Raw genomic sequence first — 60948 nt, 5'->3', positions numbered from 1 at the left:
TACTGTATTGATAATACATGAAGTGATTAGTCATCGTCAACTTTACAGGATAGTACTTGATCCAGCTTATACAAAATTCAAATGGGTTTACCAAACAGTTGTTGCGTGTCTTAATAAAAATAAATATATAATAGCTCCCAGGTACAAAAGTATACTTTAGGGTATTAGAAGAAGATATGCTAAACATCTACACTGTATTGGAAACTTTACTTACACATACTAAACTTATGAGATATATCCAAGATGATAATTATCATTTAGTTTAATTAAATGTAAATCGGATTTTACACTCTTATTACTCGTGACTTAATATTTAATAATTTAGAACGTCATGACGCAAAAGAACTCCACCCATAGCCCTTTATAAGCGCGATAAAAACTTGGACGGACACAGACAGCTGGTTTCTCATACTTTTTCTGTACAGTAAGTTATTGGATTAGACTTCAATTTTGAAAGCTCTGTTTCTACCCTGCTTTTAATTATTGTTTATTTAATTATTTATTATTTACATTTTAGTTGTTCTTTCGTTGGTATAGTTTAGTTTAGTTTCACTTTCATTTTCAAAAGATTATGCGATTCTCAAGGGCTAAAATTTAACATTTTTTTGTACTTTAACAGCTGATATATTGATTTGTAATTAAAATTTATTCATTCAAAATTGTTGCATGTTCTTGTGTGCAGTACTGCTAAAATGTTTACCGTCAGTATTAATTTGTTCACATTTCCGGAGATCGAATGCGGAAATAAAGTAAAACAAACGTCGAATTTCAGAATTATTAACAATTATAAACTTGACTATCATTCTTAGTTAATCGTAAATTGTTGTGACTTGCAAATGTAATGTTCTTAAATCAGGGGTGCCCAAATCTTTTCCTACCAAGGGCTAAAAATCCAACCTGACGGAGGGCTGTTAGCTGTAAATGTTGCTATGTTATATTAAAGTTAAAGTTGCCCTGATTCTCCTAATCTATAATCTTCTAATATTTAAAAAATAAATGAGCAAACATTATTCTGTTTATGCATAATTAATTCAGTTTTATTTTGAAAGGTACTGATTTTGCCAATCATTTAAAAAATGCCTTTTGTCTGTGTCCCACTGCCTCCACCTCTTAGACTATTAACGAGTTTGTTGAGTTTCATGAGGCATGCTATGTATGCAAGTATGCATGCACATTAAAAATAATTCATTTTACTTCCTTGCATTTAATTTCAATTTCAATTTTTGTATTTTGACATTTTCGAAAATGTATAATTAGAAATATGAACATCTGCCTCAGTGATGTTTATCCTTAAAGGTCATTGCGACAAATACACTCTCAGAAATAAAGGTACAAAAGTTGTCACTGGGACAGTACCCTTTCAAAAAGGTACACCTTTGTACCCAAAGAGTGCATATTAGTACTTTGAACTGCCAAAATGTACCTTTAAAGGTACATATATGTACCTAAATGGTACATATTAGGACCTTTTTAAAGGGTACTGCCCCAGTGACAGCCTTGTACCTTTATTTCTGACAGTGTAGGGTATGTACACTTGGTGCTAAACAAACGGTGCTAAAAGCACTGAAAGTGGTTCACTGGCTCGTAATCATAGGGGAACCATTTTAAGTGCCATATAGCACCTGTGAAGTACCTGTGTAGCACCTGTGTAGGACCACATTGTGCTACGTAGAACCATATGTGGTGCTATATCACCCCCAGATGGTTCTTCATAGGTACTTTATAATGTGCTATTTAGCACTAAAAATGGTTCCCCTATGATTATATTATTTAGTGCTATTTAGCACCAATTTTTTAGAGTGTAGGGGAAACACAAAACACATGCATTCCGAGTTGTTTTTGAATAAGTTTATATGAGTAATATTAAAATACCTTATGGTAAGGCTGCATGATTATGGCAAAATCATAATTGTTTAGGCTACTTGCATTGAATTGGAAATTATATATTTAAAAATTACAATGTATTGCAAGGCTGCAGAGATCATTGCACTATTGCAAAGTTATATAGGCTACTGAGGATTTAGTTATATTATTTTAATATAGTCAGTCAATTAACTAAAGTGAGCCAAAGACAACATCATTCATTTGCAGCAACGAGAGAAAGACGATTCAAGTTCAGTAGGCCTACCAGCTTCTGAATCCATGTCAAAAACATAAAGAAAACACATAAGAGAAAAGATAAAGAAAAACATAAGAACAAGCACACAAAAGGCACAAGTTCTGACCTATTGTATGGTTTGGTGCGCATAACGCTCACTGCCCATAGAAAAATCATTCAAAAAAGGCACCTGCAACTGCCATAAACGTGTTTGGTGTCTTTGGCCATGTGGCACATCACGCTCCATCTAAAAAGATTTAACAAATGAGTGTACGCAAATCGGCGGTACTTAAAATCCTGCCATATATGCCACTCACACACAGTTTATTAAACAATAATAAACAATGTAAAAATACATGTTAATTGTCCCAAATTGTTGTTACATATGTGCATGTCTTTGTCAGTGAGCTATTCGTGGCATTTCGAGTCACATCTCCAAAAGTAAAAATGTAAAATACATCAACAAACTTCAAAATGGTAATACTAGCTATATCAGATTCATTTTAAGCAGTGATTAAAGATAACAGCAGTTGAAATGTAAAAAAGCTTAAAAAATTTTGTGTCATTATTTTGATATTATTTTTTATTGTCTCTTGTGAGACAATATGCTTGCAACCTCATTTAAGCTGAAACGTGTTTCTTTTTCATCAAGGTTTCATCATCTCCACAATGGCTAGCAATGGTATGAAATGTCTTTTATTAAAATGTTTGTGTAATTCATTCACAATATTTTTTAGTTACATCTATTTTGATTTTTTTAACAGCTAAAAGAAAATGCAATCCTGGTGAATCATCTTACAGTACAGAATCACTGCTGACAACAGGCAAGTCAATCCTAAATGTGTCCATGTACAGTCTTAATGTAACTAAGGCCTAGTTCTGGATTAATCTAAACCCTGTCTGTGAAACTGCCCCTTAGTGCTGTTGTGGAAAATATGTGGCTTAATTATACATTTATTTTAGGCAATAATGTCATTTCTGCAACTTAAAACATATGGTAGTTTGTATACACTCCCCTTTCTTGACAAATCATAATTTTTGCATTCTCTCATCTTGATGTACGCCCATTTTTCTAACATTTTAACATTAAATTGCTCATTAAATTACAGTACAATGTTGTTACAATGCCTAAAAAAAAGTTGCGACTGTTGAGTTAGCGCTATATGCTAGTTAATGCTATATGCTAGCGTTTAGGCTGAAGTCACAGTTACATTTTGCAGGTCCATACTGAATAAAAACACAAACTTACCACTCAGAAATGTCCATTATCAAACTCCAAACAATTAGCTATTCCTTAAACTCCGTATCTTAATCTGATGCAGGCTCAAACATGAGGTTTGTTTACACACACAAAGAACTAATCAAAAGAGCTGCTCTGACAAACAACCAATCAGACCAGAGTTTAACATTATTATTCATGACCCTTTCGAATAAGGTAATATTAGACCATTTCATTTTTAGGGAAATTCTACGGTTGTAAACGAACATGTAAAACCGTCTCTGGATAATTTTTGAACTTAATAAAGGCACATACCTATGTAGATATCAGAGAACAATTTACCATGCAATTTATTTCAGTGCATCCTTTGGGACCTTTAACCCTCATATTATGTTCCGGGTCAATTTGACCCGTTTTGATTTTTAAGCTTTCGGATAAACCAGTTAACCTGTGATTTTATTCTTGAAATTTTGTGACTTTTTCTCATTTATGGCCATGAACATGCATGCAAAGTTTAGACATGCTGATATGTTTTGAAGTGTACCAAAATAATTTTGTAACGATTTTGAGGTTCGCGGGTCAATTTGACCCGCATTTTGTTTTACTCCAAAGCAATTGTATAGACCTAAATTAAATATATATTTTTAGTGTTTGTTGTTATGTTGGTGTTTTACTATCCTGAAATGGGGGTAAAAATGCTTCTCCTCGCTATTTTGAGTACTGAAAAAGACTTTTACAGACACAGATGGTAAAAGTGAGCTATGATTTCTATTTACAATTTATATGAAACACTACTTAAGTTACAGTTTTCTTCCAGAAATTTTGTCACTTTTTCTCATTTAGGGCCATGAACATGCATGCAAAGTTAGGATACACTGATGTGTTTTGAAGTGTTTTTTTAGCACAAATAATGTTTTTTTGGTACGATTTTGATGTTCGCGGGTCAATTTGACCCATATTTCTTTGTCCCAAGGCAACTGTATAGACACAAATTAAATACATTTATTGCGTATATTTTGGTGTTTTACTACCATGGAAAGGGAAAAGTGAGCTTTTCCTCACTTTTTTTTAGTACTGATAAAGACTTTCTCAGACACAGAAAAGTAAATGTGAACTATCATTTCTATTTTCAATGTATATGAAATACTATGTAAAGCTGATGAATTCAGACCCACAGAAAATCCAGAGGTGAATACAGGTGATGCCAGCTGTGCCGCACAAAACATGACACCAAAATAAGCACCATTTGTGTAAAATGCAAGAAGTCAGAAAGCACATGCTTGATGTGTGCACATCATGTAAATAGTGATTTTTTGAATTCATACAATGATCCGCAAGAACAAAAGATGAGCCTATTTAGAAAAAGAAAAGCTTCATTTCATTTCACAGCAATTTTAAATTGTTCATTTAGGATGTCTAAAACATAGGTATGTAAAAAAAATATGTTGAATTAAAATTTAAAATCTTAAATGTTAACCGTTTTTATGCAACATTTGTTAAAACAAACATGTTAATAATTGTGGTTAAATGCATTTTTTTTAAATCATACTTTTTAATTTTAAGTGTTTGTAATGTGTGACAAAGACTGATACTAAAATGGTTTTGCTCATACCTAATTCCTTCTTGTTTTTCACAATGTGATATTTAAGGAATTGCATTGAATCCAATGCGGGTCAATTTGACCCGCTCCATCAAAATCGTCACAAAAATCGAACACAATACAAGGGTTAAAGGGACACAAGGCAAGTCTGAGTATTATTTCTCTACTAGCTCCCCCTAGTGTCTGGGAGTAAATGCTTTCTATATCTGAGACTTGACGAGACTGAAGGACACCGGGTCGGATACAGCGAACTTGCAAGTGGGGTATTCTTCCTACAGACAGTAGGGGCGGGCGAGAGAGTCTTCATTCGTCATGTAATGAGTCATTTAACCATATACCGACTTACGAAGATGATTTATTAACATAAAAATGCTGCCTTGTGTCTCTTTAAAGTGAATAAACTCTACCACAGGCTTTTTGTTTGTGTTCTATCTAATGAGTAATTTTAGAGCAAAATTCTGAACTATAGTGCCATAGCTTTTTAAAAACTGCCTCTAGCCCCCAGCCCTATTTGGGTTTTTGTTCTTTAGAACCAAAATGAAAATTATTTAAAACGTTAACTTTTATTTCATAAACTTTTGTTTTAAAAAATGTCCCGTCCCTTTTCTCACATATTGTCACCTATATTAACTGTATATATTACCTGTATTGACATTAACAAGAAATAATACATGCTGGAAAACTATATTGTTTATTGTTTGTACATGTTAGTTAATGCATTTAATACAACCTTATTGTAAAGTGTTACTAATAAAATGTATAGAGCACATAGACAACAGCAGAAGAACATTGTGTCTTGAATCTTATTTATTTATATTCTAATAATTGATTGTGCAGTTCATATTAAAAGGATCACTATAGTCACAGTTTTCTTTCATTAAACACAGATATGGCCATCGGCATTGTGATCAAGAAAACAAACCAGATAATGAAACGTGTCAATGCTAGCATTGAAGCAACAGAGGTCACTGACCAATCTATGGTTACATTAAAATCCTACATTGTGTAAGTAATTATTAAATATATTTCTTCATATGACTTGCTTTTTGATAATCATCTAATTATCTCTCTCATTATGCACAGAGAGGCCATTTCAAAGATATCTATTGAAAACAGGAAAAAAACAACTGTTGGGATTTTTGGGAAATCAGGAGAAGGAAAGAGCACTCTATTAAGTGCAATCCTGGGTAAAGAGGATCTACTTCCAACTGGTAGTGCCGGTGCATGCACAGCTGTTGTATCTCAGGTGGAAGCAAATCTGAGTGACTCCAACTACACAGCAGAGATCGAATTCATTTCAAAAGAGGTTTTGTTGTTCAATATTGTATCAGTGTTCATCTTAGCATTTTCTTTTATTAAGACTTCTATGACTTTGTTTATTTGAAGGAGTGTGAGAAAGAACTTCAAGATCTTGTCAGTATTTTGTCAGATGACAGTGAGGACAGAGATGATGAGATGATGGAAAGTGCTGTAGAAAAGCTCACTGCACTGTATGGAGAAGATGCACATAAGAAAACAATAGAAGAGCTAAAGATCATGAATCATGACATATATGCTAAAATGGATGACATTTTGACCAACAATACCATAACCATCTCAAAATGTAATGTAAGTTTTAGAAAGCTATGTATGTAAAATATTACATTTCTGAATCTGCAAAATGTACAAAAATGTAAACATAACTTGTTTATGTAATGAAGGCATGTTTAAATCAATAGTGTTTATTCAACAGGCCTCTGAATTTGCCGAAGATGTTGCATGCTACATACAACATAGTGATTCAAGTCCTGGTGGTTGGTACTGGCCGCTTGTGAAAAGCGTGAAAATTAAGATTCCGAACTTTCGTGAACTCTTGGAGCACATTGTCCTGATTGATCTTCCTGGTAGTGGAGACTGCAATAAGATAAGAGATAACCTCTGGAGATCTGTAAATACTGCAAAACTTTTCCTCCAATTAACATATTTTTAACCGTAAACTATTTAAAAAAAAGATTATTTATGTTACTCAGTTACAACAGCATATGACTTTGTTGTGTTTATTTATTAAAAGCTGACAACAGTGACAACTCCACATTTATACATTTTATCTGTTAGCATTATGATTGATTTACAAAGATTAATCAATGCTCATGTTAGTTCATATTATGCTCTAATATCATATTATATTTTTTACTTCATGAGCCCATGGTATACAATTATGTGTATTCATGTTTATTATTTCCATATAATGTGATATGATTTACTCGAATGAAGATTAATTTTACTTGTCAATTCAATTCATCTGTAACGTATGCTTTAAATGATGCGAGTGAGAAGTGAATCCATGTGCAAAAGGTGTTTATTAGTAAAATCCCATAAAGGGCCAGCAACCAAATCCAAACAGGGTAAATCCAGTAAACGTAATCCAAAAACAAGCGAGAGGTCAAGGCAGGCAGAGTCACAATCATAAATCCAAATAAACAGGCGATAGATCAAGGCAGGCGGCAGACAGGCAATAAATCCAATAAACAGGCGAGGGTCAAAAACAGGCAGATACAGGTTAGCAGAAACAGATAAACAGGAAACAGATCACAAATACAGGTAACAGGCTGGGCATACGGATGTAATATACAGCAGGGAACAGGTGTACAGGAAGTGACTTATATACAGGAACAAACAGGAAGTGTGAATCGTGACATGGCATGATGAGTTTCAAAATAAAAGTCCAAACAGAGCAGAGAATCAAAATACAAGTACAAATAACAAAAATACACAAAATACAAGAAAATACAAGACAAAACCTTACATAATCCAATTTAAGATAAAATAAAACATAAACAAAAAGATTTATTGGATAGCTTGAGGAATGATTGTTTTAATCTGAAATGTTTTTATTTTTAATCCTGTAGAAACTAAGAGATTGCTCTTCTGTCTGGGTTGTAAGTGCCATCAAACGAGCCACTACTGATAAAGGTCCATGGGAGATGTTAAAGCACTGCATTGAAGAGCTGGGACCTGGAGGAGAATGCAAAAGCATAAACTTCATCTGTACCATGACTGATGAAATTAATTCAAAAGCCTATTGCAGGTTAGTGTTATAAAATCACTACAAATAATGATAGAAAATGAAATGCATGGGTTAAAATCTACACCAAACACAAACTCTACAATATCTTCAAAAAATAACATTGTTTTTTAAGAGTTCAAATTTTTTCATATATATAAGGAACTGACTATATATATTTTCTTTGTTATTATTTTTTTTTTAGATCAGCACGGCTTCCTGACACGGTATGGTAAATGTAGGACCATAAAATATTTGTATTATTTTCCTATATATTTTTTAATTCATGTTTGTAATTTTTATTTTCATAATAAAAATGATAATTATAAGGTTGTATTTGTTAAAGTTAGTAAATGCATCAGTTGACAAGAGCTTACAATGAAGACGTTTTTTTAAGCATTCATTAATATTTGTTAATGTTAGTTAATCCTTATACTATTGTTCATGCTTATTATGCATTAACTAATGTTAAAGGAATATTCAATTTTCTTGAAGGAAAAGTCCAGATGATTTGCTCGCCACCGTGTCATCCAAAATGTTGATGTCTTTTTTGTTTAGTCGAGAAGAAATTGTGTTTTTTGGGGAGAACATTGCTGGATTTTTCTCGTTTTGATGGACTTTAATAGAGCCCAAGAATTAATACTTAACTCAACACTTAACAGTTTTTTAAGGTCTATAAACGATCCCAAATGAGGCATAAGGGTCTTATCTAGCGAAACGATTGTCATTTTTGACAAGAAAAATAAAAAATATGCTCTTTTAAACCACAACTTTTCGTCTAGGTCCGGTCCAGCGCAACCTAACGTAAATGCGTAGTGACGTATAGAGAGGTCACGTGTTACATATACAAAACGCAAATTTGCGGACCATTGTAAACAATAAACTGACACAAAGACATTAATTAGTATCAGTTGACATACAACAACGTAGGAACGGTCCTCTTTCAACAAACTTGTAAACACTGGGGCGGAGTTTCGCGTTCGTCTTCTGTGACCTCTTGACGTCATAACGTATTGCGTGGGGTCACATCACGCATCACAACCGGATCTAGACGAGAAGTTGTGGTTTAAAAGTGGATATTTTTTATTTTTCTTGTCAAAAATGACAATCATTTTGCTAGATAAGACCCTTATGCCTCGTTTGGGATCGTTTATAGTCCTTTGAAACTTGGTTGAAAAAAACTGTTAAGTGTTGAGTTAAGTATTAAATGTTGGGCTCTATTAAAGTCCATTAAAATGAGAAAAATCCTGCAATGTTTTCCTCAAAAAACAAAATTTCTTCTCGACTGAACAAAGAAAGACATCAACATTTTGGATGACATGGTGGTGAGTAAATTATCTGGATTTTTCTTTTAAGAAAATTTAATATTCCTTTAACAGTGACCTGGGCTGCGTTTTCCGATAACGTTCTCTCTTAGCGCGCTACGAAGACTCTTAAGTTAAACCTTAACTACAGGTTTACCTTTTCTAGGAGTGTTTCCCGAACTGTACCTTAGCGGGTTTCTTAAGGTATACTTTCTTACTTACGACGTTACCAGGTGCTGTCCATGGCTATGGTGCTGATTAGGTTGATATCGATTTCTCGACAATCAATTGTTCACTTTATGTAATAGGTACTTCGCTGCGTTATGAGAGAGCGGTGTTATTTATTAAAGAAACATTTCAGAAATAGTTCAAGTTACATTTATTAGGAATATCTGGTAAAAATATTTCAAATTGCAAAACAACTAAATATAAACCTTGTATATTTTATTTTATATCAAACCCATGCAAAACTCGCAACTTCATGTCCAAAAGTATAATGCATAAACTGCTCCATTGCATCCAGTATTCCTTCACTTTAAAGGATAATTTATATTAGGGCTTCCCAATAAATGCGTTGCACAGGGAAATAAGGTGGGTCGTGCAAGTCACTGGCTTGGCCTTACACTTAAAATATATAAAAACAAATTGTTGTTCATTAGTTCACGCGTTTATGTGCTTGGACACTGCGCAAGCAGCGCGTTTACAATGCCGATAACGCTTAATGGACGCATTTCTGGAGCCGCGCCTGTCTGTTTACCTTAAATATAACATAAAATATATATTATATGATATATAAATATATATTATGATTGTTTTATGTTTTAGCTTTGATTAGTTTTAATGTGGAAAATTTGTTGACCTTATACAAGCAATAATCAAGTGGAGCATTTTCTTTTGAGTGTTTATAAAGAATATGGCATGCAGCTGCCTCAAAGTTAGAAAACATTAAAAAACTTCGATGCAAAGTCGACTTAACATCAATAATAATATTTAGGAAAATCAACAATTATGATTTCGTGATGAATGTGCTCCCGTGGTCTGCGATTTTACTTGATTTGTTTTATTGCAGCTAAAATAGCCGGTAAACTAAAGATTAAACGGATTTGAAATGCACAAATGAACTAGTAAGATTCGCTGTATAGCTACCTGCCATAGTTTCACCAACTCCTTCACCCAAAATGTTTTTTAATAGTTTCTTTAGCCTGTAATAATAGTTTGAAGCTGATGTTCCTTTGGAAAAATATAAAAAATCTAACAACCATCAGTGTATAATGTCTAATTATGTGAATGTTTTATTCTTTAAATAAAAAATGCCTAATTTAACACGGAGTGTACTTCAACTTTTTTTTAACAGATATTTAGTTATATAGACTGCAATATACACAAGCTTTTATCATAGTGATGGCCCCTAGCGGAGTCAAGTGGGATAAGGTAAAGCTAAGAGTGCTCCAGACCAACCTTCCGAACGAACGACTTACAGAAGTGATACGTAACTAAGAACGTTTCGGGAAACACGTATTAACGATAAGGTACAGCTTAAGGTACAACTTAAGAAAGACGTAGAGCTAAGAAGGTTTCGGGGAACCCAGCCCTGAAAATTACATGAATTAATAGTGCTAAACAAAATTGTTTATTGACATGATGCATTAACTTATGGTAAAATATATTGTAAAGTGTTACCAAAGCAGCAATATTTCTAAACAAATTTAGTAGAAAGTTTAATGAGTCTAGGTGGTTTATTGTTGTGCCAGTTGCTACCATGATTGACAAAAACTACACAATACCAAGTTGTTGAGAGACATGGTGCATGTTTTGACAAACCCTGCATTACTCTTAGTTTTTCTTGTTTTATTGTAATTCTTGTTTGGCTTATTCTAGTTAATCGTTTGTGGATTATCTTTTCAGACTCCGATAGCAGACTGCATACTTTACAGAAATGACAGTACCAAGAAAAAAATGAAAGAAAAATTTGAACATTTGAATCCTGGAATCAAAGTAATACTGATGTTACCATTATCTGATTATATTTTTGTTAACTGTGATCTCACATTTACCGTTAAAATATTATTTTGAAAGAAACTGATGGAGAAATTCAGCATGGATGTTTTTACTGTAAGCTCCAAGGCTTTCTTCGAGCAGAATCCAGTTGTGAAAAAAACTGACACAGGTAAAGCATTATTATACAAGTAGACTGCTACAGTAAAATACTTCAAAAAGAAATAATATTTAAATGTAAGAAATAAATTGCAGAAATCCCAAAGCTGCAGGATGTTCTGAAGAATCATAACAAGAGCATCAACCAAGAACTGGCCAAAGATTATGTCAATGAAGCCAAGGGAGTTTTGTCCTTGATACAAAGTTTCCTACCAAGTACAGATGAAGCATTGGTATCTAGAGAATTATTGTACAATAGAAAGCTGCCTACATGTATTATTTACTGTGATTTAGTTATTTAATGTAATTTACTGAGGATATTTGAATGTGTTTTTTTTCAGATAAAAACCATATTCCACGATGACCTGAAGAAGAATCTAAATGAGGCACTGAATGAGTTGGATTGTCAGTTTGATTTCATTCAAAATAATCTGGATCAATGTCTTTCAAATGGTGTATTAGAGTCAGTGGAACAATGTCTTGAGAATGCAAGGGCAGAACTGATTGAACGTGTAAGTGTAATTAATATATCTTCGTTTTTGACATTTCAATTCAAATTATCTTCTATGTTTTGTAATCACAATTTGTGTTTTTTGTGTTGTAATTCAAAAGAAAACAGATAATAGAGGATATCATAAAATTCTTAAAGCTTTGTGCAAGAATAATGGCCATTATTGGTCAAGAAACTGGGATGAGACCCTAGACCTCAACAAGTGTTTGGCCCGTCACATGAAGGAAAACATATCTGAAGAGTTCTTTATTATTTTTTCGAAGTTTTTTTTTGATGCTACAGAAATGTTACTGCTTTATGTATTTATCTCCATCGTATACATTTGAATATTGGAGTACTACATTATGGATTCTAAAACGGTAAAAATCAAATCCTTAACTCTAGGGGAGCTGGAAAATTAGCATATTTTCCAAAAAAGTGGAGTGTCCCTTCAAGTTAAAAAAAATCTGATTTTAGGTGTTACCAGTTAAAGTAATTTTTTGTTACTAAACAACAATTTTACATTTTAATGAGATAAACATACACAGTACTCAAACCCAACTTTTCTGTCTTTAGTGTCAATGAAAAATCTGGAAAATCACTCAAAGAACATCTTGATAAATTCAGTATAATCCAAAGAGACAAAACATACCCCAGATCTTCAATGTTTCATCACATTCAGAACTTCATCAAAACTCAGGTAAATCCAGATACCCATGACATATCTGTCCATTATTCAAATTAAATAAATTAAACAGCAGAAGACACATAGACTGCACAAAACTATAGTCAAGCAGAAAAACGCTCTCTAGAATTCATGTTTAAGTTACATACTCAATTTGTCAGACTAAAATAATCAAAACCACTGTAAAAATTAATTAGCTGCTATACATGTTTTTGTTGAATCAACTCAGGTTTACAAGTTATTTCAACTTACTATTATTTATCTTGACTGAGGAGTTATAACTACAGACAAGTTTTTATAACGTATAAAATATAGTTGAAAAAAGTCAACTTCATTTTATAAGTTGTAGCAACTCATCTCTTGTCAAGATAAATAATATTAAGTTGACAAGACTTGCAAATCTGAGTTGATTCAACAAAAAATTAAGGCAGCAAAGATTTGTTATAGTGTATTGTAGTGTGATAAAAAGTGATCTGTGATGTTTTTTATCCTTATAAAACTGCTAAAATAATGCTTGTTTAAGAGAAAAGAGATATATTTGAGGAAAGGTACCTTTCAGCTGGGCACAACACACACACTGACTGCAACATCTGCACGGCATAATGCATGTTTAAAGCGTCATGAAACGTCTCGGTTACGTATGTAACCCACGTTTCCTGAAGGAAGGGAACGAAGATTTTACGTCGTGACCGACGAATCGGGAACTCGCTTAGAGAGACCAATCTGCTTCGTACTCTACTAAAACGCCAATGAACTTGGCATTGAGATATTTGCATAATGCTGGCGCCGCCCCGCCAGGTGCGTATTTAAGCCACAGGTGCAAATATGGAAATAGCTTCATTTCGCTGAGAAAGCCGGAAAGTGTGACCGGCCGATAAACAGCAGGGAGCAGCCCTGTGGCGGCGGGACGTGACGTCTCCGTTCTCTTCCTTCAGGGAAAGTGGGTTACATACGTAACCGAGACGTTCCCTTTCAGTCGGTCACTACAACGTCACGTCGTGCCCGACGAATTGGGAATCCCTACCAAAACGCCACTGAGGGCTGACCTCTTCCAGTGTCTGCGTAAAGCCCTCCGGTTCCACTTAAGGATAAGGAGAATTAGGTATTAAGGCAGAAGGCCGGCCACTAGATGTTCCTTTAACCCCACAGTAGTGCCAACGACTGGGAAGCGCCCTATCTGAGCGGTATAGGGACGCTGCGGAAGCCACCGCCCCGTTAAGGGCTATTGGTGGGCGAAAGTCAACCGTAGTTGAGGTAAAAATGACAGCCGTGGCTGTGTAAGCAAAGCAGTGCTCTGCTGAGGGAAACGTGGGCTAGTAGGATTAACCCAATGGAAAAACACTCACAAAGGAACCCGGTGGGACGCAATGTGGATGCCCGAGCCAAACACAGGTTCGCGAGGATGCAGCTAGTGAGAGGCTGGCAGCGGATGCTCCGCAACATCAGGCTGCCAAGGCAGCGGAGGTTTTTGCCTTGATGGCCTTCCATACTGAGCTCAGTTTGGAGCAGCAGTCGGAGGCTGCAAGCCGACCTGCGAGCCTGTTCGCTGTGCTTCCCCTAACGAGGAAAGGACACGAGAGGAGACAGGCTCGACACGAACACTGTAAAATCTAATGAACGTATTAGGTGTCGCCCAACCAGCAGCTCTGCAGATGTCTGTTAGCGAGAAACCACGAGCGAGTGCCCAAGATGAGGCAACACTTCTAGTAGAGTGAGCTCTCAAATTAAATGGACAAGGAATGCCCTGCAGATTATAAGCAAGGGCGATAGTATCAACTATCCAATGAGACATCCTCTGCTTAGTGACAGCTTTCCCTCTCTGCTGACCACCGTAACAAACAAAGAGCTGATCTGAAGTCCTCCGGCCAGTCCTTCCCATTCACTTATATGGTGAATCATTTCGTGACATTTTATTTATTGTTTTCTCATTTGTTTTCAGTTTTTTAAACCATTTTCTCTTGGGTTTAGGGTTAGAACAACTTTTTGTTATATAAAAATGACATCCTAACCCAAACCCCAACTCTAACCCCAACTCCAAGCGACCATGGCTTAAATATAGATAAAAACATAGAGAAACCTGTATATTAAATAACCTGCTTAAACAAATCTGAAATCTAACCCTAAACCCAAGAGAAAATGGTTTAAAAAATAGAAAACAAATGAGAAAACAATAAATAAAACGTCACGAAACGATTCGCCATATACAGTAAGTGAATGGGAAGGACTGGCGTATCATATGCATGCAAAATCGGAATTTTGGCGTATCTATTGCACGATAATCACACTGCGTGTCATTTGTACGCATCTTGGTGAGAACGGGTAGGCCTATGCATAGGGCCCGAGATCTTGTGGAACGCCCCTGATGGACGCTGTGAGAAAAATGGACGGGACAACTAATATAACCTAGGATTTACTAAGATTAGCAGTATTACAGAAAAAAAACTAAATATATACAGTTTTTTTCGATTGCTAAACGCCAGTGGGCACAACTGGAGTCACATGTGCCAACTCTTACTACAGTCTGCACAGCAGCAGTGCATGTGGACCAAACTCTAGTTCATTTTTCATTGCTTGAACACAGTTTTCAAAACTTAACACATTTATCCCATGACTTTAACCTCAACCTGCACAACACTGTGGATTTACAGCACTTTGTTCAAATGCTAACACACTGCTGTCAAAACTGCCAACCACACATTCAAAACAGAATTGATTTCAGGCTTGTGCCTTTCAAACACTGCTGATTGCAATTTCATATAAATATAAATTACAATTTCATATATATAAAACATTACCTTTCATGTACTTTTAGTTTCTACCTTTTTTTTCTTATTACTGTAATTCCGTAAATTACTACAGACTACTGAAGCAAACTGCTAATTTTCATTTACCTTAAAGAATGACGATGTTCTAAAAAAAATAATAAATCATGTGATAAATCAATATATAAATAAATAATTCTTTGAAGAAAACATTACTTTGTATGAAGGCACTGAAATGGTTCAATCTGTAAAGATAAAAAGTTAGTATTTTGTGTATTGGTGTTTGATGTTAGTGTTTTTCCTCTCAGTGTGTTGTGAGTGACAGTGTGTGTTATCTCAGTGAGGGTTGTGTTTAGTGTTTGGCTGCATTGAGCTGTTTTGAGTCATGTGTTTAGAGTTGTGCTCAGGTGACTTTTGGTATTGCAGACTGTAGTTAGAGTTTTTCACATGTAGCTCCAGTTGTGCTCACTGTCGTTTAGCAATCGAAAAAAACTGTAATATTTAATTTAAACAAAGGTCAAGTAAAAATGTTATAGTTGAAATAATAGCATGTAAGATAATGAAGAGTCCTCAGCACATGGTACCTCAAAACAGATCAAAGTCCACCTGCCTCCCGAATAGCTTTCCCGAGCAAATTCAGTTGGTGGTGACTTTAGCCTGACAGCATCACAGGGAAAATCATCCAACGTATTTACAGAGTGTGCGTAATGGCGAAGTCACATTTACTTTACTATACACAACCGTATCCTTGTGCGATTATCCTGAGCCCCAGACACCCCCCCCGGCCCCACCTGACCTGGCCGCATGGAGCACATGCATGCGCGCACACACAAAAAAGCTAAAAATTAACTAGTTTTCTCCTAATGGAAAAATTAACAGATACTAACCTTGTCTACTATGATGTGCAACACAACTAACTCTGTTAACATCTAAACAAAGTGTTGGTTAGTGTTTCATGACGCTTTAAGTTAAATGTTATGTTCTTTACCCACCTCAATCCTCTGAAAGGAAACCAAACTGAAGGCATCATGCAGCAGAGAAATCCTTGAGAAAAAGAAGGAAATGTACGCCTCAATTGAACTTACCATCCAGACAAAAATGACTCCTTGTTATGGAAGTAAGTCAGCATTAATAAATTAATAAAAGAGTTTTAACCAATTAAATGTATTTAATTAAATACATTTTATGAAATATATTTTGCACAAAAAAGTAATAATCAGTTTTAAAAATTTTTAATGTCCCAACATGTTACACATGTGTACTAACTTATGTAAAAAAATGTTGTTACCAATGTCCTGTTACACATTTATACTTACACATACCATTCAATTGTTGTACGTAGTTACACAAATATTAGAGCTGCAGATACTATGTAAGTATGTGTACTTACACTGTAGTTAAATGCTAGGTACACATCTTGTTACCATGTAAGTTCATAGGGCCACTTAATATAAAGTGGTACCGAACATTCTGTGAAAATGTAAACTTGATAGTTTAATACAAGGTGATGTCAAGATTTAAATTAGCATATTTTCCATTTTTTCTTAGTATTTGTATTGTTTTTATATTGGTGTTACATATTTTAGAAGCTGCAAAAGTATCAGGAAAAGGATCATTCATGAAAATGCAGAAGATTCTTAGAGAAACAATTGAGTCATTAAAAGAAGAAATGTTCAGTGAGGTTAAAGAGGAAGTGCTTAAAAAATTCAGAACCTTGAAGGTATTTATTCCCTCTCTCTATCTTATATAGTTATGTGTGTGTGTGTTTGTGTGTGTGTGTGTGTGTGTGTGTGTGTGTGTGTGTGTGTGTGTGTGTGTGTGTGTGTGTGTGTGTGTGCGTGCGTGCGTGCGTGCGTGTGTATGTATGGTATAAAGCGAAAGGTAACTATCTAAAATAGACGACTGAAAAATAAAGGTGCTTAAAAGGTTCTTTACTGATGCCATAAAATAACCATTTTTGGTTCCAAAGAACCTGAGTGAAAGGTTCTTAAAAGAACCATTTTTTTAATAATCTAAAAGAAACTTTTATCATTACAGATAACCATTTAGAAAAGTGTGTAAACTCAGACCTGGTTATTAATAAATAACATCTTTCTTTTTATTTCTGAAGTGGTACATAAAAGATTACCTGGAATCTGAGCTGAACAAATCAATTGAACTCTTTCTTCTCACAACCAACACAACTCTTTTTGGTAAGAAGCTTTACTAAATCATTCAAAATACTCAATCGAGAAATGTATTGTTTTGAATTACATACTCTGCTACTAAAGCTAAGCAGAGATGGGCATGGACAAATCTTGGATAGGAGACTTCCTGGGAAAACAGTAACTTTGTCAAATTTGCCTCTGCCAGCCATGGCCTTTTTTCAATTCACATCAAATAAGCTGTTACTCTAATAGTGTGGGATAGATGATCTGGTAAACTTTAGCTGATGTAGTATCATCCAGGTGGAGACTGCCCAATGGTAATCCTCCAAAAAGGATAGATAGTGACAAAAGTGCTATATAAAACATTATTGTAACTGTTTTTTTATCCAAATCCACAAAGTATTCAAATATGTTCATGCAGTAATATATAATATGTTCTTTTATAGATGTTTCCAGAGAGATTGAAGATCTTGAGAAACTTTCAAATCAGCTGTCTTAATGAAGTCATTGAGAGAAGAAATGCACTATTCAAGGGATGTGGAATACAGATTGTTGGTAGTTTTGTTTTTTGTATCTAAACTAAAGTGTGCCTTCTTAATAGGTTATTTCATATGAATTTGTTATGGTCCTGGTTTGTCTTTTTGGTAGCTATTTTTTACATTTTAAGTGTTCTAATTTTTAAGCATGATGAAAAAAAATATATCTTATGAACATATATTTTTACTTTAACTTAACAAATGAAATTAAACAATTTCAACTTGTTTTTTATAAGTTATGTCAACTGTACAGGGTCGTTTTACAGTGATTTATTCTGGATGTGTTCTTGTGAAGATTTTTTTTACTTGCAAATGACTCTATTCCTTATTACTTGGTTAAAGTTATATGATATCCACTTAGTAGGCAATCTATTGATGTCATTTTTTGTTATTGTGTAGCTGGAGTCAATTTTATATAAAGGCTTTGCCTCATTAAGGCCAATAGGGGTTAAACCATTGCAAGTGTTTATAGACTTTTCTGTTTAGCCTTGCAATCATGTTTTATGTCTGTTTTGGAACAATGATACTTCATAACTTTCCACAAAATAAATGTGAAAAAATGTGATGTATGAAAGGTTTTCTAAACAGCCAATATTATAACTGTCATGTTTGATTAATAAGCAGTGTGAAGTGGGACTGGGTATAATTAGAATTTTGTTTAATTATTTATTTTGAATTATTATTTCATATTAAAGTTTTATCAATTAAGATTCCTATTTTGTTTCTTTATTCCATTTTTATCGATTCTCACTTTTGATTTCATTGTGGTAAATATTGGAGCACTTTCCATGGCCCATTGAGACTGATGTTTACATGACTTTAACAGGGAAGGTCCTGTCAGATTGCAGGTTGTATCTTCACAGATTACATGAAAACAATTACAACAGGCAAATGTATGATAAAAAGTACTCAACTTTAATAACATTGAGCTCAGTTTTGTCTTCTAACATTTGCTTTCAGTTAATTTGGTAAAGTTGATGTTTCTCTGGCCAGTAGGTTAAATTCAGCAATTTCAAATATAAAATTAGAGTAGCCTATCTATAAATAATAATACAAATATAGAGTACTGCATTTTCTATTACAGATGAATGCATCTGGAGAGACTCAGACAGTGATTGTAAAAGTCATATGAGGTTATTACTTTTAAGGACTCCAAGGACCAACCAGCGCTACTGGGTGTAATTTGCAGACATAGCGTGTTATTGTTTGTTGAACAAGATTAAACTCTCTGTGGGTTTCTACCGAAAGCACACACTGGATTGACAGCAGAATCGTTGTTGACATCTATTTTCGTATATTTATCTTCAGACATATAAGGTAGGGGAGAGCGGGGTAAGTTGTCACACGGGTAAGTTGTCACACTGTTAATAACTCCAACACTAGAGGCTCTATCTCAAAAATCAAATAGCCACTTTATGTGACTTCTTCTTCTATAGTGAACTTCCTGTTCACATGTGGTCAAGATCACTGTAATCTGAGGTTAGCACAGTTTTCTTATTTTTCTGCTTAAAAAGTAAAAAAAAAATCACTTTACATTTTATGCAATACAACTTTGTTAGGTGTGAATGTTTAAAATGATTATTTTGCACAAAATAGAGGAGACCGTAAAGTGTCTTTTGATACTTTAGCTAAAGTGATATGATGAGCTAAACTTGAGATTTAGACAACATTAGCACACAAGTAAGTATGGGGCAAGTTGTCTCAATGACTTTGGGGCAAGTCGTCACATCTGACAACTTGCCCCTGTACAAACAAACACATCGAACATGCTCAGAAAACATGATATAGAAAAGAATAAGCCTCAATCTAGCAAAAAGCTGTTTCAAAAGAAAGGGAAGCAGAAATCTGGACCTATGAAAAACAAGGCAGCTAAAAGAAGAAAAATCATGCAAGAGTCATCATCAGATGATGAAGAGTGCTTCTGCCTCGTCTGTGTAGAGCCATTTTCAAAGAGTCGTCCAAAGGAGACCTGGGTAAAATGTGTAAAATGCAACAATTGGGCCCATGCACCTCAGGCCAGGCAATTTATGTGTGTCAGAATTGTGATTCTGGAGATGAGTCCTATTAGTCATACAGGGCATCTGTTTTGTTCAGAGGTTAAACATGTTAAGTTAAGCAAGTTATCTGCAGCGTTCCATTCAGTTATCTGGTTTTATGTGAAAGCCATAGAACATTTGAACCAAAGTTCAAAGTAAAGTGGTCTTGCCACTTAATTGAAATGTGCATTATTTGGATTGAAATAATTGTTTTTCCAGATTCTCCAGGCACGGATGTTTATATTTCCAGTTTGGTTTGAGTTTAAAAATTAAAATCAATATTCACAATTAAGTAGTTGTGTTCTTATTTTTAGATAATCTAGTGTGACAACTTACCCGCCCTAGTGTGACAACTTACCCTCCGATGGGGCAAATTGTCACAAGTGCACAGTCACTATTCAACAGTCTACAACTCTGTAATGAGATAAGATATAAAGATGTTATGAATACAACATATGTGCCCAAGACTTCCTTCTTTCATTTGGTATGAGATTTATACCATTTTGATGTATGGTGCTCAGTAAATGTTAGACAGTGTGAAAAGTGTGACAACATACCCCGCTCTCCCCTAAGTGTAAATAATGCCCTTTTAAAGATTTTTTTTAGTACATATGAAGTATAATATCACGTGTTAATTTGAGGTAAATTCAAAACAAACATCAAATTGTTTTTTTATTTTTATAACACTATAGATTTAAATAGAATTTTTTTTTTTTTTAGTAGTCTGTTTCATCCAAAGTGGACATTTGGACATTTTTCATTTTAGCTATTTGTTTACGCTCTTATATTAAGAAATGGCACATATACTGTTGGGTTAAAATAGTCTTTTAGTCAATAGTTTATAAAAGACCCGTTTCTTTCTTACTTTGTTATAAGTCTGCAGAATCCTTTCAACTTTTAAAATCCTTTTGTGCCACTGAAAAGTTCTGTGAATGTCGATTCAAGTTGATGTTTTAGATCTTAAATATAGGTGCCACTGTAATCTTCTGATTACAGTACAATTTTAGAGTTTAAATTCAAATGTTATTGGACCTGAACTCATGCACTCTTATTTCCCACAGCACTTAAAATTGAAATTCAGAAACTAAGTTCACACATTCATCTCTCTTTAATTGCATACTTATCAAGAACACTAAGTTTTGACTCGCTAAGCTTAAACCGGTTGAGCAAGTATAAAATCATAATACATATAGTTTAGGCTTATAGCAGAATCAATAATGAAAACGGTACACATTCCAGAGCCTTACCGCAAGCATAACTCTTCTGCAAACACAACAAACTGGAGATATGCCCTTATAGTTATAGGACTATATTGGTGTTTTAAAGAAAAGTAAATTTGCTTACAACATGACAAATTAGCGAAACAGGCTAATATCCAGAACAGATAATATGTACACAATGCGCTATTCTCATCTGAAATTAGGTCATATGTCCCATCTAATTGTTTCCTGAAGTTCTTTGTCCTGTGGAAATTTGATGGCTGAATGAACCAGAATCCTAGTACAAAACAATGTTTAAAACACACGCTCTGGACGTCCATCCCTCACAGCCTCGTTTTGGAATCAACATGGCGGAGGACTTAATAAGGCGTATTATGGATCAATACATACAGATGTATACATTCAGATGTTTATACTTGAGGCTCCCTTGTTTGTTACAATTGATATTAATTTAGGCCATACTCATCTCCCTGTTTGTTGCCATAGAGATTCTGTGGTTCAGTAGTTTTCACTGAGTGTTTATAGCCCTGCGTGTCTTTAGTTGTCAGTTGTTGTTTATGTGTAACATGTTTGATCATGCCCTGGATTACCTGGTACTCAGTTTTGTCATTTGTGGTTTTTTACTGGTTTTCTTGTGTAATTTACCCTGTAGATTATTAAAATAAACCAATATTGCGTGTGGATCTGTTTCACATCATGCTCCTTTGCTTGCCGTCTGTGCCCCAATCATTACAAAACGACTGACCACAACACATCCAGCAGTTAAACTGATTTGCCTGCATTATGATAATTGCCCCCTTAAGGACAACACCTGAGACTTTTAGGACATTGCTTACCTCACTGATTTTTCCAATTTTTGAATGATTTTCATTCTTTGTTTATAGTCTGTTCCCCGTTCACAGTGGGGGAGGTCAAGGAGGACATTACTCCTAAAAGTTTTTTGGAGGGGTGGCAATAAGTAGGCAATGTCCGAGCTTGGCTGATCATAGACTTCAGCATGCCTGACATTGAGGATCGCGAGCCCAGTGTTTGTGGCAACGTCCACGCCAAAGCCCCCAAGTCCAATGTTTCACCACTGTAATCGGTGCTGCCTGTGTTTGTTTGGGCTTCTCACTGCACTTCTACCCCTTCCAAGGCAGATGCAACAGCTTTTAAAAATGAGTCCACTCCAGAGGCTGCTTCGGTCCATGAGTCTGCTCCAGAGCTCCCCGCTCATGAGTTTCCTGTGCTCCCTGCCACAGCCAAGATGGCTACCTCTGAGTTCCTCGTGCTTGCCTGTCTGGCCCCAATCATTACACTTAGGGCGCACTCACATTATCCAAACCAAACCAAACCATGCCCCAGCGCGATTGTCACCCCTCCCTTCTCCCCCATGGTGCACGCACTCACACTGTACTTTTTATCGATCCGAGTCCGGGCGCGCTTTCGTCATTAAGATGCGTTTGTTTTGAAAAAAGCAGGAAGTAAAGCTCTCCCTTAACACTGGAACCCACCGTAATGATCAGTCTGTGTTTTTTGCCCGGAGTCGTTTGGTGCGCGATTACAGACAGCCCTCTCACATGTCATCATATTGCTTAGTTGATCTGTCACGCGCGCAGCTCGGACATTCACGTAACCCCGCTGCGCGCATCAAATGGTTATACGGAGGCAGATGAAGGTGAGTGGTCGCGCAACTGACGTCTTCACCTTTTGAATCGCGCTCAGGCGCGAATGCGCTCACACCACAGCCTTCCGCGCCTGAGCCCAAGTGAACCGCGCTCCGGCCCACCTCTGCAACCCGGCCGTGGCGCGATTAACCAATCCGCGCCCGGGCGCGGAACAGAGCGATCACACTTGTCAAACAAACCAGGCTTTGGGGGTCAAACACGCCCGAGCGCGGTTTGGTTTGGATAGTGTGAGTGCGCCCTTACTTTAACTCAGAAATGGAATAAACAAGCTTCTTAAACACTCCTTGTCTAGTTTTAACGAAAACACATCAACCTTTTCCCCAAATTTGCAAGAGATCAGTTTCTGACAGTGAGAGAAAAAGACCAAAAGCAAAAATTGGTCGACCCTGTGTAACTTTGTAAAAGGTCCATGTTACAATTAACCCCGTGTTTGTGTGTTCCAATGTACCGTAAATGCATTTGATTTTTTCTTTACTTACAGTAGACAGGCCATGTATGCAGTTGTTGTCTTGCAAGATTCACATGAAGTGATGGTGGCAGCATCAAACTGGTTGACCCTAGCCAAGACCCGATGTTTTTGGCCACCATTCAAATCACCAGAGAAATGTAAAGAAGCTCTTATGAACAGAATTGAGCCTTCAACAGCAGGAAATCCATGGGAGATGTTAAACATTCACTTTCAAGGAGAACATGGTAACAAGTACTATTGTAACATTACTGTTCCCTTTCAGTCAGTCACTACGACGTTACGTCATGATCGACCAATAGGCACTCCATTCCCTTCTTTCGCGGAACGAGGGTTACAAACGTAACTGAGACGTTTAAATCCTACAAGTTCACTCATTGCTGCTGGGTAGTTTACAACCCATGGTTGGGTAAAATATGGACAGAGCCAGTGGTTTGTAAATCAATGGGGTAAAACACCCCCAGCGTTTTTTGCGTTTAATGTATAATGTATTAAGAGCAACATTATTAATTCATGCAACAAATTAATCTAAAAGTTGAATCTATTGTTTGATCAGTAAGGGACAAAACCAGTTGTTGGGTACAGTTAACCCCCAAATGTTTATTTTTGACCCACCAATGGTTTGAAACTACCCATATGTTAAATTACAACACAACAAATTGGTTTTGTTCTTTTTTGACCCAACTTTGGGTTGAAAATAATCTAGCATTTTCAATAACTCATGAAAATGGTGACCTATCTTAATTAATACTGAAAAACTTACTGTACATCACAACTCTGAACTGACAAAATAAAAATTTTTGGTTATCACTGATTGTTTAACTATATTCATAATTACTCTGTCTTAAATTTTTTTTTAAAGTCACCTTATCTGCTTTTTTGGCACTGAAATAATAAAATCTTTCTGTTGTTGTAGGCACTTGGGAAGAGGCTCAGAAGGCGAGAGATGCAATTATACAAGCATACCAGTATGTAATAAACATACACATCCAATAAATAATTCCTTTAAAAGATTTCACCTAGGCTATTAAAATTTTTAATATTTTTATGATTAAAAAAAACAAAAACAAATGTCGTTCTATTTGAATGCTTCTTTCCAGCATCACTGGAATCATAAAAAGACCAAAACTTGAAAATCCTCAAGAAATGACCAGAAATATGTTTAATTCACCATTAGTACCATCCATATCCAGAATGCCAGCTGATGGTCAGTCCAGTCATTTTATTGTGAGTAATGAGATAAAAATATAATTTTTTTTAATAATTTCAATTTATTTAACACAGACAATGAAGAGATTCTTCAAATGCTGAAAGAAATCAAGAGCAAAGTTAATGAAAACTCTACCATGTTAAAGCAACTATTAAAAAAAGACAGTCCAGTTTCTGATCCAGCACCCACCAGCACAAGCACGCAACCTAAAATTAAATGCAACCTAAATCTACCTCTTAAAACCCTTGAAGATGTGGAGAGGACTGAACAAGAGCTTCGCAATGCAGCAATGCGCAAAAAATATGTGAGTCCACAATGTATAAAGAAAATTCTTGCAATAGTGTGGCGTAATCTTAATACAACCATACAATCACCTATATCACCTTAAATAGGTTTATTACCAGATTATTGTACAGTCTTTATTATTACACAACATACCAAACAAATAAATAAATTGTCAAAATATTTGTTTTTTATAACTGAACATTCTGCCATCATTAACACAACTTCATGTTGGTCCAACCCATGACTTAAAACACAATATATGTTTGGTACAGTGTAAGTGATTGATGCTTCAGTGCCTATTCACTTTCATTGTACAGAAAACAGTGCCAGCAAAGCTTTCTAGTGTTGTAAGTCCTACAGATTTTGGAACAATGTTATATTAAGTAAATGACGACACAATTTGCATTTGGGGTAAACTATGTTTTTTTGAGACTCAGACTTTTTCTTACTCAGACAAAATAGTCCATTAAAATGTAGAAAACAATCCGCCTAAACAGTGCATTTGAATAAATATAACTCCTCAATAAAGCTTTGAAATAATAATAAATAATATTTTATTTTCTTCACAGATTAAATATCTGTCAGGGCTTGGAGGGTTTGGGCCAAAATATGTGGTTAAGAATATAATGCAGGGCGTCCTAATAGATGATTTGGCTGTAAAGTTCAACTGGCAGGGGAGATGTGATAAAAGACCCCCCTCTAGTCTTGCTTTAGCAGATGTAATACAAGGTAAAATCATTGCAGAAACACTACACTTAAAACATTAGGATTAATTCATATTTTCCTTCACTTTCCATTCAGTCTCTTTAACTGTGACTTGACACTTTCAGATGCTGCTTTCAATAGAAATATAACAAGAGAAAACAGTCAAGCTGAAATAAAGAAGTATTTGGGTAACATAGCTGATCGAATCAATCGAAAGAGACTAAGAGAGTCGGGTGAGATATAGCTATTATGTACAATGTATGTAATAAACATTTATGGATTTAAATGCAGATACAATCAACTGTTGTAATTTCTTTTCTTCTATTTGTTTGAATGGAAAACAAAAAGTTTCATAAAATTGTCTCTGTTAAGTCAGTTGTAAACATGCACTCTTAATGGTCATCGTGTACTTAATATACAATTTTTTTCTGTAGGTCTTGGAGCTGAAAACCCAAACTAGTTTCAGAATTAAGTGCCTGGAATTCAGTGCCTCCCAGACACATCTGTTAGATGACTTCTTATATAGATTTCAATTACATTACACATCACATCACTTTCTCATGTCGCATGTCTTTACAGAATGTGTAAATAGTCTCGCATTCAGTCAAACACCCAAAAGAGAAATGCACAGAAAATGCAAATGTTTTGATTTCATATTTCATGCCCTATAAATCTAGAACATCAAACTGCTTAGGATGTTTTGCTGTTTTTTTTTTTTATATTTTCATAAATTGTGAAAGAGCAAGAATCCATTCATTATAATAGTGCTTTCACTTAACAGAAACCAAAGTGAAAGCACAACTTTGTAAATAGTGTTGTACTGGTTAACAAGATCAAGCCTCTGTATGCCAAGTCACAGTTAATAAGCTTATCTAGATTGACTTTTTGGGTGTTTGATTTCTCTTCTGTATATTTTTTTAAACTTTTTAGCTTGCATTCAAAACTATAGAGAAGTTTCTGTTCAAGCCAATAATCTACCGTAGAAGGACTCTTGTCATTCATCTATGCGGAACGTCTGGAAGTTAAGTTTGTGCCACAGTTTGCTTGTGTTGTTCTGCTGAAACAAAATATATAAACAGAGTACTGTAGTTTATATCACAGACAAATGCATCTTGAGAGACTCAGACAGTGATTGTAAGTCATATGAGGGTATTGCCTAATTTTAATGAATCTGAAAACAAGTTTTGGTTCAACCAGCTTTACAGGGTGTAATTGCCAAATTTAACCTCAGAAGTCATATTGGGTGCCAGCCGATCTTAGCCCCGCCCACCACATTTTGAAAAACGGGAAGATCGGTCTGGCGTTTTTCCGTTGAGGAGCTACTATGCGAGTCCCAAAGCTGGTCGACGAATCAAATTGTGAGGGCAGGCTTTATACGATGATGGACAGATGATCAACAGTAACGTATCAACCACGTCACCAAAGAGCACGTGTGTTCAATCTGTTTACAATGAAATGGCTGCCGCTGGTGAATTCAGATGTGTGGATTCTGACATTGAGTCTGTTCTAAAAGATATCGAAAGAGCATTGATTTAAAAAGAGGAACAGAGAAACGTGATCGAGGCATTTGTTTATGTTTTTGCCGTCCTTCCTACGGGATTCTGCAAAAGTTGGTCGTATTTATGGAGGACAAAGTTAAAGGCGGAGTCCATGATGTTTGAAAGCCAATGTTGATATTTGAAATCACCTAAACAAACACGCCCCTACCCCAATAGAATCAGGACCTTCTGTTTCGGGACCTTTTGATTTGATTTGATTGGCTATAAGTGTGTTTTGGTAGTCGGCCCGTCTCCTTTTCCAAACCGTTTTTCAAACATCGTGGACTCCGCCTTTAAAGAAGCAACTGAAATGAGTGTCACGGCGATGCAACTCGGCGTGCACGACGAGATGGATATAATTAGCGGTCGTTGCCAGCTTCTTTTCGGAAGCCCGAAATCGTGACTGCTGAATAAGTGGAGGGACATGCTAGGCTCCAATATTTTTCAAGCCAACGTAATGGGTAGCTATCGTCGTGGATGAAGTTCACCTAACGTACAAATGGTAAGAGATAGTCTTACTGTATGACTTAGTAAATACTTAATGTTGTGATATAAATGAAATGTAGTAAACATAGTAGGTGTTGATGTACGTTCGCTAACTCAGACATAGTATAATCACAATGATGTTAGTGTCATTGTAGCGAAATAACAAGCAGTTCGGTCAGGCTGCAAAAGACGACATTTCAACATACGTCACACACTCCGTTGCTTATTGCTTATTGGTCGTAGGTCTATCCAATTGAGTGGAGAGGCATTTTTCGGTTGAGACACGCCTCATAATTTTAGCTCAATGGAGCGGTATCAGACTCAAATTCTGACTAGAGTTGAGTATGACAATGTCAGGCTATATTGTTTGTTAAATATGATTAAACTGTATGTGGGTTTCCACAGAGTTGTTGTTGAAATCCATTTTTACAGATTCATCTTCAGACCTATAAGTTAAGTTTAAATAATACCTTTTTGAAGATTTTATTAAGTACACACTCGTTTCTACAGCGATGCTATAAGCACCATTTCTGGTTCCTCAAAGAACCTTTATGTTAAGGGTTCTTAAAATAACAATTTCTCCATTCTTGCATAATCTAAAAAATCTTTTATCACTAAAAAGAACCTTTAAAACAGAAAGGTTATGCAGATGTTAGTCAACTGGCTCCTCTATGGCATTGTCAAGCACTTTTACTTTTATGAGTGCATGTAATAATAATAATAATAATAATTCCTTACTTTTATATAGCGCTTTTCTCAGTACTCAAAGCACTTTACATATGAACGGGGGAATCTCCTCAACCACCACCAATGTGCAGCATCCACCTGGATGATGCGACGGCAGCCATATTGCGCCAGAATGCCCACCACACACCAGCTTATTAGTGAAGAGGAGAGAGAGTGATATAGCCAATTAGTATGAGGGATGATTAGTAGGCCAATGGGCAAGTTTGTCCAGGATGCCGGGGCAAACCCCTACTCTTTTTCGAAGGACATCCTGGTATTTTTAATGACCACAGAGAGTCAGGACCTCGGTTTAACGTCTCATCCGAAGGACGGTGCTTTTTGTTGACATTATAGTGTCCCCGTCACTATACTGGGGTGTTAGGACCCACACAGACCACAGGGTGAGCACCCCCTGCTGGTCTCACTAACACCACTACCAGCAGCAACCTGGTTTTCCCAGGTGGTCTCCCGTCCAAGTACTGACCAGGCTCAGCCCTGCTTAGCTTCAGTGGGCAAGCTGTCTTGGGCTAAAGGGGGTGATATGTAAAGAATAATATGTGTTCATTTTAGGTTAATAAAAAACTACTTGTGTTTTATTTACACTTTGTGCTTTAACAATATTTTCACAATTTTTATTTAAATCATATAAAATGTATTTCTTGATGTGTTTTAGTCTGTTTCATCCAAACTTTTGACTCTCTTATACTGAGAAATCCATGACACTGTATGTTGGGTATATATCTTTTTATTGCATACTAAGCAAGAACACAATGTTTGACTCATCCATCTATCTTAAACTGGTTGAGCAGGTACAAAATAAATAGCATATAGCAGAATCAACACAGTTATTGCTCAATAATTAAAATGGTACACATTCAGCCTAACCGTAAGCATCACTCTTGTGCACAACGGTAACCTCAAACACAAGTATAACAAAAACTACATCTACAAACTAACTCCTAAATAAACATTAAACCTATTAGTCTTTATCTTTAACTGACAAAGTTTGAGCACATGCTTAAAAAGGACACACATGAATTGCTTCTGTATGCTTTTTTTACATCAATTTTTCCTAAAAGAATCACATGAACATGAAAGCCACCTCTCTGTACAGAAACTGTAACTATAACTAGGACAAACTCTAACACATTGCCTTTCACCTACTGCATGTCATCAAATTATCAACATATTGCAACAATGCTATTTCATTTATCAATTCCAATTATTCAAAAATTTTGTTGTGAGAACTCTTAGTTGAAACTCACAGTAACCCTAATGTGTAATTTTCCCAACTCAAATTTAAAACAAACAATAACTGTAGCAGCACACTGAGAAAAAAAAACAATAGCTAAATCCATTACAAATCCATTGATTTATTTTTATGGGGTAAACAAATAAACTTAGGTTGAATTCATCACTCTCTTCTGTTGAACTTTGCTAGTCAGAGATCAGCATGCATGCTTTTACAAATAGACCCCAATTTTCCTAATTGTCACTATCCCTGTTGTATAGGGAAACACGAGAAAATGAATTTCATACATCAAAAACCTCACGCTGGTCTTTTTTCATATGAACTGAAGCTGTACATCGATTTATAAACCATTACATCAATTTACAGACCACACTGTAAAAGAAAAAAATAAGGTGCTTCACAATTCTATATAATTACCTTTTTAGTCTAAATGGTTCTACAAAGAATCTTGAACATCCAAAGAACCCTTCGATTTCAAAAATGGTTCTTCAGATTGCAAAAAGGTAAGGAAGAAATGCTTCTTTGACAAAATGGTTTTTCTCTGGCATCACTGTGACCATATCATCAACCTTATCCACATCCTCAAACAACCGTGCACCTTAACTGACACTGACAAGCCACACCTCTGCATACAAAACTTGGCGTGGCTTGTGAAAACCAGGAACTTGTTAGTTTAACAGCAGAATCAACAGCAGCGTCCTTTCCTGAAGAGATAACCCTGACACATAAAAGGTAACTCTTACTTTATTATTGATCTTACTTATAGTTAAAAAGTAAGTGTAAATTATATAAAAATGAATTTTATTGTATCCATAGGGTATATGTAGAAGTGAAATCCTAAATATTTTTAAAATGAAAAGGTAGTAATAACTGTTTACACTGGAGTGCCTAAACCCTAAACCTTAAAATACATTTACACTTGAATGTGATTTTGTATTACGGGGGACTTTCATATGACTATGTGGTACGGATAATTGTCTATAGCATATTTTAACTAGCAAGTGCAAATGTAGGACAACCAAAAATATGATTGCAAAAAGACATTTAAGGCATTTTGTTGTTGGGTTGTTACTGTAAAGCCAAAGACAAAAAAGAAAGATGACATGTACCATAGGCTTTGTGCTGAGGAAAAGATGGTTCCCGGCCAAACAGCTGACAAATGAGTGCTTGTGGCATAACGTCTCATTCCCTCCATCAGGGAACATACCTTACGGTCGTAACCAGAGATCCCTTTCTGTTGCTCATTCGACATTGTGTTGATGACGTGACACTATAGACCATTTTGTAAACAACACTGGTCCAGAAGCACTTCCTGTAATATAATATTAAAATGTTTATATTATTATTAGAACACAATACAACCAACAGAAAATTGAGCACTAAATTAAAATGTTAAATAAATGTGAACTAAAAAACTTGAGGAAGTGCTTCTGGACCAGTGTTGTTTAAATCCTGCACAATGGTCTATAGTACCTGTAAGAAACACCATGACCACTGATTCATGTCACGAGATTTGGGTGGAGCAAGCCTGAGTGTAGACACTTACTGTACCCTACACTGTAATAAGTGAAAATTGGATCTACTCAAGGGTGTAACTTTAGTTTGAGAAGTGTGTGGGGTCACAAAATGGGGAAAATTTACATATGTTTAGGGACTATGGTGATGCAAATTAAAGGAAATAATTAAGTTATTTATATTGATAGATTCTGCCAAGAAGAATATGTAACTAAATTATGTTTAAGATTTATTTGTGATTTACTGTTTTCTACATAAAATCACCATAATGTATTAAATATAAACTTGATCTGTTTAAAGACACACTATGCATTTATTTTACCTTAATATAACAGCTTCAAATTTATTTCGGTGGTAAACAAAGTCATAGTAGGGCGAATCATCCTCCTGTTGAAGCTCGGGGAGGATGCCGCTACCAAAACCAGCAATGCAAGCTTGAGAGAACCGCCCCTGACAAATCTCGCAAGAATCACGACTTGCTTTACGGCAACGACGTCACACACGTTAGGCTTGTTCGACTTCGTGTGGCCCTGCAAGAACCGACCGCCGGATGACGTCAAAATACCACGAGAATGATCCGAGACGGCACTTTGATGTCATCCGGCTGTCGTTTCTTGCAGCGCTGCAAAGGAAGTCGATCAAGCCTATAACAACAACTGCACGCGAAATTTGAGACGTGAGGCTAAACGATATAAAAGTTAAGAAAGCGCGTTCGGAAGAGAGTAAGAAAAAGGAAAAGAGAATCTGACCGCGTTAGGAAGCAGACAAGAGCCCTACTCGGTCAGGTTTTTACTCGTTGGCGTGAGCTAAAAGACAGCACTGGATGGGATGCTGATCTGGCGATCTTGTTGATTGACTAGTAAGTAAATCTCTTATATGTAAACTTGTTTGCGGTCTATGTTGTATGTTGTTGCGCTTGCTTGTAGTATGTCATGCGATTATCATGACAACAGTTGTCAATATCTCACATAATTATCAGGACACAAATAAGCCTAGAGGTTGTAAATAGTGTAAACATGCACAATTTGCAAACTATTATGATAAATAGCAATTCATGTATAGTGACATTATAACGACCAATGTTATGAAATAATGCAACGTAAACAATTAACCTTGTAATGTAATGGCATTTTGTAATGTTTACAAGAACACAAATGAAATGATACAGTAGACATAGACTATAGACTGTTTACTTTTGATTTAGCTGCAATCATGTAAAAATGATGTTATAAGCCAGCAAACGCGGTACTTTATTATTATATGCACTCTACACTTGGAATAAACTTCTTATTATCCTATTACCATCATCTGTAGTTTAGTAGACTATGCAGTAGCCTAATATATGTATGAAATTGTGAAACATTACCTGATTATCTTCGGAGGTGTACTAGAGTGGGAAATTATGACAGTTGCAAGTATTCTACAGCGACTCTAGGGGGCAAACGTGTTGTTGCGGTTATGAGTCTGGACCGAGGGGCAACTTTCCAATCTCTCTGATGAAGCCAATACCGAAGTGACTTAAACTGCAATTCATCAACTGGCCGCTAGAGAAAGTTCTGCATAATTAAGGGCGTGGCCACTTGAGTGAGGGGTAAACAGCCACTGCGGTCACTAGAATCGAGCTAGGCGGGTATGGTTTCAGCAACCAGCCACCTCAGCTTCACCCACATCCCGCCTCTTTACCCATTTTCGGATATTGGCGAGTGATGCACGATGACGACGGCAGGCAACGCCTACTTTAAGCTTCAAAAACGATCTTCAGAAACCAATAGGTGACGACTAAGTCCATATTTTTTTACAGTCTATGGTCTGGATGGAACTTAACTTCCGGTCTCTGTTTAATGGTCTGGTTAGTGGCTAAACTGAACTTTGGAACAAGAACCTTGTTGAAAACAACACGTTTTGGTTTACTAAAGATTTTGCACAGTAACGTTAGCTCAATGTAATTTTTGATAACGCTTTAGCTATGATTTAGACTAGGGTAATCTAAGTGTTGTTAATTTGATTTGTTATCAGAAATAAACTACTCTAAAAGGACTCTGTTGTTATTGATTATTTGTGAGAGATCTGAAGGTTGCCACTCGGCTAAAACGCGAGGCGGAGCAATGGAGAGAGGGCCCAGCTAAGGGGGTTGCGTATGCGGCACAGTCCATGGCTGGGGTATTAAAAAGTTCATGGGCCTTAAGAATCATTCTAAGCCTCCCTCCCTTATGGCGTCCCTGTCAACACAGGCATATTTGTCCTGCTCAGTCTCGCTCTTCAGTGGCGATGACAACGTGTGTTTAAAAAAACTGAACAAGCGACTTTAAAAGTGGGGGACATGTCCCCCGTCCCCCGGATACTTAAAAAATGACTTCAGTTGGTAACTTAAAAATTATAGTTTTTTCAACTTAAATTTTTCTTAATTTTTTTTTCACTTTAAGTAAAAATGTATGGTGATAAACCTTTTAGAAAATCACTTTAATTGTTAACACCTAACAATTAAAGCTTTTTCAACTTAAAAAAGTTTTTTGAGACAATGAAGTACAGGCTGTAATGGACTTGCTCTATTGCGTAGCTGAGATGGATCATCCTGATTAGCCACCATGACTGGGAAGTGGTTACCATGCTTCATTAGGTCGTGCTTGTGGAACTAAGGGAGCGATCTACTTCACTGCCTCAGACAGGGATGGTTTGTGGCTTGGCAGGGTGGTCAACCAGCTATGAATAAAGCCATGGGGGTAAAGTATCCTTGCACACCTAAAGAGGTGCATGGTGGACAGGGAAGAGAAGCTTCCCCAAACCAGCAGACTTACCCTCTTGTCTAATGACTGACAGAAAGGGAAAAATTAGGTTCTGTAATGGTACAGTTTTTATAGTAGATTTGGTGCAGGTGTTCAATCCAACAATAAGCTAATTGAAATAAGCTCCAGCATGTGTTAGATGGAAATATTTCCAGCACTTTCAATGTTTTGTGAAAGTCTCAACAATTATATCAGATATAAAATATATCGTTTTTTAAGTTCAGTTCCTACCCTTCCTCCATCTTTGTTTTGACAGAACTAATGTAGATATGGATCTGCAGTCTACGAGAGTGGAAGAGACAATGGGTAAAGGAAGCATACATTTCATCACTTGGAATGTTAATGGATTAAAAGAACGAAGACATCAGAAACTGACAGAACTACAGGATGCTGATGTTGTTTTCCTACAAGAGACGCACATTGGGGAAGGAGATGATCAAATTGTTGAATGCTTTACAAATGAGTGGAATTGTTATTTCACAAAGCATAACTCATCTGAAAGAGGAACGGCTATACTTGTTAGGAAAACACTAGACTTTGAATACATCAGTGTTGAAAAGGATAGTTGTGGAGGTTATGTTGTGTTGAAATGTAGACTGCAAGATCAGCTGTATACACTAGTTAGTGTTTATAACCATCAAACTGACTCTAAAACCCTTGATAAACTTTCAAGCTACCTGCAGTCGATGACCACAGGGTTACTGGTGATCGGTGGAGATTTCAACACTGTTTTCAATCCCTTTATTGACAAGAAATGCAAAACCAACAAGGTGTTAAAAAACCAAACTCACAATAAACTGCTTCCCTTTGTTGAAAACTTTATGAAGTCTCTTCAGCTGGTGGACATCTGGAGAAGAGAAAACCCTGTAGAGCAGAATTATACATTCTGTAGAGGTGACGCTTCATCAAGACTGGATAACTTCTTTATTAAATCAAGACTGGATTACTTCTTTATTCCAGAAGAATGTATGTGGCGTGTCAAAAGTTGTGACATCAGAGCACCTGAGAGACCTGACCATCAGCCTTTGTATTTAGAGATCAACAATGTTTTCATAGACAGTTTATATAAAGATCTCCAGATAGCATCACTCTCTCAACTGCTTAGTCATGAAGAAAGCTCGCATGCACTCAGTGAGGTCGACATCGTCTCTGCTGTAAATTCTCTTCAAGTGTCAGATACACCAAGACCAGATGGCATTCCAGTTTCCTCCTATAAAGAGAAAATTCAAAATGTGATTCCATACATAAAGGTGCTTTATTACCGTATCTTAAATGGTACATTTAACCTCTCAGAGACTTACTTTAATAAATCCGTGAGAAGTCCACATGACAACAGTCAACACTTTTTCAACGTTGAATATCTCATCATTGCAACGATTCTAGCAAGACGTCTAGAGGACTTCCTGGAGTCTCAGTCAAGGGGACGGATACCAAAAGACTCAAATACAGTCCTGATCACTCCCAAAACACTCACGGCACAAACAATACTGTCTTGTCTCGAGGAAGAGTTGCAGAAGAATATAAAATCAAACCCAAACTTGTCTCAATACTTCTTTGCTGCTGAAAGCCTTGTTAGAGGAGCACATGACAATGTGCCACGTCAAGGCTGCCCTTTGACTCCAGTACTCATAACTTTAGCACTAAAATGCTACACCTCAAGGCTCTTAAAGGATGTAGAAAAGCATGCATTGTATGTTTTCAAACAAAGTGTGATTGCTTGCATTCTACCTGAGAACCTGGATGAAGTACGGGCTACTGTGCAAAACAGTCCTGATGAAGAATATGACATTTTGATATTACCTAGAGAAAATGGACTGGACCAGGACAGTGAGTTTGAGGTTGAGGATTGGGATAAAGCAGAAGAAAACCGCCTGATAAGAGAAAAAAGTACTGAAGAGAGCCAAGTCTCGTGGTCACCACCTACATGCAAAATGTTATTATTGTCATTTTTACTCTATTGTATAGCGCAGTTTGAAAGGTTTCACTTCTATGTTATTATTGTCCTTTTATACAGCGTGCACACTGCCATTGACTTTGTCATTAGGTTATTAAGCTCTCTTCATTTTCCACTAGGTCAACTATGTATGCCGTCGTAACCTTCCTTGATACAGATGAAATGATGGTAACAGCATCAAATTGGTTGAACACAGACAAGACACAATGTCACTGGCCTCCATTCAAATCATCAGAGAAGTTACTGCAAGCTGTTAGAAACAGAATTGAGCCTTCAACAGCAGGAAGAGAATGGGAGATGTTAAATATTCGCTTTCATGCAGAATATGGTAATAATCTCTGTTTAAAAGTTATATAGAGTTATATATATTTATATTCATGTTTTTTGTAACAAAAAATCTTTCTGCAGACAATTATGATGAAGCTAAAAAGCAACAAAAGGAGCTTGAAAGAGCCCAGGCAGATGGGTAAGCATTGTTGAATACAAGGACACTGATTTGACAAAAAAAAATAAAAAATAAAGAAAAAAATGTATGTGGTACAAAAGTTTCAAGCAATGCCATTGAAAAAAAACATTTGATTTTTTTGTCAAAGGTTCAAAAAAAAAAAAAAAACATTTCGTAAGCAACAGAAAGCTTCTGTGCATGTTCTTCTATGGCATCGTGTGGAATATTTTATATGTATACTTATATGCTTTTGTAATAATGAAATGTTCACTGATGCAGATCTATAAATCAGTTCAAATAAAATATTCTGTCTGTGTCACACACAGTATTTATGCCGTCATTACCCTGAAAGAATCAGATGAGCTGACTGTGATACCAACAAACTGGCTTAATGAACAAAAGACACAATGTTACTGGCCTCCATTCAAGTCACCAAAGATGTGCACAGAAGCCGTAAAGAACAGACTTGAACCTGCCAGAGGAGAAAACCCATGGGAGATGCTAAATATTGACTTTCATGAAGTACACGGTAAAGATGAAAAATTGTACAGTATATTGTTTCAGTGGCAAGTCAATAAATATAGACATCTTTTCATTGCAAAGTTAACTCTTAAGGCAGATGTTCATCCCACATTGACAGGAGGAAGCATTTAATCATAACAATAACTTATCTCAAGGAAACCTTGGTAAACATGGTTTCAAGATCTAATTGGGTGAAATTAAAACATTAATTTGTATGTTCAACAATCTATAATTTCTTATGACTTCTATATCTACTTAAATTTTGAAAAAGAAGTACTCCTATATAAATTCATATCTTGTTATAGCCACGTATGAGAAGGCTAAAGAGAGAGAGGAAGCACTTAGAGGTCAATCTGAACAGTAAGTAGCCTTATAGTCATTTTGATTAATTATCAACATTTCATTCATTGCATGAAACTGCTTCAAATAACATAATAAATTGTTCATACTGAATAATAAAGTATCCTATCTTTTTATTTAGCATTGAGGTTTCATACTATTAAAAATTAAAATATTGTAAAAACTGTCATTATTTTGATTTCTTTAGACCCTCTACATCTTTTCAACCTCTTGAAAACCAAATCTCTCCAATGCCACTGTCATGGCCCAGTTTATCAGGTACGACATCTGATGTAACATTTTATAATAATCAGATAAATAGAAAAATAGGCCCAGAATCTGTTTGAGCTCAGATTGTTTAAGACTAAGGGCCCGATCTTGCACCCAGCGCAATTGACTTTGTCAGTGACGCATGTATCATTCGTATTTTGCACCGGCGCACAGTGGGTTTTTCCCTCCACAGACGCACGTCGGCAAACTAGGGAATGAACTTGCGCTCCCTGGGCGGTTCAGAGGCGTGTTGCGGCGCAAACCATCCCTGATGCTATTTTGCAGTTTCAAAAAACAATTGCGTCACTGACCAAAAAAAAATAGTCTAAAGTCAGTGGCGCGTTGCGTGTGGTTCATTATGCTATTTTAAGGGCGCATGCTTGACCATAATGTATAGCGTGCACAACGCGCACACACTTTGCTTATCTAATCTACACAGATGCAACAGTTATTTTTGCAAATCATAAATTGTTACAATAAAAAATATTAACACATGAGATAAGGGGAATCATAGTGATGAGCATTGTGGTGATAGTTTTTAATTATTGTGTGGCTGCGTTAAAAAATTCTCATGCAAATAACGATGAAAATATTTTCATAAGTTTGTTGTGTGGCTGTATTACGTTTATTTTATGCAAATAATAATTAAAATGTTTTCATAAGAAACCTTAATGTATATGAACTTGATTTGTAAGTGTACTTTGGGGTTGGACCTTGCTTGCGTTTCTTGGGTCCGATTTCAAAGCCCCCAAACCTTTCAGCGGGAAAATAGCAACAGCGCCCAAGATGCTTTGAAATTGTGCATATTTTCAAAAAAGTGGAGTGTCCCTTTAAGGGTTGTTTCAAGGATAAAACAAAAGATATTTCCAGATGATATGATTTTTGTGTTATTGCAATAGTCAGTTTCAATTACATTTTGATTTACATGTTTAGTAGCTTTTTATAAACCTATTGCAGTACTAAAATGCCCATAATCAAAAATCAGTTCTCATGGAGTTCAGTTCTCTTCTGTCTATATACATAAAAGTGTGCATACATTGTGCGGGGCATACTGTATGTGAAAAAGATTAAATCCTTTTATAAACATACAATTATTAAAATCAGTCTGTACTGTTTTGCTCTTCCAGGCTTTTCCACCAACAACACAGTCATGAGTTATGGTATTAAATCACAATTTAATCAATACCTCAATATGTGTTTCATCTGTACAGCTTACAATATAAGACAATGATTGATTATTATGAGTTCTCTGTCAGGTATTAAAAGAAAACGTGATGAGTCATCAGATGACAGAGCTCCGTCACAACTGATCACAGGCAAGTTTATTCTGAATCAGACAAAAAGAGTTCATTGAGTATGAATACATTTCTCAGACAATAAAAATCCCTTTAAGTGCTTTCAGAATAAAGAGAGCACTTTACCAAAGTTTTGTGGTTTACATAAAATGTAGAATTTAAGAAAGTAATAATAGTGTACATACTTGTTATTATGAATTGTATTTTATTCATGGAACACAGATATGGACATAAAGAAGAAAGCAGAGCAGATCATTGAGAGAGTTAACATGAAAATTCAGGCCATAAAGAGCACAGACCACACAATGACTACATTAAAAACCTACATATTGTAAGTGTTTAAAATTATTTTACATTTCATTTGCATTTCATTTTGAAGGCTATGTTCAATGACATCCACTCTGTACACAGGGATGCCATTTCAAAGATAAAGAGGATGGATAAAAACATAAGGAAGGAAACTATAGGAATATTTGGAAGAACAGGAGAAGGAAAAAGCTCCTTATTAAACGCAGTACTGGGTGTAAATTTATTACTGCCAGCTGGTGGTTTTGGTGCATGTACATCTGTTATAACTCAGGTGGAAGCAAACCTGAATGACTTAAACTACATAGCAGAGATTGAATTCATTTCTGAAGAGGTTTGCTAAGACTTTGACTCAATAAATTAAATAACACAGAGTAAAATAATGGCTGTATAACGTGTGCTTTCTTGTATGCTGTGTACTTTTGTAGGAATGGGAAAATGAGGTTGCTTTATCAGATGAAAATGAGGATGGGGAAAATCAAATGACAGAAACTATTAAAGATAAAATCACTGCGCTGTATGGAGCCGATGCAAAAGGAAAAACATCGGAAGAGCTTAAGAGAGATGACAAATATACTCAAATTGATCAGGTTTTGTCTACTAGGAAGAAGACAATCTCAAATCAAACTGTAAGTTGTGAATGTTTTTGTAAAACTTATGTACACTGTAAAAATATGCAGGATTTTTGTCAAATCAACATTTTATGTTACTTTAACTTAAAAAATGAAGTGAGACTATTTCCACTTGTTTTTTATAAGTTTAAACCAAAACTTAAGTTGATTGGGTGCTTGTCCGGGATAATCCTGGGAAGGGATAGTAAAGAGAGAGAGAGAGAGAGAGAGAGAGAGAGAGAGAGAGAGAGAGAGAAACAAAATGGAGACACCCACACAGATGTAACCCAGACAGCAGATGATTCCGGGCCGGAACTGGCCCGGACTCGTCTGCTAAAAATGTGTATTAATCAGCACTAAAAGCTCGTAATCATAGTGGAACCATTTTTAGTGCTACACAGCCCCTATGAAGAACTATAAGTGGTGATATAGAACCATTTGGTTATATACAGGTGCTGCATACTGTATGTGCTTCAACACTAAAAATGGTTCCCCTATGCAGTGACCCACTTTTAGATCTACAGTAGCCTATTTAAAAAAAAAATTTAGAGGATAATATAATTGTAATTTTCACTCTTCCTTACTGACTTTTTCTGACAGCTGTTAAAATTTAGCCACGAGGTTGCTCAATACATAAAAAATAATGAAGCAAAACCTGGTGGTTGGTACTGGCCGCTTGTGAAGAGCGTGACGATCAAGATCCCAAACCGTCTTGAACTCTTGGAGCACATTGTTCTTGTTGATCTCCCTGGGACTGGAGACTCCAACAAAATCAGAGATGACCTCTGGAAATCTGTAAATAATTATTTTAAACACTTTTTTAAGTATTTGTTAATGTCTGTGTTAAATTAAACACATACTGTACAATCTACTATTAATTTCAGCTTATAAAAAAGTTTTATGCTTATACTTAATTATAGAAACTAAAAGATTGCTCATCTGTGTGGATTGTAAGTAACATCAACCGAGCAGTCTCAGACAAAGACCCATGGGAAATAATAGAGCACTGCATTCAAGACTTACAAGGAGGAGGAGAGTGCAAGCGTATAAACTTCATCTGTACCAAAACTGATGATATTAATCCAGATGAATATAATGAGTCAGAACATTTCTACAATATAAATATCCTTAAAATAAAACAAATAAATAATTGGACAAGTAATATATTTGTTTTATGTGTATTTTTTAGAGATGATTGGGGTACCAGTGAACAAATAATTGGATCAAAGGTTTGCTTTATTTATATTATCAAGTTAAATTTAACGACTTCTTGTTTTCAAGTACTCTATTTTCAAGAAATTACCAAAGTTTTATTTAAAATGTCTGAAATTTAATTTCAGGCTAAATGTTTAAAATATTTGTTTAATTTTACCATATAAGTTACTGAACTACTTAGCATAACAGCAACGGACAAAGTCAATACTGCTCTTATATTTATTTGTCATATTAGATAATATTTTCTGCAGTCTCTCATATGGTGATTACTTTTTCAGAAGAAAAAATGCCTAATTTTAAGAAACAACTATGCAAAGGAGAAACTTCATGGAAAATTAACTGAAGCTAAAAACAAGGTATGACATCAAAACAGACACACTGTCAGAAAAATGTACTACGAGGAACAAAACATTTAACTGTAAAGTTACACAATAGGTCCAAATGATAAAGATACTGTAGAGGTATGAAAATCTGTACCCTAATGTCATGTTCACACCAGATGTGGAAGAGGTCGCAAAAACGAGCTGTTCACACCGGGTTGGACGCTTGAACATTTTGAGTTTACTCGCTTCATTCGTGCGTGAAATTCTCACGTCACTAGAGCAAGCTCCTGATTGGATATCGTGGCGCGATTCTCCGCCAAAGTTCATATTTTTCAACTCGTGTGTTTCCCGCGGCAATGCTCAATTCGCGCAGAACGCCGCCATCCGCGCCTTCTGCGTCATTTGCGCGTACTGTGCCCGCAGGATGCCTATTCGCGTCTTTGTATTGACGCGAATTGTAAATCACTCGCGCTTGCCGCCTCTTTGCGGCTGGTGTGAACTCCACATTGGCGTACCAGCCGCAGTGATAGCCAGTTGTACCTATAAATGTACAGTTTTATGTCTTTTTAGTGTTTTTATAAACCCCAGAATGTTACAGACATGCAGATTTTTTTGGTGACAATCATACTAATTTTTGTGATATTTGCTGTAGAATTATCTGTGGCACATTGTCCTACATTCTTACTTAGTAATTTCTAACTTGATTTCTAGTAAATGCATATTTAGAATATACTTATTATTCAGCAAAGACATGCATAAAATAATAAAAAGTCCAAACAACTGTGTTTATAGGTTTAGGCTTGCCCCCTCAAATAGATTTTTTAAAATCACCTTTATTGCAGTGTGTAATCAAAGTCATTCAGCTGAAAGTCCAAAATAAAGTTATTGTCTTTCAAAAGGAGTTGACTCTGAACCGCTTTAACAACTCTTTGGTTATTCGAATCTTAAATCTGTTACTGATCTATGTCACTACTAACATATTTGCTTGATTCGTGCTTAAAACCAGTTCGATTCCCAAAACCAATATGTTGGCCTTGAGCAAATCACTTTGATACCAGTTGCTCCCAAGTTTGGGTTCTATACTTGACAAAACATTTTCACTAAAATACCATATGATAGGCACTTACTTGTACAAACCATTGTTTATTTTTAAGATGTTTTTTATGGTTTAACAGCATTATGATTATGAATATTTTTCAGGATTCAAAAAAGAGATTCATCACTGATGTTTTTACTGTAAGTTCTAAGGCATTCCTTAATGAATCAGTTCTGGAAGCAACAGAAACAGGTATCATGATTTTTATGTGAGTTGTCATTAATTTGAAATCGCTTTAACAATTAAATAATTGACTACATTTGAATATACATTAGAGATCCCAAAGCTGCAGAATGTCCTCAGGAGTCTTAACAAAAACATCAACAAAAGACTGACTAGGGATTATGTCAATGAAGCCAAAGGAGTTTTGTATTTGATCCAGCAGGATGCAAATAAAAATATGGTATGAATCACAATTGCAAATAATTTTACAAACTCCCCTAAACATCTATCATTTACACTATTGTAATTATTGTATTTTAATAAGACAAGGGCAAAAATCCACAATGATCTGCAGAAGAACCTAGAGAAGGCACTGAAGGAGTTGGATTGTAGTATTGACTACAAGAAGCTGGAACAATGTCTATCAAAGGGTGAAGAAGAATCAGTGAGATTATGTGTTCAGACTACACGTGACATGATATCAAAAGTAAGTGGGATTAAGTTGTTTTGAACATTTCTAAATTATTTTTATCGCACAATGTAAAAAATACTCCAGCAGCTGGGGTGCCCAAAAATCTGTGGAATTACAAAATAAAACAGCTTATACCTTTATTTAAAAAAAGTTTTTATGTTTAACAAAGAATGTTTACGTGAATAAATCTGTAAAATAACCTATAAATACAGGTATGGTAAAAGACTATATAATACAAATAATTGGCATTGAAAGTGCAATAATGTATCATTATTAATTGGGTTTAACAAAATCTATATTAAATTAATACTTAATAACATCATATTTTACACATCATTAATATTAAACTTATGCCTAATTTTTTATTTGTCTTTTTAAAAATAACACCAATATTACAATATACAATAACAGCTCTTAAACAGCCCATATTTTCATATTCTCTTAGTCAACAGACCAAAGCATAATTATGTAAAAATAAACCCCAAAAAAACATTTGTTTGTTTTTTAATGGGTCACAGACACAAGTTTAATCTAATATAATAAAATTTACTTTAACAAAAAAAACAATTCAGTTAATGATTAATTGTTGAGTGGTGCTTAAACATATTAGCATCCCTTAAAGGAATAGTCTACTCATTTTCAATATTAAAATATGTTATTTCCCCAACCAAGAATTGTCGATACATCCCTCCATCATCTGTGCGCGCGCACGCAAGCGCTGGAGCGCGCTGCGACGCCTCGACAGCACCCAGCCCAGCCCCACTCATTCAATGGCACCATTCAGAGACAAAGCCAGAAGTGACCAAACACATCAACGTTTTTCCTATTTAAGACGAGTAGTTATACGAGCAAGTTTGGTGGTACAAAATAAAACGTAGCGCTTTTCTAAGCGGATTTAAAAGAGGAGCTACATTTTATGGCGTAATAGCACTTTTGGGAGTACTTCGACTCGGCGCAGTAACACCCTCCCTCTCCCATTATGAGAGGGAGAAGGGGAGCGGACTTTTCAGGCGAGTCAAAGCACTCCCAAAAGTGCTATTACGCCATAAAATATAGTTCCTCTTTTAAATCTGCTTAGAAAAGCGCTACGTTTTATTTTGTACCACCAAACTTGCTCGTATAACTACTCGTCTTAAATAGGAAAAACGTTGATGTGTTTGGTCACTTCTAACTTTATCTCTAAATGGTACCATTGAATGAATGGGGCTAAGCTAAATGCTATCGAAGCGTCGCAGCGCGCTCCAGCGCTTACGTGCACACACACAGATGATAGAGGGATGTATCAACAATTCTTAGTTAAGGTAATAACATATTATAATATTGAAAATGAGTAGACTATTCCTTTAAACAAAAAAAAAACCTTTGAAAAAATTAGGCGACAATTTGCTAAAAACCGGGTAGTCCTCAAACGACTGGTGTAGTAATTAACAGCTGGAATGGTGAAGAACTGTTTAATAGATCAAGAACACTCTTGAGAATGTACGTATGTATATAAATATTCACAGTTACATGTTTTCCTGTTATTTTTGTTAGATATGTAAATATACAGTATTTTTTTTCCCTTATAAAATTCTGGATTTCAAAATAAGTCAAATCAGTAAAATTAAAAGAGCTTACAGAGTTTTTTTTCCTTTCAGGTTCGACCAAAAGATAACAGAGGATTCCATAAAATTTATAAAGCTTTGTGTGTGAAAGGAGGATGCTACTGGCCAAGAAACTTTGACAAACCTATAGATTTAAACAAGTGTTTGACAAAACACATGTATGACAACATTGATGAGGAGTTTAATTTGATTTTTCCGTGAGTTTTGGTATTTCCAATCTGCTTTCATTATTTTAAATAAATGAATGAACTATAAATAAACATTTTGTGGTATTTCTAAATACAGTAGAATTTATATTCAATAAACAAAATACATTATTTTAAAATAATGGCTGAATAAGGTCATGATACAGAAAGATCTTGGAAAAAATAATCAACAGCACTGGATTGACTTGATTATGAATTTATTTTGTTTTCAATCCAGTCTTGCTTTTGTTTTGTTTTAAGTGTCCTTGAAATTGTTAAAAGGAGCTATAAAGGTATAAAATAAACGTATTATTCTTATTTTATTATTCTCGGCTTCAGAGTTGAGGACACGGACAAGTCGAACAAATCAATGAAAGCCCAGCTTGATAAGTTCACCATTATCTATGATGTCTCCCAAATACCACCATGGCAACAACACATCATTAAAACACAGGTGAGTTCAGATGTCCTGAGTTTCTGTGCTTTCTTTAATTTATCCTAACATTTACTGTACCTGTGCATGTTACTCTTAAATTGATGATATTCAAGAGACAAAAGCTGAATTGTGAAATAAAATGTTTAAGATCAATCCTGGATAATGATGTGTGACCTCTGTGATAGAGGACATAGCATGCAACGACTGCTCAAAAAGCAGGCCAGATGCATTAGAACAGGCTTGAGCACTATATTAGTGTCAGAGTTGGTTTAATAAGACAGGTAGGATCCAAGTCCATAACAGGGTAAAGCACAAGAAACAAAGAAAACTAGAAAAACACCAAACAAAGAAAAAAGGGTTAGGTGCTGCATGTTATTTACTTACAGTTATTGAGGCATTTAGATTACTTAAACATTTAGATAATGTACTGTAGCTGAATTTAATTCTTAGGGAAACAGGGTTACTCATACATAAACTGCTGGACAATTTTTCACAAACAAAAAACAAAAAATGGCAGTAAACAGTTGGCCATAACTGATGGAGAGTCCTGAAATAAACATGTAGAAATTAGAGATAAGCTATATTATTATTAAAAACACAATCCATGTGTTTGTCACAGAAACGTAAAAGCAGAAATCTTTTATATTTGCAACATTGTTCAAACATTACCGTATGTTATTTGTTTATCTGTCTAATTCAACACTCTGAATAGGAAAACAAACTGAAGGCATCGCTCAGCAGATATATTGTTGAGAAAAAGAAGGACATCTACACATCAATCTATGCAACCATTTCCAGCAAAATGGCTCCTGGCTACAAAAGTAACAATCGTTATGCACATAAGCAAGATATTTTTTTATGTCTAAATATGGTTGCACAAATTAACAATCTATTAATTATTTTTAGTATTTAAAAATTCTCTTCCCTATATTTTATCCCCAATATCATTTTCTAATGTACACATTTAATATTACTTGTGCAAGGCAATTAAATTTTCACGAAGATGGAATGAATATTAAATGTTGTCTGTTACAGGAGCTGCAGAGGTGAAAGGTAAAGGAGCCTTACAGATGATGGAGGACATCATATCAGAAACAACCGAGCAGTTAAAACATCAAATGTTTAATGAGGCTAAAGTGAAAGTACTTCAGATGTTCAATGACTTGAAGGTATTTTATTGCCAGACTCATGAATAATCAATGTTTGAATTAATTGCTACATTTTTTTTTGCACATAATATTTAAATACATTTTGCACACACAGTTGAATATAAAGAAAACCCTTGAATCTGAGCTAAAGAGATCACTGGAGCTCTCGCTTTCAGCCAAAATCACCCTGTTGGGTAAGAAATCAATTAATTAATATCAACAACCTGCAACCCACTTCCTGTACACATCAAAATAAATGTAAAATCATAAAAGTGATTTTTAATAAATGCATCAAATGCAAAGATTTAAAATTATTGTCTTTAAAGAGCCCATATTTTCCTTTTACCCAAATAGTCCATTAAAGGTTTTTATCGGTGTGTGTGCCCTAGAAATTGAACCCACAAGCTTTTTAACTGCTATAATAATTACACATATTTTGATGTGTTCCAGCTGACTTCATTAAGCCAATCTAAAACTGACCTAGAGCATTATTTTATGTGTTTTCTCTAGATGTTTCCAGAGAGATTCAAGAGTTGGATACACTGTCACAGCATCTGTCTGTCTGAGGTTTTTGATGCTGATTTTGTGCTCATTCAGGAGTATTCTGGTTTTTTTAGGGGTCAAGCACCGAAGGTGTTGAGGCACCTATTGGAAATGAACTTTCTTCTTCTTCTTAGCCATTGGTGTCAATGGCAGCCCTAAGAACCGTATGTAGGAAAATGATGGTGGTCATAAATATTCATGTGGCCAAAAATGGGGTCTCTAGCAGTAACTCTATAGCGCCACAAGCAGCTCAAAAATTCCGGTTGATCTATGAAAATTCTACTTACTACACGTGATTGCTCTCCTCATGCTTATTGTTTTTAATGCCATACAATAAGACTCCACCCATTACGGTAGTGGCCATTTTGAAATGTACAGTATTTCGCTTATTCGCTGCTACTCCTCAAATTTGGTTCAATTGTTATGAATTTTGGCACAGATGATCTTTGGAGTGAGCCGCATAGAAATGACTGAACAGAATTTTGATTTTTATCTTTGTTCAAACATAATAAATGCGAAAACTTAACGAGGTTGACGCAAAAATGTTTCAAAAGCTGTATCTCAGTCATTCCTTCATCAATTGAAATGGAATTTGGTACACGTCATGTCGACCATGAACTGGGGGTCCATGCCAAATTTGCTGACTGTGCCACCTATGTGTCATGAGATATAAAAAAAGGCTATTTTTGCCCATAACTTCTGAATTGTTGGAACCGTGGTATCTATGGATACCTTGGCTCATGCCACATCTGTGGATGTGTATTATGCTGGGTTTGACCGAACCGCCTGTCCGCCATTTTGAAATTTGTCATAAATTGCTTTAACTTTTGAAGTATTGGATATATCGGCACAAAAATAGGTAGGGAGCTTCGGCATAATGTCCTGAACGTACCTGGGAAGTCAGAGTACGGCGCCACCTAGGGGTTATAAACTAACAGTTCTTATAGAACTGCTTATAACTTCTGAATACTTTGTCTGATATTAATTTTCTTTGTGAAAGTGTATTTACTGGTTTATGCCGATTGCAACGATACCTCATTTGTCATTTTCCATCATTCTGTTCATATGTTATTGTAAGGCATATGGTAAATGATTTTTTCGCTACTCCTTTTACAAATTTTGTTTATTTTATGCCAGGTTCTGCTTGTATAATGTTTGGAGCAATCCGCACAGAAATGACTAAACAGATTTTTCTGGCACCTAGGATTTTTTTTTTGAGAAATACCTCTGTAAAGTTGACCGTGCCTGTGAAGTTGTCTTTTTGACTTAGTTAATTACTGTATATTACATTTTATAGCGTTACTCTACAGAATGATCTTCTTGTCTTCAATCTCTCTTGAGCTTTTTGATTCTCATATACATTGTATTTCTGTTATTTCTGCTCTGCGCTGTCATTTCGGCATCTTTGGTGATTGGCATATGTCAATGCTTGCATCTCTGTAACCTCTTTTCTGCTGCCCCTTGAACTGTGTCAATGGGTGGTGCATCTAGTAAGGCACATGCTAAGAGATTCGGAGTTCTTGGCTTTGAATCTCGCCTGAGGCAAGTGTTTGTTTCTTCCATTAAAGTTTTGTTCTTTCTCACCTATTCTTCTCAACCTGTCTTAGTTCACATATGTTCTATTTTTGCCATGTTTTCAGTTTCTCTGCACTGCAGTGGTTCTGCTCTGTAATTGCTATGCCTTGGGTTCTTTGTTGTGCCTTGTATTCTTGATGCACCTTGGGTGCTCAATGCGCCCTGGGTGATTGATACGTTGTATGTTTCTTGCTGTGCTTTGGGTGCTCATTGAGCTGAAGGTGCTTGGCCCCGTATCGCTGCTTGCAGCTATATTTTTAACTATTTCTGATTATTGTTTTCCATGTTTCAGTTTTTTTTTTGTGTTTATTTAATTGATAGCCTGTTAACTTAAAGGTATAGCAGTGGAAGTTTATTATGTGTCCATATTAAAAATTCTGCTTTCCATTTTAGCTTTTTCTTAACACAGCAATGATACGGTTTGTTATAAGTATACAGTAGTTTGTTATTCAGCTTTACTAGTGAAAACCATGTGTATAGTGTGCAACACTGATGTTTAGGATTTCTTGCTTCCATTTGAGTTGCAGAATAAAGGCATACAGTCATGATAAATGCATATGAATGTACAGTCGGTCTGTTGTTTTACAATATACTTTTAAAAGCTGTGATTTTGCAAATTATCTGTCAAATTATTATGCTTCATTTTATGTTTTAATGATATAATTGTTTTGTTCACGTTTTCATTTCTAATCATGAACTTACAAGACGAGCATTCAAGTTCAAATGTGTTTATGAACAAATCAAATCATCAACAAACGCGTACGAATCTGAATTGAACTAAATTCATGAAACTGTGTATCTGAAACCATTTTGTGTAATAAACACATGAAGGCAGATTAAAGCAGACTATTGTCATATAAATGTGATACTTGAATGGTAGCCAGTGCAGTGTTACTAGATTTGGGCTTTTGTGATTGTACTTCGTACTATCTTATACTTTGTACTAAAGTATACTTTCTACTTTGTATCTCGTAAGCACTCTTGCAGCTGCGTTTAGAACCAGCTGAACCAGTTTACTAAAGCGTATTTATATTTTTAGGTGTACACAGCTAAACCATCTAACCGACAGTGGCGTTCCAAAACAAAAGTTTTAGTCCTGCATTACAGCATTCGTTTTATTTTGATTTTAACCCATATTTCATTTAGTTCCTTCAGAGTATTAAGATTGCACAACAATCATATTATTTTATGTTAAATAGATGGATTAGATAATATCTACATGTTCACATTTCTATTTTACAAAATAAACAATATCATTAGAAACATGGCATGGCAGGAGGCATCAGATGTTTTACAGCACTCATGCAAAATGTGAGTTCAGGAAAAAACACCTATTACAAACATTTTAGTAGTTTTTTGTTGGGTATATTTCTGATCATATACTGTATAGTATTACACTGGATTATTGTCTCTATATAAGATCATGATGACATTCAGTTAAGTTTTGTTTTCTCAGCCAACTTTTGGTTTCTTAGTTGACTTTCATTTCTTCAGTTAACTTTCGTTTCGTAATAAAAAGGGCCCAGCTGCAATCTTGTCACTATGCCACGATTGTTTTCACCACGATTATTGAGGAAATCAAGCAGACCAACAAACACTGCTTGTTGTTAAGACAAAACACGCAGAGTTCGTCATTTTAGATTAGGGGTTCAGCTGTACTTAACTTTAATCAAAAAGGGTTTGGCACCCTTGTTTGGCACCTGGAACCTTTGCCTCTGAGTTTTTCTTATGAAGACTTTTTGCCACTACATAACACCAGTTGCTAGGCTATGCACTTCACAGTTTATTTTTTAATTTCTTAAATTCATGTGAAATTATTGTTAAACAAAGCAAGACATGTTCAAAATATCACCATACTTTTAGACCTGACAGACTGTTCAAATGATTCATGCCTTAAGGCTTTTTTACATCAATATACAATATAGCCATTGAAACTATGAACAATATAAGGTAATAAATGGAACAATAAATGAGAAAAACATGAAGCCTTAAAATAAATCATGACACGAAATAAGACAAAAACAAATGAACAAAAAAAGCATTTAAATGATGAATGCAAACTTATGAAGATAAAACAGGGTAATGATGTCAAACCGAAAGCAGTTGTGTTGTTACTTGACTTTCATGCACGTAATCTAAACCTGAAAGCAAACACAAAGCTTTTAAAGGTAAAATGCAAATACAGAGTTCCAAAATATACGCAAATACTTCTCTCTTTTTACATGAAGATTAACATACTACTGACAATAAACAGAGAGATGATTTGCTGAAGTAAATATATCAACCCAGTATCACGCTAAAGCGTGTAATAGACACGCTGGTCCACTAGAGGATGCGTGTCAATGTCACGCTTTGCCTCCTCAAGGCGTGAAAATGACACGCATTTATGAGGATGATAACCAATAGGGGGCGATAATTTCTTATTGCCAACAACTTCAACAAGAGAAGCGACGCAGTGATATGCGTTCTCTGGAGCTCCATGGGTAAGGCTTTCTTGGAAATTTGGTGATTAATGTTACTAAAATTGAGTAAATCCTGTGTTTATGTTAAGTCTTTGTTGCAACGTTAGCAATATAATATCACCGCTAAGGCAACAGACAAGTCAGTGCACGCGTTTGGTCAGAATCCAATTGGCTCATATTTAGGACATAATTGTTTGTTCAGGTGCGGTCATTTAAGAAATCCTAAAGTTGGTGCAGCATAACATTTAATTTGCGTGTGTGAACTATGGAGTTATCTATAGTGGTTTTTACGTTACTAAGGTCAGAAACATTATTGGATGACTGTTTGATAATCAGCTAATGTATTAATCACAGAAAGCTGCAGTGACTGCATTATATTATGTTGCTAAACAGTTGTTCTAGCGTTTTTAAACCAGTAGTTTTATTAATTTCGCGCGGAATGCAGTTCATGAAATAAGCTCTAAATGAAAAAAATAACCGTTTTAAGTAAATAATTGTGTTCATTGTAAATCTGCTCATCTAAACATACAAGGCGGAACCAATCGATCACAGAGAGCGATCGCTGCTGACACCGTCAGCAGCACTTACATTCAGATTACAATAATATTTCACATTATTACATTCAGATTACAATAATATTTCACATTATAAGTGTTTTTATATCAAATAAATGCAGCCTTGGTGAGCAGAATACATTTATTTAATTATTTAATATTATTTATATAATAAGGCTAGTTTGTGCAGTTACATTTATGTCAATTGATCGTTAGAAGGGATTAAAATTGATTGTGTTATGTTCTGTAATTGTTGTTAATAAATCTTTCAGAAGAAAGTGTGTAAAAGTTTGACTACAGTAAGCAGTTTATGCTTTATTTATAGGTAGCATAACTGTTACCTTTTTTGTTTACAGTTCTGCATATATAATATGACAAACCTAGGAGACTTTGCTGTAAGAGAATTAATCATGTTTTTGTTTTCTTTTCTCAGGTCCGGTCAGGACCCACCACCCTTCCCTGTTCACCCACAGTTTATACTTTTTCTTAGAAAACCAACGGCTCTTTTAAGAGCCACTTCAATAGACCCTTTTACAGCCCACGTGATCAAATAGCCTGCGTGCGCATTTTGGCAACGGAAGTGATGTTATCTCCCAGTGGTTCTAACGTGTAAGCAACTCAGAAAGTTTATTAAAACGATTTCCCCACATCAAAACGTCTGGTTGTAGCATATGGTTGCACTAATATAATATACGTTTAGTATTTGGCCATCTTCTAACGTCTTCTATCCACTCCACTATAGTACACGGATCTGGAAACTGTGTAGAAGATAAGTCAACTTTTTAAACTAACTTTCTCTGTCTGTGTTGCTTCACTGCTGATTCTTGCCATGCTTCCGTTGCCAAACTGCGTGCGCATACGTTGCCACGTCATCATTGTGTACAAACAGTAAAAGGGTCACTCACTCACTCACTCTTTCGCAAGCTTCTCTGTTTTCAAGTATTGTAATTTTATTCATTTTACTCTCTCTCTCACTGTCCAAAACACTTAGCCTATGCCTCTTTGTCTGACCAATGTAGTATTGTTGAAATGGCTGCTGAGCAAGACAGAGGGAGAGCAAAGGGTGTTATTTTCATAGCAGACATGCTTCTTGCTCAAATCAAGGTGAGTATATTTGTTGAGATTGTGTTCTTGCAGTATTGTGATAATTCTAAAGTGTGCGATTTAGAGTGCAATAATTGTGTGAACTGCTCAAGAGTTAACTGTATTTCAGTATTACCATACAAGGCACACTTTCTTTTATGCAAGGCAGAGGAACCCAAGGGCAAAGCAACAGCCATTAAAGGGAGTACATTTAATGTCAGATAGGTGGAGAAAATGCTGAAGGAGGTCGACTACTAAAAAGAAGCAGAAGTGAAGAGATACAAAGCTTCAGCTACAGGTATCCATGTTCTACCAGATTATTTGTGATTTGTCAGCCTCATTTTTTCTAAGCTATATTACTGTGCCCATTGTTAATGCTTTCTCACAAATTATTGAACTTCTGTTTTCAGTCTGTTTATTGCCTACAGTGAGAACTCCACATTTCTGCACTTGTGATCATGCAAACATCCAGTGTAGAGCACTTCACCTGCCCGGCATGTACACCCAACAATGCTTGCTCTTTGTGCAGATGGCAACAGAAAAACCTACAGATTCCGTCAGTCAAAAGAGTAAGTTCTTTTACTCTTGTAGTTTTAAGGAAAAATAAACTTTTTGATTTAAATCCATCATTTGAAATGTGTAATTTTTGCTTTATTAAATAGTTAATGTATCCCAGCTGTTGTGAGCTTATATAATACGTAAGGAATATTTGACAGTGGGCTGCTACGCAGCAGGTGTGCATTATTTTCAAATAATTTAAAGGACTGGAGTCAATTATTCTGCTTATACCACAGTTACCACAAACATTGCTTTGGGTATTTTAAGACATTTGGCAGGTTAGGTGTGCGTTTTACAAAAATAATCATTTGGATATGGGAGTGTGTGCTGGCACCCAAAGTGGTTAGTTTAATAGCTTGGTCATTCATTATTACATATCAATTTGTCCCCCTGACTTTCAACTAGTTTGTGTACCTGACTGGAGTAGAGAAAGCAGAAGATTAACTTTTTAATGCTCCATGAATCTTGAAAAACCTTTAGTTTAAAAGTAAACCTTTATTGTCTACAATCATTATAAAGATGCCTGTTGGTGTGATGTAATTTGAAACTAACAGAAAAGTAAGCAAACTTGATGAAGAGGGCCTTGAGGTGGTTGTTTGCAGACACGGAGTGCTACTCAAAGCTCTTAATGTGCCGGGGAGTAATATTTTCTTATCCACCTATACCTGCAGAAGGAGCTTCAAGCAGCCACAAACGGAGAGTTCTTTTGAACAGATATTGCTTGCAAGTATTGGCCATACCTTGAGAAGGCGTCAGTCTCCATGTTGGAACTCAGACCTTTACTGCAGATGAGACCTTTCCTTTCTGTCATGCATGCCAAGGCTCATTCAACCAAGTGTCAGGTAATGCATATTCTTTATCGTACCATCTGAAACTGTATTTGTATTACTTATTAATACACTGTAACTGTTTATGGTTGTAATATAGGTGTCACACATTTGTTAGATAATCTGGCAAAAATCAGGAAGGTGCTGGTACAACTGCAGTTGAGGAGGTCGAAATGGTCAACAGCTACCTGTCTCGTTGTGGCCTCACAACCAAGTATCTAATTGATGCCTATTTATAATATTTTAGGAAACCTGTCTTTATTTTTTCACTTTTTTATTCTTTCTGTCTAGTACTTTGAGATTGCATAAGAGTAAGCTGTAGCTGTTCAAAGTACATAAAAAAATTGGCATGTAGTTCTCTCTTAAATTTTAAACTCAATTGTCAGTTTCTGGATTAATTGAAATAACACAAGCATTAATGGGACCTTTCTTCCTTCATTACATACATGTCTTGTTAATAGCCAGGAATGACATGCTAACTGTCCATGCTATTGGGTGGAACCAACGGAAGCAAGAAGGCCTTCAGCATTATCCAGCAGATACATCAAGGTCTTATATTATGACTGAGTTATATAGACACAAAGATTTTTCTCACTTTTAAAGATTGCAAGGACAAACATATTTTTATGGCATTCTTTCAGAGACGGGAAGATTTGAGCAGTGAACTGGGGTGTCCTGAGAACATTGTGAATCAGTGGGTACAAGATGTCAGACAAAAGGCTACTGATGGTAATGTATTTTATGGACATTATTGAAATTGGTTTACAATATTGCAGTGTGATAATCAATGTTGTAACTGAGAATCTTTGGGATGTATAAGTATTTAAGTAAAGGTATGTCCTGTTTTAATCGCAATAAACTTGTGTCCTTGTAAACAACTTTGAGACATTAATTTGATTTGGGACATGTACAGCCTAAAAGACATCATAATCATTTACTTGTATTATTTTTTTTGCTTTAGGATTTGGTAGGTACCAGATGTGATGACCTACACAACCTTCAGAAATGAATTGAACAAATGTTTCTTAGTCTTCATCGAAAAGCCAGCCTTTATAATCACACTGGAATGTTGATAACTCATCTAAAACATTTAGTCATTTTTGTTGATTGCAGTTATACCAGGGGTATGTTGAATGCTGTATTCTGATTGGCTGAGAAATGTTCTGTGGGTATGCATTAATTTCTCATAACTGCACACCTAACTTGTCAAATGTCTTAAAAATAGGCACCAGAGCAATGTTTGTGGTAACTGTGGTATAAGAGGAATAATTGACTCCAGTCCTTTGAATTATTTGAAAATAATGCACACCCACGGGGCATCCAGTTGGCGTCGTGCCTCATTGCACCAAATGTGCTTTTGCACCAAAAGTGCTTTTGAGAGAAACAACAGATAAAGAACAAACATAATATTTTTTGTCTGTACTTTTAAATTATTGAATGACACAATTACAATATTCATTTTAATTTTACTGCTACTCTAAAGATTTAGTCCATTATTTTTCATTAGGGTGATGTTGAAACTAGGTCTTCAGCAGGCTTACACCACATGTGATATAAGGAGAATTATTTAAAGGCTCATAAGCAGCAAATAAATGTTTCTTATATAGATATAAAGATAAAGGGAGACAATCTTTACTATGTGAGTGTTTCTTTTTAACCTCTCATAGCCGACTTTCTGAATCAAATATTTTGCACCCTGCACCAGATTATGGGCTGTACATGCACTGCTTTTGTTTTGCTTGCTTTTCAGAATATACCAGTCAAAATTGTGTTTAAGATGTTGTTATTTGTGTGACTTCAGAATCCAGCAACACCCTCACCAAGAAGATTTCAAAAGTGCGCCTTCAAGAAGCAAAGATCATTGTGATGAGGGAGATGAGACACCACTGCACCGCACCTATCTCAGAAGCCTGGCTAGGAACATCAGGAAAATGATTTCAGAAATGTCTTCAGGCAAAAACAGTGGTAAGAGGTTAACTTTTATTACCATCTTGCAATGATACATGCCATTGGTTTCTATAAATAAGGTTTACAAAAGTCTCAAGACACATGTTAGTTTTACATTTTGAAATCAAGTTCCTTTGTCATTTGGTGATAAAAATCACAGCTAATCTAGATGATTAGACACACTGAATAGCAAATACGACAATAAAACCCCACTCATTTTTAGATCCTGAAGTGTTATGTTATAGTTTTCTTGTGGTTGGATCTTAATGATCTGTAGTTCTTTACATAGAATAGAAACAAAGAAAATCAAGACACAATGAAATCATGGCAATTGTTGTATATAGTTTAGAAAGGAGTACATGGAGGTATTTAAATTTATTTCCTAATAGTATAATGTAATTAGTAATACTAATGTGAAATCTTTAGGAATATAATTGGACCTTCATAATGAAAGCAGTATTAACATAATGTACAAAATAAGCCTCAAGTAAAACCTCTAAGTATTTTCATGCATCCCTTCAATTTTTTCCTTTTAGGCAGTTTAAGTGAAGTGTATCATCGCTGGCTACTGTGTCGTCTTCAGAAAAGGCTTGCAGATGTAGAGAAGTTCCAAGTTTGCTCAAGTTACAGCCAGGCTTTGGGACGGTGTTCTTCGCTCCCGGCCCCGGGGAGCCGGTGTCCTGCGGACTTTGGCTCCAACCTTAATCAAACACATCTGAAAGCTAATCAATGTCTTCATGATCTCTAGAAAATCACAGGTACGTGTGTTTGATTAAGGTTGGAGCTAAGCTCCAGGATAGAGGGTGAAGAACACTGCTTTAGGACCAAATGCTGTTTCTCTGCTGGAGGATGAGCCTGAGGAGATACTGGAGGACCACAAAGAGCTGGATTATGAGAGTTCAGATGACATTTTGGATTTGGAACTCTGAACTGGTGTATGCATTTAGACTGTGTGTCACACTGAACTGCAGGTGTGTTTCATGGAAAACATAAAACTATTTGGAAATGTAATGGATGTCTGATACAGTGCTTTTATTTTAGACAACCGTTTCCTGCAGTGTGTAAGCAACATTAGCCTCATAGATTGATGGGAAACTACTGTTAAATAAGTTTTTGTATGATAATCCATATCTCCGTTTACAAGCAGCAGGTTAGCTATTAGGTTTCCCCTCCACCTCCGATGTTTCACAGACTACTCCTACAGTCAACTGTGTTGCTACAACTTGCAAATGCCACAATCCTCTTGCAGTGGTTACTTCACCAAACTGTGCCCATATCATCTTGTCAACATAATGACATTTACTGTAGAAAAATGTGCAAATCTATTTTGCCTGTGTTACATATGTTACTATTATTGTTATATAGTTTTATACTGTATCAAGTTTTTTTTCACAGTGATTGTGGATACTTTTGGAGTGAACTAACTGTATGTCATTAGATGAAATACTTTACATAAATGACTGATCAATAACCTACCCATATTTGATGCATGAGTTAATACTGTTGTTACCTTTTCAATGAAAGGAAATGTTTTACAATGCCATTTTCTTGAGGTAATTATTAAACTGTTTCATATATGTACCTGCAAAATTGTTTACTTTTCCCTGTTTTGAAAAAGAGATGTAAAACTGCTTTATTTATTTATGCCTTAAAAATATATGATAGTTTAATACAGGGTAAATATTAATAAAAACGTGTTAATTAGTTAGTATATACAGTTGTGTTGTATTATTTATGGCATAGTTGTTATAATTAATACAAGTTTTTCATTACACTGCTGCATAACTTTGCTCTAGATAATAGTAGGGTATTAATACTAGACAGTTCAAAGATGATTCACTTTTAAGTTATGTATACTATAAATACATATATTTACATATAGTATGTGTGAATGCTTTTGGTCTTTGATTAAATGCTTGTCAGCACGGGAAAATGCTTTGTAAATAAAGTTATTTTTATTATTTGCTGTGTTTTCTGTATTAAAACCTAAAAGTTAGACGTACTAAACTTAACCCAAAGAAAATGAATACAATAGGATAATTAGACCCTAAAATTTCTCTGGAGTGTTGTTTCTATTAGTAAATCAGTGATGGTGACCAGTCCGACTTGAGGGTTTAGCAAACACCCCGTAGCCCAGCCAAACGGATAAGCAATGGATGGATAGAAATAAATAGCCAGCCCCTAACATTTAGTGCTTAAATTTCAATCTGAAACACAATTATAAATAATGACATTTTAAATGATTTCTTAGCAATATCAGTATCTTTTCCCCCCAATACGTTTACCTTACTTAGGCCTATATGTGTCTGTGGTCAGGCTGTTAGCTTAGCAACTAGCATGAACTCGTTTGAATTCTTACAATATGTTTTATTGTTTGGCAATAGCATGTCTGTTAGAAAGTCACTTTATACTATAGTTCTTTTGAAAAGATGTAAACAATATAGGCTACTGGTCCAGAGGCACTTCCTGTTTCAGTTTGTGACTGTTATTTTACACATAGGCTATATCATTATCTTTAAGATGTTTGTTTAACTTTTTGACTCAGTTCTATATGTTCTGTTGGTTGTAATTTATCCCAACATTTATCTAGTGTTAAAAAACTGAAACAGGAAGTGCTTCTGGACCAGTGTTGTTTACATCTTTTGAAATGGTCTATTTACAACCCTAGTTTGCAAACCTAAGAACTACATATTTAACAGTCTATATTACACTGCAACAGGGAAATTATTTGTATAGTGTTTTTCATGTCTGGAATATTAAACCCTAATGGAAAAAACAGCATAGACCAGCATAATTCCCATGCTGGTTTGGTGCTTGTTTAGCTGGTCATCAGCATACCAGCACCAAAACACAACATATAACATGCTGTTCTTGCTGGTATGACCTGCATGGGATTGGTGCTGGTATGCGATGACCACCAGCACCAACCCAGCATGGGAATTATGCTGGTCATCAGCAAACCAGCACCAAAACAATTCCCTGCTGGAAAAAAACAGCATACCAGCATGAGTATGCATTTAGGGTTATGCAGAAGTGAAGCACAATAGTGTTGTCAGAATTAATAATTATACATGACAGCAAAGTGAAATTTAATTTGTATCACATTTTGTGATGCTATCTAGTGATCACACCAGTACTCCTCATGATGGAAGAGTTCAAGGGCTTTGTAAAACAGTTCGTCTCATCATTGTAGTCCCTTTCCTTTTCTGAATGATGAGACTCACATATATGCATCATTTTTATAGTTCAGAGGTCAATATATCAAAGCAAAGCAACTGTATATTTGGTTTAGTCCTATGACAACATTTTTAATTTCACTCTGCCCACTCAGCCCTTGTATCACACATTTCAAAGACATGAAATGGCCCAGTGCATTTGTCAGACATAGTATTCAATTCCTTAATGAATTTTTTTCTTATTTGAATCAAACACTACTGTGGGCCTCATAACAGTGTCATTATAGATGGCCCTCAAAGCAGCAACAGTTGAGGGGGGCTGATCACATCTCATTTAGCTTCAAGTAATGTACTGCAGAACTACAGTGTCCATCTTCTTAATTTTATGTCTGTCTGTTTGGGCTGTGCACATAGTATGGGTAAGTGGTTATTTTCAGAATCATCATCTAATTTAAAGAGTTATTATATGACACACTGATGTTTTAAAACTTTTCTATTGCTCAGAAGTTCACAATGCATTTGGCATGCATTGTGATTACTCAACACCTTATGTATTGTTGGTTTATATACTGAGACTATTTCTGGTGCACTTATGTATTGTTGTTCTTGTGTTGCTCTTAATGCTACCTTTGTAAGTCGCTTTGGACAAAAGCATCTGCAAAATTATTAAATGTATAAACAATTACTTATTTCCCACCATCAATCTTCAAGTAAAAAAAGCTTTGTATAGAGTTGTCTATCAACATTAAAAATTAAGGTGCTCTAAACCACATCATTTCCATTACTTGATAGATAAAATGTGTAGGTAAAATATGTGATCAATTAGAATGGATGATTGATTTGTTTTTTACAACACAAGACAGGCAGAACAAAATATCTTGTTTCTAGAAACTAAACAGTTTTACTATAAATAATACAAGGATCAGCAGCTATGGATGTTTTTTATTCTCTGAGCAAATACATTTTATGTTGTCTTGAATGTTCACCAAGTAGACTTTTTAATAAATAGTGTGTGTGTGAAAATAAAGAAACCAATGAATTCCTCAATGTTTATTGAAAAAAGTAAAGTAAATAGACTCACTGTACTTAACATCATTACATCACAGTAGGATATAACATCAATTAAAACAGTTAAATTGACAATAATTTGGTTGCAAAACAGTTTTAACAGTATTCAGTATTAATATCCAAAAAAGAGCAAAAAAGCAAGTGAAAGGAGGAGCAATAAAAGGGTCCAGGAAACAATGGTTTGTTTAAAACATAAAAGAAAAACAAGTTACACAGAGAAAATAATAGTGCTTCTTATTGTATCAGGTCCCCAAGAAGATGCCGAAGCACTAACAAGTGTCCCCATCCGCCACCCACTCCAATGGCCACTTCTTTTATCTGTAACACAAAAAGAAAAAATGCAATTACATGTTTGGTTGGGCAAATAAACTGTAGACACATTAAAGGAGAACACCACAGTTTTTCAATATTTACTATGTTCTTACCTCAACTTAGATGAATACATACATATCTTTCTTCAACGCGTGCACTTAATCTTTGTACAATGCTTCTTGAATGTGTTAGCATTTAGCCTCGCCCCATTCATTCCTTAAGATCCAAACAGGGTTCAATTTAGGAGCCACCAAACACTTCCATGGTTTCCACACTTTCCATGTTTTGTTTTGTGCCACCATACTTACTCGTGTAACTACTCATGTAAGAGTCTTTAAATATGGAAAACATGGAAGTGTTTGGTGGCTTCTAAATTCATCCCTGTTTGGATCCTAAGGAATGAATGGCGCTAGGCTAAATGCTAAAGCATTCAAGAAGCACTGTACAAAGATTAGGTGCACGCATTGAAAAAAGATATGTATTCATTTGTCTAAATTACATAGTAAATATTGAAAATGGTGGTGTTTTCCTTT

The 60948-nt window shown here is 35.5% G+C and overlaps 4 protein-coding genes across 4 annotated transcripts; all 4 read left to right on the top strand.

The window, feature by feature from the left end:
* Nucleotides 1-371: 371 nt before the first annotated feature.
* Nucleotides 372-12255, top strand: LOC141351625 (nuclear GTPase SLIP-GC-like). Its single transcript, XM_073858740.1, has 14 exons — nt 372-424; nt 2751-2780; nt 2863-2922; nt 5805-5922; nt 6001-6223; nt 6304-6525; nt 6650-6844; nt 7806-7984; nt 8166-8187; nt 11170-11259; nt 11341-11431; nt 11515-11651; nt 11760-11930; nt 12031-12255. Exons 2-14 carry the CDS (start codon nt 2768-2770, stop codon nt 12253-12255), a joined length of 1746 nt encoding a protein of 581 aa, XP_073714841.1. The 5' UTR covers nt 372-424; nt 2751-2767.
* Nucleotides 12256-12460: 205 nt separating this feature from the next.
* On the top strand, nt 12461-18715 carry LOC141349152 (nuclear GTPase SLIP-GC-like). Its single transcript, XM_073858518.1, has 5 exons — nt 12461-12608; nt 16364-16472; nt 16942-17075; nt 17466-17547; nt 17949-18715. The coding sequence occupies exons 1-5, from the start codon at nt 12573-12575 to the stop codon at nt 17999-18001; spliced, it is 414 nt and encodes a 137-aa protein (XP_073714619.1). The 5' UTR covers nt 12461-12572; the 3' UTR covers nt 18002-18715.
* A 517-nt stretch (nt 18716-19232) lies between these two features.
* On the top strand, nt 19233-26087 carry LOC129412684 (uncharacterized). Its single transcript, XM_073858739.1, has 8 exons — nt 19233-19355; nt 23443-23654; nt 24344-24395; nt 24528-24634; nt 24712-24941; nt 25492-25651; nt 25753-25860; nt 26062-26087. The coding sequence occupies exons 2-8, from the start codon at nt 23453-23455 to the stop codon at nt 26085-26087; spliced, it is 885 nt and encodes a 294-aa protein (XP_073714840.1). The 5' UTR covers nt 19233-19355; nt 23443-23452.
* Nucleotides 26088-30289: 4202 nt separating this feature from the next.
* LOC129456035 (uncharacterized) lies at nt 30290-49743 on the top strand. The gene is made up of 25 exons (XM_073858514.1): nt 30290-30361; nt 34184-35860; nt 36001-36209; nt 36290-36347; nt 36653-36855; nt 37154-37208; nt 37396-37466; nt 38585-38617; nt 38714-38773; nt 38975-39083; nt 39164-39392; nt 39487-39687; nt 40270-40464; nt 40590-40768; nt 40859-40898; nt 41163-41240; nt 42408-42495; nt 42579-42706; nt 42791-42952; nt 44575-44738; nt 45066-45180; nt 45875-45983; nt 46198-46331; nt 46426-46504; nt 46821-49743. The coding sequence occupies exons 2-25, from the start codon at nt 34197-34199 to the stop codon at nt 46874-46876; spliced, it is 4419 nt and encodes a 1472-aa protein (XP_073714615.1). The 5' UTR covers nt 30290-30361; nt 34184-34196; the 3' UTR covers nt 46877-49743.
* Nucleotides 49744-60948: the final 11205 nt, after the last annotated feature.

Source organism: Misgurnus anguillicaudatus, chromosome 20 (assembly GCF_027580225.2).
Source record: "Misgurnus anguillicaudatus chromosome 20, ASM2758022v2, whole genome shotgun sequence".
Taxonomy (NCBI): Eukaryota; Metazoa; Chordata; class Actinopteri; order Cypriniformes; family Cobitidae; genus Misgurnus; species Misgurnus anguillicaudatus.
Note: the sequence above shows the minus strand (reverse complement) of the source record. Positions and strands in the feature narration are given on the sequence as shown.

Excerpts from the sequence above, each read along its gene's own strand:
- LOC129412684 (XM_073858739.1), top strand. The coding sequence starts at position 23,453 with ATGTATGCAGTTGTTGTCTTGCAAGATTCACATGAAGTGATGGTGGCA. Across the intron at positions 24,396-24,527 it reads GCAATTATACAAGCATACCA|CATCACTGGAATCATAAAAA; the intron begins GTATGTAATAAA and ends GCTTCTTTCCAG. Across the intron at positions 24,635-24,711 it reads ATCCAGAATGCCAGCTGATG|ACAATGAAGAGATTCTTCAA; the intron begins GTCAGTCCAGTC and ends TATTTAACACAG.
- LOC141349152 (XM_073858518.1), top strand. The coding sequence starts at position 12,573 with ATGTTTCATCACATTCAGAACTTCATCAAAACTCAG. Across the intron at positions 12,609-16,363 it reads AGAACTTCATCAAAACTCAG|GAAACCAAACTGAAGGCATC; the intron begins GTAAATCCAGAT and ends ATCCTCTGAAAG. Across the intron at positions 17,548-17,948 it reads AACCAACACAACTCTTTTTG|ATGTTTCCAGAGAGATTGAA; the intron begins GTAAGAAGCTTT and ends GTTCTTTTATAG.
- LOC141351625 (XM_073858740.1), top strand. Across the intron at positions 6,526-6,649 it reads TAACCATCTCAAAATGTAAT|GCCTCTGAATTTGCCGAAGA; the intron begins GTAAGTTTTAGA and ends TTTATTCAACAG. Across the intron at positions 11,652-11,759 it reads CAAGTACAGATGAAGCATTG|ATAAAAACCATATTCCACGA; the intron begins GTATCTAGAGAA and ends GTTTTTTTTCAG.
- LOC129456035 (XM_073858514.1), top strand. The coding sequence starts at position 34,197 with ATGGATCTGCAGTCTACGAGAGTGGAAGAGACAATGGGTAAAGGAAGC. Across the intron at positions 37,209-37,395 it reads CTTAGAGGTCAATCTGAACA|ACCCTCTACATCTTTTCAAC; the intron begins GTAAGTAGCCTT and ends TGATTTCTTTAG. Across the intron at positions 42,496-42,578 it reads TCTGGAAGCAACAGAAACAG|AGATCCCAAAGCTGCAGAAT; the intron begins GTATCATGATTT and ends AATATACATTAG.